General features: G+C 44.7%; 1 long non-coding RNA gene across 1 annotated transcript; it reads right to left on the reverse strand.

The window, feature by feature from the left end:
* Window positions 1-15,274: 15,274 nt before the first annotated feature.
* On the reverse strand, window positions 15,275-35,969 carry LOC109144408. The gene is made up of 2 exons (XR_002045176.3): window positions 35,684-35,969; window positions 15,275-15,564 (listed from the first exon to the last, which is right to left on the reverse strand). It is a non-coding gene; the product is annotated as an uncharacterized LOC109144408 (long non-coding RNA).
* Between the last annotated feature and the right edge of the window lie 15,105 nt (window positions 35,970-51,074).

Below are 51,074 nucleotides of genomic sequence, written 5' to 3' on the forward strand. Positions count from 1 at the left end.
ATTATGCAGCATATTAAATGTCTCTTGATTCTGTTTATGCAGTGGTTGGAGTTGATATGAGCCCTAAGTTCTGAAGTGCCATTGACTGCCTCCACATACAATAGTCTGTTACTTGGATGTCCTACATTTGTAAAAGAAATCAGTGCATTTAAGCTGTGTTTGGGTTCCAGTCAGTGCAGTATTTGTAGCGTTTGCAGTTTTGATCTGTCATATCAGTTGTAAAAGAAAACAAGGATGAAGTCTCCTTCATGATTTGCTTTTAAAATATAATTGATTTCTACAGCCAAGTGCATTAATCATGGTTGGTTACTTAACAGAAGTTTCAGATTTGTGAAGTACTTTTTGAAGTGAACGTCACCCCTCTGTTTCCCTAAGTATGGTTATTTACAGCTGGGCTGGATGGGGCTGCCCAAGCAGTGGAGTTTTATCCTCAAGCTCGAGAGAAGTGGGTCAGCTGGGCTCTTGATTTCTGCAGCATTTGTCTGACATGCAGTCCCTGGAGAGTCCAAGTCAGATCAGAACCCCCAGTTCTTACAGAAATGAATATATCAGTTAAGGGTTGCTTACACAGAGTACTTTGCAATATCTCTGCACATGAGGTGTCCTTTGGTATTTTACCCTGACACAAATGATGCCACTGTAAAATCTTCGTTTAGGCAGAGAAAAAGTAGTTTCTTATTTTTTTTGTATTTCAGCACTCAAGGAGGACCTCCTGCTCCTGAACCCAGACTCATCTTCTTCCCCTTGCTCACTCCACTGGAGATGTCACTACTTCTGTGGTCTTCACTCCTTCCCCAGAGGGAAAACCCTCTCCTGGTTTAAGATTTAGCTGCAGAGAGGAAGTATAAAGTGAAGGAACTAAGGAAAGGAATGGCAGCTTCATTTTAGTTGGATAAAAGGCTGAGACATACCTATCTCTCACATCAAGAAGAGATTAAACAGAAAAGGCAACACGAAATAGGGATGGAATAATTTTTGCACAGAGTGCTCTCGCAGCATAAAGGAATTTAAAGGAAATTATATCTGTAGGATGCCGGGGAACAGTGGCAGAGCTGTGCAGCTGTGGCAGAAAAAAAGCAGTGGTGGGTTCAGAGGAAGTTTTGGGGGTACATGGTCCATGTGGAAAGAACCTTTTGCTTGATTTGAAAAATCTGGTTGGGCTCATGTTCAGATTTCACAAACTCCTTCATGAGAAGGTAAACCTTGTATTCAGGGGAAAAACTCGTAGAGGTTCAGTGAGAAGACACTTAGAGCGTTTCTCCTCAGATTTTTTCCTCCCCACAGTTTCTAGTGGTCGAAGCAGGGCTGTGGCCCTGGGGCAGGTGAGAGAGGTGACTTTGCAGGTGACCTGCAGACACCCTCAGTGCAGCCCAGCCGTGCCGCTGAGGGCTCTCCTCCCGCTTGCCTTGCACTGCAGCCAAAGGAAATGCTCCCTCCTGTGTGGGACGGTGGTGTGCAGCCAAAGGGAAGAGAAGCATTGGAATAACCAGAATAATGGCCAAATATGTGCAGGCTGATCGGTGTGGTGGAGATCTGCAGCACTGGGGAAGGGAAAGATAGGTCTGCAACATTATCAGCCTCAGCTCTCTCTCTCTAATCATGCAACTATTTATTACTTAGAAATGCAATTTAATCTCTTGCATCAATATTAATTTTATTCAAAGAAACAGAACTCACTCAACAAGCTTATAAACATGGGCAGGAATGACGATCATTGCCAAAAACATGCCTGTATTGACAATTTTCCAAGACCCGGGTCCCCTAGTGCCAAAACCGTGCATCGCTCTGTGCCTGTGGCCCTATGCTTTATGTATGAGAAGGTAATAGATTGCGCTTCTAATAGGAAAAAAGGGAACAATATTAAATTATTCTCCCACTTAATTAAAAGCATAATTATTAAAGGAACAACTAGATTGAGAATCTAGATTGTGGGAGAAGAAAAGTTCCCCACGTTTTGCGTGTGCTCTCCTCCGCTCAGACAGGGGATCCTCGCTGAGCAGCGCTGGTGCTACCCTGGAACCTGTGCCAGGTTACAGCAGTAATTGCAAGCCCCCCAGGATCCCAGCTCAGAAATTTTTGTATGTTCTCAGGAGACAAAGATGAGTGATCATCAAAGGCAGAGGAACACAGCATGACTGTCATAAGCCTGAAGTTACAACTTAGACATGCAATAGAAAATATCATTGGTACCTCTCCAGTGCATAGCCTGTAGTAATTAAAAACTTGATCCCTGCTGTTTTATCATCTCATTAGCAATGGGGGCACAAGACTTTTATCCTTGTTTGTCAGGAATCAAACATACCAGAGGAACTCTGATTATAAATTGATGAAAGTAAAGTTAAACTTTTAAAAGAGCAGTTTCAGTTCACAATGTTTTTAAAGCTGATTAAAGAGATCTCATTTCAGTAAAAAATAATACCCAAGTCCAGCACAGACAGTAGAGGTCATTGCTGGGAATAGGACGTGGAAGGGCATTTGTACTTCTAAAATGTACTGGGTGGGAAGTAAATACAATCCTTCTCTGATAGTTTTAATACAAGTCTCAAACTTTTGATGAATTTTAACTCTTCAAGCATTTCACGAAGCTCAGGCCTGTGCCAGTTTTCCTTGCACATGGTTCCTGGACAGAGGGTGCTGTTCCCATGCCAGTGAGTGCAGTGCTGGTGTTTCTGTCCATGATAAGCTCTGTTAGCAGCAGCAGTGTTGGCTTCCCTCTCACACCTTGCCAACAACCTGCTCAGCGTTTGTTTCAACCCCACAGGGTTCTGGTGTAATTGAAAGCCTCTTGAAATCAATGCAGAAGATCCTAGTCGGGTTTGAATCAGTTGCTTTAAGGAGAATTCTTCAAGTAGCTCCACCATGGCTCCATGTTTCCAGAAATATTGTCCCTTTATTGCATTTTAATAAATCCCTGACCTGAGCAGTGCCCAGCATTGAACTGGGCAGAGGCAAATTTGGTGGGAGAGGACTGATGGTAACATTCTTTTCTTTTGTTTGATACCATCTGAAATCACATTTTTCCCCCCTTTTTTTCTCCCATGAATCTCTGTTTCTCCTTCCCTTTCTTCTTCTTCTTAAGATCTGTGACTCTCCTGTTGGAGGTCTAACAGGGGAACCCATCTGAGCCACTGTGCTGATTTTATTAACAAGTTTTTTATCCCAATGAAAAAGCTGGACCTGTGTCTTTTCATAGTGAGTAGGAAGCCACCCTTGATGTTTTGGGTCATTATAAGGAAGGATACCATTCATTATTTCAAAGTAATGGTGAATCAAAAGTAAAGAATCGGAATAATTTTTTCTTTCAGCCTGGTCCTTTAAGCCAAGAAGACTAATCAAGAACTCAAGGACTTTTTTCAAGTGTAAAAGGCAAGCAATGAGAAATAAAGCAAAAATGATGATAGAGTAACTCATTACTTCACTGTGATTACTTTATGAGCAATAAAGTTATCAGATTCAGCAGAATTCATTATGTCTGAGCAAATGATCCATCAAAGACAGAAGAGAATTACATGTTGAACCAGCTTCTTTCACAGAAAATTGCATCTTTAAAATGTTGTTTTTACAGCAGATAAGCGATGGTTGCTTAAACAATCTCTCAGGAGCGTAAAAACTTAGACTTATTCCAAAAGAAAAGTAAAGACAGACAATTTTCTGAAAAGTTACAATGAAGGATTTATCTTTCAAGATGGAAAAAATAGACTTTAAATTTTGACCATTTAATTAAATTGAAATGAATCAAACAGAAAAGTGACAGAAGGGAAATCTATTTCAGAACTGAGCATAACTGACTTACTGAACTCACTGTCACCATGCAAACTGTGCAGGCAAGAACTTAAGGGGACTCCACAAAGAAACAGGTACTGCACGAAAAGTTTTGTGAAATCATGAGAGTTTGGGGTTTTTTTGGTTTTTTGGTTTGTTTTGTTTTGTTTTGTTTGTTTGGTGGGGTTGTTTTTGTTTTTGTCTTGTTTTTTGGATTGCAGTTTTTGAAGGGATGTGAAGCTTTCTACTTCAGGGCATGACTCAGGCTCCAAGTGTTGTGGCTTGGGCAGAAATCTCGCCCTGCAGGCAGGTTACCCTGGGTTAGGAACTGAAGCATTCCTGTCTCTTCCCATCAGCATCTGCTCCCAGCCCTCCTCAGACAGATCCGGGGCTGCTCCAGCACCAGCCTGATCAAGTGAGGAATTCTGAATATGCCTCTAAATGGAAACAGAGCTCGGCACAAGGACAGATCTTTGAGCAGCGGGCTATTCGTTCTCTGGAGGGATGTTTAGTGAGAGCTGTGTAGCCCCCAAACGGACAAACAAAGAAGAGGAAACATATTACCCAAAACCCCCCGTATTTACACTGATTCCTGCAAACACAGTTACGGTATGTAGAACAAAACGGATGGTTTAGCTGCTGAAGAAAGAAGAGGCAAACACTGCGTGCTCTGAGATGCGCAGTGTTCCGAGTTCCTCCCCAGGCTGCCCACACAGGCACCGGAGAGCCTGTCCTGGCAGTGCCCGGTTCCTGCGGGCACAGGGGCACTCCAGAGCCCAGCCAGGATGTGTGACCCTGACACAGAACTCCAGCCAGGAGCAGCATCTGCCCCTGCCCCTGCCCCGAGGGCATCGGCAGCAATTCGCGTTCCTGCAGACCATGGAGGGGTCTGAGACCTGCCGGGCTCTGAGAACCGACACTTCCCAGGGTTTTTGGGCTTCCAAGCAGTTTTGTTTGCACCAAAACTGCAGAAGGACGTGCGGTTCAAGCCGTGCAAAATGTGCGTTCGCTGCTGATCCGCACCCGCATTGTGATGAGCGCTGCATTTGGCTTTTCCCTTGGGGCATCAACAACAAAGCCTCCTTGGCCGGGGATTTCAAAGCTGCCTACAGCATTTGCAGGCCTGCTGAGCTCTCCCTAAAACCCGTGTATGGTTTTCCAAGAGGATTGCTCCCTAAGTTGTTTTTTTCCTTTCACTACCCGACAAGTGGTCCAGATTAAGGCTTGAGTGCTTCCTGCAACTATGGAATGCCTGCAAAAATAAAACACGTCTTAAACAGGGTGAGGACTGGGTCAAGCCTATCTGCTGTAACAACCGTTTGAGCTGAGCAGAGTTTAGAACAAAGTCTGGAGTACAGATCCCTTTCTATAAACAAACCATAAACATTGTCATAGAGAAACTGAAGAGGTCTCTTAAAATCATATATGTACCAGCAACATTTAAATCAGGCCTACTGTGTAGCAGGTAAAACAAACTGCAATTATTACCCTTTCTTTTCTTTTTTGGCACTGCTATTATTTAAAGTACATCTCTTTCTTCTGAGATGAGGAGAAACACTTCATTCCCAGGCACAGAGGGAGAGTTTCAGAGATAAATATGTTTCTGACTCACCCAAATCAAAGCTGACCCTGTGGTTGAAGTTGGTGATAAGAAAATGAAAAAAAGAAAAAAGAAAGTAAAAGAAAACTGTTCCCCTTCTCTGTAAGCAGAAAAGAAACTTCAGCAAAGATAGTGTAAAAAAGGAAAGCAAGATTGCTCACCCCTGACAGCCCTTTTAGGATCTTATCATTAATATAACATTTAACAGGCAGCCGTCTCAAGCTGAACCAGCCTTTCCCCTCCTGAAAAGTCTTTTCTCTTCGCCAAGCTTAAACCCCTTCTTTTCAAGATAAATATGCCACAAAGTGAAGCATAAATTCAGTGAGAGTCACAAAGATGCAGCCAGACTACAGAGGATGCTGAAATCCTCCTGGCCCAGGGCTGGTCCTGGGTGCACTGGAGGCAGCTGAGAGCTCCAGCTGCCCCTCTGCAAGGGGAAGTTTGCTGACAAAAATCAGAGCAAATTCCCTGCCGATGGGGTTGGACCAATCCCACATCCAGGAAGGACACCCAGGGGATGTTCCTGCTCCTGCAGTCCTGCTCAGGTTCTGGCAGAGACACTGCTGGAGAATTTGTTCCCTGTCCTGTCCAGCTGGGAACTCCACCAGAAAATCTGAGAGATGGAGAAAATTAATTCTTCAGGGAAGGAATTCCTTTTGTTATGTAGGAGCTGTTCCACCTGAGACAGTTCACACAGCTGCTCAATTTTGGATTGTTTGCATTAGTTGCCATTATTTATTACACACACAGAGGAACATGTTAAAAGAAAATTATTCAGGTCAAACGCAGGCACTTAAAAACAAGAAAATGCCAGGAGCTGGGATGGTGGTGGAGCAGCATCCTGCTGTTCATATGTTATGGCAGAGTTATTAATTACATAATTGCATATTTTTCCCAGAGAAGCCAGGCCTCCCTCAGCACACAGGGACAGAGCAGAGCTGTTCAGGGCTTCCCTGTGTCCCTCCCACTTTATGGACACCCCTGACTGCCTTTGAGACAGGATTATTCATTCCCTAATGGACCTTCCTGCAGTGCTTATCACTGAAGTACTTACTCTAAACACATAACTCATGCTTGCAGGCTCTGTGAAGACAAATAACAGCATTATTGCCACTTTGTTTGCCAGGATTTTTTTAATCCTTCATCTTAGTCCCAGAGATGACTGAAGCAGTCAGCTGAGATCACACATTCCAGGACAAGCAGATACATTTTGGCTGAACCATGAGCAGCTGAAAGGTGTTCTCATAATAGGGAGCATTGGGCAACCTGCCTTGCCAGCAGCGCAGCTGGCTCCATTTGCTGTTTTGTCAGGAAACGTGCACTTCCTCTTGAAAGAAACCCAGAAAGGATAATGGTCATGCCTTTTCCTCCTGCCCCCAAAATTTATGGACTAGCTCAGACAAATAAAATACATCGTTTATCAGAAGCCAGGGGGACACTATCCATCACAGCAACAGTAATAGACTTTTCCTGAAAAGGGTTTTAAAGGAGGAATTTAAGATATCTGTCGTATTTGGCATATGCAAGAATGCGTATACACCTTATGCAAACACTGGTGGATTACATGTACATTTTGTGATGGATGTTGAATCTGGCCCAGAGGGAATAGTTGGGGGAGATAATGGATAGAAGCATGACAGGGAGATGTTGGGCGAAATACACTTTGGGGAATGCAGCCAAATTTATTTGCAGTTGTTATGCATTAATAGCCTGATGCAAGAAGAGAAAAAAACTTCCCAGGGACAAATGGGATATATCAGTTTTATTTGGTGATATGGATTAGGAAGGGCAGATCCAGTAGCGCTGCCTTGGGGGACTAAATGACAACAGATCAAATGAAATAGATACTTCCAATTACCCTTTGTTTGTATGGTTTGCATTTTAGAAATATCTACTCCTTTTGTGTGCACTGAATATTTCCCTAAACTGCACTAAAATTCTCAGCTGGTACTTTCTCACACCCAGGACAGGGAGAGCAGGTGGCAGGACCTGGAGCCCGTGCTGGAAGTTGGAGGCAGTGTTTCCTCACTCTCCACTGCAGGGAAAGGCTGGAGCTGACCGTGGGAGGGGGCCTGAGCTCTTCTTTCATCGAGAAGGAGAGGAAAGCCCTGGCAATGTTCTCTGCCCGTGCCACACACCCCAGCCCGGGGCTTTGCAGGGGCTGCACATCACCGGTGACCACGGACACAGAACATCTCTGGTGACCACGGACACAGAACATCACCGGTGACCACGGACACAGAACATCACTGGTGATCATGGACACAGAACATCTCTGGTGACCAGGGACACAGAACATCTCTGGTGACCACGGACACAGAACATCTCTGGTGACCACGGACACAGAACACCACCGGTGACCACGGACACAGAACATCTCTGGTGATCATGGACACAGAACATCACCAGTGACCACGGACACTGCCCTGCCCTGCCCTGCCCTGCTCCCCTCATTGACCCTCTGCCAGGCAGCAGCCCAGCAGCTTGCACTGCACTGTGCAGAAACCCCTGCTCACAGGGACCTAACCACAGAATTCTGTCAGTGCACACAAACGTTGGGGCTGGGGAGGAGTGAAAGCCGAGTAGCAATTGTGCGGGGAAGCAGGTGAGTGACTTTGTGGCCTATGGGGGATCCATTACTTCTCCTGGGATGCATAAAGCCCACATTTCACCGAAGCTATTGCCGGTCCAAGCACCCTGGCACACAGGGAAAAGCAGTGATTTGTGTCTGAGCTGAAAGTACAGAGCAAACAGGAGCAGTGTTACAGAGTTCTGCCCTCGTGCCGTCACTGACACAATTTTTGAGCAGCTTTTACATGTCTGAAAATTGACATATTACTGGTAGCAGCACAAAAAGGCCCCCTCTTTCAATAGCTGTTCCTCAGCAATCAGTGTCCAGCCCTTAATGTTTTCTTTTGCTGAAAAAAACCCCAGAAAAACTAAAATAAACCACAGTCTGGTTCTGTGCCAACAATATTAACCAGCTTCTTTTAGAGCCTTTGAAGTTAGCAGGGGGCATCCAATCTTGTGGTGCAAGTAAAGAATGATACTTTAAGCGATTCCTTTTCATCCCTTTAACTTAATGAAAGATTAATAGCCTTGTTATTTTTGTTTCTGCTTTATTTTTATATTGGGGGAGGGGGAGAATTTTTGGCACTTGTTGAAACTGAAATGTTGCCTATAATGGTTTTATGGATCACTGAAGCACTGAGTTGTTTGGGTGTTGGGTTTTTTCCCTGTCTGTGAATCCTGTTTAACAATGCAAGGCACAAACAAAGTTCCGTACTGTGAGTTCAAAAAAGTAGCCATGCATTTACTTTTGGGAAGCAGGAGGAAGAAGGTGGAAGGAAGCTTTGGAGTGCACAGACCTAAAAGAAAAAGTGGCAAGGGGGGGGCTTAGCAAATCTTTTCAGGCAAAGAGCTGCGGATTAGTTATAAAAATGTAATCCACTTCCTAGCTGAAGAAAGCAGCTTTATGTCGCTGCTGGCTGTGAAGATACAATGTGGGTTTAGAACCACCATTTATTTATATATTTTCAACCAGAGCCAACAGGGCAGCATTCCTGCCTTGCTGCTGCCATCCAGGGCGTAGGAGATAGGTGGCTTTTATTTTCTCTTTCTGTTTTCATTGCACATCTCTTTGGGGGGCTGGAGGGGGCCAGAAGGGCTCACAAACGTCTGCTAAAAACCTGCCTGCAGCCATCTGTTCCCTCTGCTCCTGTGCTCCTATTTTTGGGCTGCGCTGTGTAGTTACGAGGTACCAGGTGTGCAGCTCCAGGTGAGACACGTGGTGAGCTCAGGGGAGCACGCTGGCATATGTGGGACCTGCAAGGGCTTCATTTGGCCAGCTGAGGGTCTGGCCAGGCATGTCTCTGAGCCTGCACAGCATCAAGTGTGGAAGTGCAGGTGCTGATTTTGGTATTACAGCTCAGACATTTGATTTTCTGCATGGGGAGGATGAATGTAGTGTGGCCCATGACAACTGAGCATCATAATAATAATAATAATAGTGCTCTAAATAAAGCCATTATAGTCACCACTTACAGTGTGGTTTATAACTTTGGATCCCTCTACACACAATAAACCTAGGGCAGAGTGTGAATTTTCACTACAGCTTAAGCAAACCAGAAGAAGAAAAAGAATATGTATTTTTATTTTCATTTTATGAAAACAAAGTCGTTGGTGTTTCACCACCAGGGCTGAGGCAGATTTACCCTGAGTACACCTTTACTATTATATATATTGCATACATGTATATACACAATATAAATTATACTCAGGTAATTATAGTATAATAAGTGCTTATGAATATTAAATGACTGTATTCAATAAATTACTCTCTCAGAATCATACAGAGCTTGGTGATAGAGCCAGAACCCTATTCCAGATTTCTCATCTCCTAAACCAGGGTTTTATCCATTGAAAGTTTCATTCAGAATTTCACATTAGCATTACAGTTAATGAGATCCCTGCAGCATCCTGTAGCCAACATTTACAACACTCCTAAATTTTGGTATAATATTTGGCGATCTGCTTTTCTTCAGACTTTGTGTTTAACCTCACAGTGGATTTTGGCTCTGATGTTGGCTTTAATTGTGGCAGGAGCCCCACCTGGGCAGCCCCAGGTGCCAGCCCCCCTCCCTGACCCAGAGCCCTCTGACAGGCAGAGCCTGACATGCTTCAAAAGTTGTCTTCATCAGAATTCAGAGGAAAGATGGTCCCAACATACAGAATAAAACACATCACTGCTCTTGATAACTTGTCTGTTTCAAATGAGAAATCACAGTAGTGTAATACTGTAAAAATTAGACAGAATTTTTCTGCTATTATACCAAACAGCCTGCTTAATAAATGGGTAATGAAAAAGAATAATTTATTACAGCTTGTGAATTTTGACAGTTCTAAAAAGATGTTCTTAGAGTTTCCCCAAAGGGAGAAGAAGAATGTTTCTTCCCTAACACACTGGCGTTAGATGTAATTTCTCTGTCTGTAGAATTTTGCTTCTGCCTGGTAGAAGGGATTAGATTTTTTTTCTTACATCATAACCTATTTTAAGCAATTATAATCTATGGGTAATAAATCATTTTCATTCACCTCTCATGGGGAGAGAAAAGATGTGAGAAAGCGTTCTGGAGTTTTAATTTATATCAATGTTTGCATTACTATTAAATGAATTAAATGGGTTCTACAAGTGTTCTCTCATAGATCTGCAATAAATTATGGAGCATCTCAACCTAAGTCATTTAATTGTCTCTTTTACCAGCTTTTTGTTTTGTTTTAGTAATTTTCTCAGCTGGGTGGCACAAACAGAGTTACAAAGCACACTGAAAAGCTCTGAAGGCTCTTGGGTATTGCAATATAGGACACCACTTCCCTCCTGCAAGCACGGCAATCCCTGGGAGCTGCAGGGATCTGCAGACCCCCAGCAGCACAGGAACCCTGCAAGCACTGACCCTGCTGAGAGCCCTTCCCATTCCTGAAAGGAAACACCAGCCCTGGCAAAAGCAACTGGGATTTTTCACCCAGGGTTTATTCCTACCTTATCTCCTGGCAGCATGGCATAATTATTATGGTGGGAGATTTTTTAAATGACAAGAGAGAAGAACTAAATGAATCAGACTAAACATATGAAGGCGGAGCTGGGGCAAACACACATTAATGGGAATAAATATTTGGACTTGTATTCCACACTTTCTTGTTGGGCTTTTGGAGGAGCCTAGAAAGGCATCCCCAACCACAACTGCAAGCACTGTAACAATGCTTGCTCGGTGCCAGCCAGAATTTAGGGTTGCGTTCAGTTTTCAATCATTAATTGTATAGAACCTAAATGTAAAAATGCTCTCACAGTAGTAAGGAACACCTACCCAACATTTCCCAAGCTCAGAATGATTTTCAGACATGGAGTTGGCACACGGAGGTGCAGCTGATTTACCAGATTTACCTGACAAAAGCCTGGGCACAGCTTTAATCCAGGCACAGCTCGTGAGCACAGCCTGGGGGGGCAAGGAGGAGCCACCTCTGCTGGCCTCCTGCCCCTTCAGGCCACAACTCCTCCCCAGTTTTTGGTCTCCTTCCAGCTGCTTCTTTTTTACTGTCACACTGAGGGGGACTGAAGGAGACCCAGGAATTTGTGAGTAAGGAATAGGAGCATAATATTTCAGAAAAAACAGTGATGTGAAGGACACAAGGACAGGACTCTGTAGCATATGACTGACCCACAGTCAGGCAAATTCGTGGAGCCATCATCAGTGCTCTCCATAATGCAATTCCATCCAGGCTGTGGTATTTGTTCAGCAGGGATTTTACCCCCAGAGCATCTGCAGACTTTGATTTGGATCCAGGGAATTGCTTAACAGCTGGAAAATTTGAAAAGCTGAATGGGAATGGTGTGTTATGTAATTTTCTGCTCTTGCTGAGTGGGGGAGTCGGGCAGGACGAGTCAGTGCTGGGGGTCACCCCGGGCTGGGGCAGGGGAACTCACCTCGAGATCTCTGTGCTGGCTGAGCCTGGGGCTCTGGGGACGCTGCAGAGCAGAGACGAGTTCAGGGCTGGCACCAAGTCACAGCAAAAACTGAGATTTTTAGTTCATTTATAATCCATTTAATTTAGGCATGAACAGCATTGAAGAGAAGCTGTTTGTTGCAGTCAATGCAGGTAACAACATGCAACAAAGCTGCATTAACTGCCCCTGCTGTTAGCTGTTGTTTGAACTAAGTTCTCATTGCCAAGTATCTCATTGTGGCCATTAGGTGAAATGAAAGGTTTTGGTCTCTTACAAGGGTGGACCTAAGGGAAAAAAGGATGTTTTGCTCATTAAAAAGTTGGTTTTATTTTTTGAGAAGCTCATAGTACTTCAGATTTATGATAAGTGTTTGAAGGAGCGATTATGTTTTCAAGGAAGGACACCCTTTTCTATTAAGAGTACAAATTTGACAATTCAGTGGAAATTTTGCTAACTGTCCAAAAGGCCTGTATGTGCATATAGAGTTCATTTGGAAATTGGGATCTGCACAGAGCTCAGGGATACCTACATTCTATTGTCAAAGAAAGTGAGAAGGAGTTTTGGGGCTAAGCTTTCCTGGTTAGCAGGACCACTGTGGTGGCAGGAACTAGGAATCAACATGGAGAAAGTCATTTATATAACCTCGGTGCTGCTCCAGGAACCTGCCTGAGTTCCATGGGACAGAACAGGGGAGAAAAGATGATTAGAACCCATACAGGTGTTTTGGGAACTGTTGACGAGGGCTGTGCATGGCCACTTGTGACTTGTAGGTCTTGCCTGTGGCATGAGCACCCAGGAGGAGGAAAAACTGCAGGTCTTCATTGGCTTGTCTCTGGCATTGATAGGAAAACCCCTTTGCCTTCTATGCTCTGTCCTGCTGCATAGATTTCTGACATGTGTCTTCAATTAGCACTAATTATGTATTCAAAGGAAGAGTAAGGATGTTCCTGTTTTTCTAGAGGGGGTGAAAATCATGTTTCTCTGAGCTTAGCTTTAATATCTCTGCATCCTCATTCTCTATTTCAAAAGCAAAGCTGATGCCATGAGGCACTGCAGGAATTTGGAAAATATGCTTTGCTTTTGAAACAGAAGCTTCAAATCCACTTTAAATCCCATATAAAAGTTAGTCCAAGAAAGTCAATGAATGAATCATGATCAAAGTCTCTTTATTGAATTTTCTAACAACTTCCAACAAAATATATTTTAAAAGGAACTGGCTGCATCAAGTGCTTTCCAGTAAGCTGAAATGATAACTCTCAGCTCAGGGTAGCTGGGAGAAGTGAGAGATGAAACATCAGTACCTACATAGCATATGGGCTGTTTTCTGTGAGTTGCCTAGCAGTTCTGAATTCCAAAATATTCTGTGGGAATTTTATCACTTCAACTTTCACCTGTTGAGTTTTGCAGGTCTGGGTACAGTGACAGAGTATCAGTTCCATGCTATTTTTTCAGACCTTGTTAACAGGAAAGAAAAATATTATTCCTGAAATTTTCCATGCAGAGAATTATCAGTTTAAATTGGTATCCAGTTCATGGAAGGCTTGTGGAGTCAAATGCATTTAGTTTAATAATTGTAGTCTCGTGAGGTTTGTTTATTCAGAAGACTTGCACATGGCTGATTATACTGAAATTTCATTTCTGCCTTTGTATTGACAGGGGAAGGGTCACATTTTTGCATTTTGCAGACAACTCTGATCCTGGGAGTAACGAGGCAAAACACTTTTGTTTGCTAAAGGGGTTGTGCTTATCAGTAAAACTCAGGAAACAACCCCAAAACTGCTGTCAGGACAGGGCACACCTGCACTGCTAAAGCCATCAGAGCTAAAGCACCTCGGAAGGCAGAGGCAAAGGTGACAGCAGAGCTGTGGAACGTGGGGACATCCCTGTAAAATGCCAGGGGCTTTGTGTACCTGTGCAGAAACCCACCCTGGTGACACGGACTGGCTGAAGCTGTTCCTGGGAGGGCCCCTCCTCAGTGCTGGGTTGGGAAATTCGAGGGCCAGCTGTGGTTCCCCAGCCTCTGGAATTTGGCCGTGGTTGCTCCGTGGAGGGGGAGCTGCCCCCCAGCTCTCACTGACACCAGTCTGGGAGCTGGCTGACAAAAGGGCTCTGGAGGATGTTTGTGTTGGACTCTGAGCACAAACACCGACTCCTCTCCTCACACAGAGCTGTCCTACCCTGCATGATGTGTCTGTAGCATTCAACAGGGTGCTCCATAATGCTCACCAGGAACAGCAAGGGTGCCAGAATCCAGCCTTTAATCTCTGCTAACTGAGTCATTGCTGAGGTGAATAATTTACTATGAGGACAGAAAGTTGAGCACTGATAGAAGGAATTTGCTGAATTATGATTTCTCGTTCCTTTCTGCAAGTCTCTGCCAATAGAATTTCTAAATGCTGAGTTAGACAAAGTTAGGTTGAGTTTATTGTTTCAAGCCTGTTGTGCCCACAGCATTTTCTTCATTCAAATCCCAGTCCAGGAATTGTGCTGCACAACAAACCTCACAATAAACACAAAAAGATTCATCATTCACCACTATATGTGAATGTTTCCCTCTGTTTGAACCATATCTGTGGCTTCCCAGAGAATTGAAAACACTCCTCAGCCCTTAACGGGCACTTGACATTTCTTGGTGTTTACCAGTAGTGCCTCAGTTTCTCTGAACATTGCCTCTCTCTGCCTAAAGACATCCCAAAACCAGGTAATTCTATTTGTGAATTTCAGTATTGTGTTAAAATGGAAGATAATGTGAAAATCTGAAACACTTATGGAAAATTCATGAGCGATTGGTATCAGTGCAGGAGAACATGGCAGGGAACAGAGATGAGAGAGACAGAGAGGGAAAGAGAAAGATTGGGGGGCAGGAATGGTGTTCCAGTATAAATCCCAACCAGTATGGATATTCTTAACCACACTTCAAGTAAGTTTTAATTTGAGATTGTTTCAGCACTCGAGTTTACATTCCATTTAATTTTCTGTTGTCCTTTGATTTATACCCTGTCCTGTGTACAACCATATGTTCCTTGGGTTTTGGAACTGTAAAAAAATGTGATATAAAAAATAATGTTTACTTTTAAACCCTTTTCCATGCAGCCTCTTTTCTTCTGTGTATTTTGTGTCAGCTTCAATAGTTGGGCGCCCTGCGTTTTTAGCTATCACCTCACAGCCCTGACCTACAGCTTTCCCCACATTGTGTGTAACCACAGAGAGGGCTGTGATGTTAAATACAAAAGAGGAATAGGAGTGTTGTAAGGTCATATGCTTCTTGCATAAGGGATTTCAAAGGCAGCAATTGTTTAAAGGACTTGAAGATGACAGAAAATAATCTGTGTAATCCAACAATCAAAACCTGTATTCATTAGCAGAGGGAACTTTGTTGGGTGCCTTAGAAAATGGAAAGGTGAGTCGTCAAACTGAGAGCAGGTCTTTAATTTTCCACATTTCAAGGTGCAAAGAATAGGCTCTGTGTGTTTGGACCATTGTAGTTTTGACTTTCATATTTCTAAACCTCAGGATTTAGATCTGAATCTTGAAAGTGGTTCAGACTTTCGCCGGTTCTCCTGTCCTCAGCTGAAACACAATGTGGAGTTTTTTCGAAATAATTGTGCAGCTCTGACCATTCCTTCAATAAGGCATTTTCTACATGAGCAGGATTCTTTGAAGTGCGGAGCCATGAAGATGGCGAGGCCAGAGGTGAAAGCTGTGCAATAGAAGTGAACATTCCAGTCAGAGAACGGGTTGGAGGGGTGAAGGAATTAGTCTATTGATATTCAGTGCTTTGACCTGCTAACAATAGCCGTGGCACAGGGGTGGCAGCGGCGGCACATCCCCACATTGTGTGGCAGTGCACAGACACAGACCTGATCTGCTCTGCTTCCCTCCGAGGAACAGCCGGCACGGCTTTTGCCATGTGGTCACCCAGAGCTGCTGCTGGGGGCAATGGGGGGAAAAAGTGCCCCTAATTCCTCCAGCATCACTCTGGGTGCAGTAATAAGCCAGCTGCACATCTGCAGTGTGACGGGCAGTTTTCAAAACGCGATGCTGGGAAAGAGAAAATAAATTAATAGGCTATTCTGTGCTGGATTTTAAAGGGCATATAGACTAAGGAACACAACTCCCTGCTGCTTTTTATCCCTTAAAGATAAAAAAAAAAAAAATCCTCTTTTTCACTTTGAAAGTATTTTTTTAAAAAATAATCAAAGCAACACCAACAATTTTCTGACACCAGAGAATACTTTTCCCTTGGTATACAGCACATTTATAACACAGCTCAGCTAGCCCTGCGGGTAAAATTTTGTGCTGGGGATCTGCAATTTTCCCAACACAAACCCAACAAGATTTAGTCCATACAATGGCAAGGCACTCGCCAGCTGACATTCAGCTACCGAGGCACGCTGGGCTGTGCTCTGCCTCCAGCCTCCAGCTCCTCAAACCCTTCCCAACCTCTGCTTTTGTCTCCTGCCATTTGTCACTACCTTGGCAAGCACAGCAGAGCAGCCAGACACCAGCAAAATGCACAGAGTGAAACAGTAAAATGTTATGTAACGTGAGGCAGAGATCAGTGAAGAGTTTAGATTCTGTTTGTTCTTAGGGCTGCAAGATGTAGACAGGTAGGGAACCTCATTCATTTTCTTTGACCAGTGTAGGACTGGTTTTAGGCTCTGGTCTGGCTTCTTTTTTATGGATTCAGACTTGAAACTTCCCTCTCACCCGATATAAAATAAAACTTGAGCTTAGTATCCACCTTAGCTGATAAACCCTTCTGCAGAGCTGCCAGCCCACGGAACCCCAGGCCCCAGATCAGTGGGGTGTGTGCACCACTCATCCCTCAGAGGCTGGAGATCTCCCTTGCTCCTGCCAGGGGTGCCAAGTGTGGTGGGCAAATTCCTGCCCTTTGATTAAAGGGCAGCAGGCAGCAGCCACAGTGCTACAAGAAATGGTCTGCTGAATGCAAACAATACTCATTCCCAAGGACTTCCAAAAGAAGATGAAAAAGGGCTTGGAAAAAAAGATGCCAACCACTTGGAAGAAAGTTTTAGCTCTGTGCAAGCTCCCACGGCCCGCTGGGGAGGTGAAGGCCTGATGTTTCTGAAGAATAACAAGTATGCTGTATCTCCAGGAGCTGGTCAGAGGCAAAGCAGTGACTCAGAGACCCGGTCAGCGCTGTATCTATGGACTCAATCTGCACTTTATTAATTTGCTTCTCAACAAATGTCTCAAAACTCCAGGCCAAAGAACTGTGCAATGTCTTTTGTTTAACGTATTCAAGAAGCAGCCTCCTAATGGAGACCCAAAGGACAGCGAGATCACCTTTAATTTTATATGTGCTTATTCAAAGGCCACTTCAGTCAGAAGGTATTTGAGAAAGAGCAGCCTTTGGTGTGGCTGTAGTTGCAGGTGAGGTGCCACCCAGGCAGGAGCCAGCCTCAGCTCTAACCCAAATCCTGCTGCCAATCTCCTGTAAAACCTCCTGCCAAGCAAACAGGAACCAATTACAGGTTTCATTCCAAATGGAGATTTGAATCCTGCCAGCGTTGACTTGAACCGTGCATTAAAATAAAGCAAGCCTTACAAGCCCCTCATTAATAATTCCTAAACATAACACTGAGTGAAGCAATGTGCTGAACTAGCAAAGTGTGAGCTGCTGGCATGGCTGGTGTGGAGCACTCAGCCCGACCTGGACGAGCAGTTTGCTTCAGCAGGTCACCAACCCCACCCTGCCCATGCCCACTCTGACACCGCTGCCATCCCTCTCTCCTTGCAGGGCCACTGGCAGAGGGAAGGCAGCCACAGGAGCAGGGACTCTCAGCTTGGGAGCTGTGGGAATGCTCACACAAACCACAGACCTTGCCCAATGGGGCATTTTGTGACTTTACCCTGAGGTGAACTGCAGAGAGGTGATTTAGGAGCAGAAACACTCCCGAATTGTTTGAGTAGGGCTCTGATGTGCCAGAGGCTATCTCCAGTCAGTTAGGTAACCCTGCTTTACGAGAGACTAGAGCTGATTCAATTCTCATCATCATTTTGAATGTCAACCCTAATTACAGATCTTGAGTAGTTTTAATTATATATATGTATATATAATTATTTTTTTAATAAACCCAAAGTTGATATGGCGGTCAGTATATTAGCTCTGGGCTTGCAAAAGCTGTATTCAAATTCCTACTCTGCCCAGACCTCGTGTGTGACCCTGGGTAAATCATTTCACACCTCTCTGCCTCAGTTTCCCATTTGTGTAATGGAGATAAAATTCACTGGGGATACAGTGAACACCATAATCTATGTCTATGACACTCTGTGTGTGACAAGTCCATGAAGATGTGTTGTCAGGAACCCACAGAGGGAGGTTTCATGCAAAACATAAGAAAATGAGGGACTTGGTCTCAGAGAGCGTCCATTTGAAATAAGAAATGGATACAGACACATGGGACAGTCCAGCTAAATAATGAAACAATATTAATTATTATGGCAGGTTATAATCTTCAAAAACCAGCAGCCAAATAGTTAAAAATGAAAGTTTTCAGCAGTGCAATGTAAGGCTGTACCATGAATATTTAAGAGGTGCCTCTTTGAGGAGTGAAGGCCAGTGTGGGAGGTAACAGAAAGGTGTTTGAAATTAAACCAATAGGTTGATTAGGTAAGGCTTAGATTTTTTTTACATATGCAGAATAAACAAGCAGCACAACAGTGGGAGCCAGTGAACACAGCACATCAGGTAAATGTGGCTTTTAATGCAGGCAAGTGTTCAGCTCTGCTCTCTCCCTTTCATTAAAGTCACTGACAGAGCTCTGTTACGAAGCTGCTGCGGTGGCACTGCCCAGCACAGCCTGCTCGGCCAGTGGTCAGCGAATGGTGTGAATCCAGTGGGAGAGGAGCAGCCACAGCTTTCTCTCAGCTGCCCCTGTTTTACTTCCCCCTCCCCAGCCTGTACTGAATTTCTAGTGGTTTTCTTTAATTTCACATGTTGAAAAGACTGAGTGATCCTTTTCCTCAGATGGTCTTTCTAGAACCCCCAACAGAGTGTGAATAATTATTCCCACTCTGTTGGGGCTTTGATAAGACTCTTATGGCTGCCTTTTGCTCAGCCTCTCAGCCTTTGTTCCTGCCAAAGTTATTTTCTTTCTTAGGGAGTGAAAAAAAAAGGTAAAAACTGTAACAAGATCAAGAGAAACTGCAATTTTAATAATAGTAATAACAATTAAAATATTGACTTGAAACCTATAAATGTTTGGTCAAATCCCTCTGGTAAGTGCATAATCACCATGTGTCTACTTCCAATTTCAAAGAGAGCACAATTTACAAAAAGAATTGGCCGGAAAGGAGTTTGAGAGGTGTCTGAATGTGAGCTCTGCCTCCTGTCTGGGAGCAGTGACCTGGCCACCCAGCTCAGAGTGAACATAATCTGTGATAGCTCATGGATGTCATAGGTTGGAAAGTTTTTGCAGCCTCGTAGTGAGTATTGAGAGAGCAGCTTATTGAGAGCTGTCTGTGGGTGAAGAAATGATGGGGAGCCCTGGTGCCATCGGGATCAAGGCCATCCCTCCTCCTGTGGATGATGGGGAGCCCTGGTGCCATCGGGATCAAAGCCATCCCTGCTCCTGTGGATGATGGGGAGCCCTGGTGCCATCAAATCAAAGCCATCCCTGCTCCTGTGGGTGATGGGGAGCCCCGGTGCCATCAAATCAAAGCCATCCCTGCTCCTGTGGGTGATGGGGAGCCCCGGTGCCATCAAATCAAAGCCATCCCTGCTCCTGCCCGCTGCGGGCCATCCCCGGTGCTGCTGCGGGGCACACCCGGTGCTGTGTTGGCCCAGCACAAGCTTTGTCTGGACCTGGGTGTGCTGTGATGCTCACGGGACTGGGGACGAGGTTCATCCCAAACCCAGACACCCTTCGAACGCTGGTTAGCTATCTCCACACGCAGGAGCACACATCACAAAGGGAGGGACCCTTTTACCCTCCCTGCCCTGCCGGCAGCCAGGCTGTGCGAGCTCTGTCGCCGAGCTGCCCCCGGGGGCCAGTGCGGCTCGTCCCGGTGTGACCCGAGCACACAGCGCCAGCAGCACGAGAGGAGGGCAGCTGCCACAAAACAGGTTATGGTTATCCCAGACTTTGGCACTTGGTGCCTGGGACACTGCTAACATGAACCGTACCTGCAGCCCGCAGGTTCCCACCGCCGTTCATCGCAGGCACTGCAGTGCTGGGGAGCGGCAGGAGATCAAAGCAGTGGTGCACACAGATATATTGGCGTTTGGAGATTGGGAGATAAATAATTCATACATTGAAAATAGAGTTGGGTTGGGGATATTATAGATTAATTCCATCTCACACTCTTTTTCCTCACTCCCACCGTCCCCCCCCCTTTTTTTTTTTTGCTAGTGGGAGACCTACTGCCCTTGTCCCTTTCTTCTGATTTCTGAATCTGCCACAGGCACTGTTAGAATTACAGCAGTGATAAGAAAATATCAGGCGTGGGATTTGAATTAATGCTTTTAGACAAATCTCCATTCCATCTCTAATTCTAATGCTAATTACATTTGCAGATCAAAGCCTGTTCGTTAAAGTTTTGCTTTTGAATACATGTAAAGATTTTACTTTTTTGTTTGATTTTTTTCCCCATTTTTGGAGAAATGCTTCTTCCAGTAGAGACCAGATGTTCCTAAAATATCCCTTTGGAACTGCACAGCTTTGGTGCCCTGTTTTCCTTTCTTTGGGTCTTTTGTCTGCACTGGGTGCAGCATTGTTCTGTTACTGTATGGGCAATCCATTTTTCTGACTTATTTGGTTTCTGTTTAGAAAAAAGCCAGTGCTAATAAGTAAGTGCAAATAATTGCAAACATGTTTAACTGCATGCTCAGCATTGCCAACTGCAGGTATTCAAAATTTGGATCAGCTTCAATAAGATTATGAGATTACAGTGAAGAGATTTGAAATATATAGACAATTGGGTTATTTTTATTTTTCCCTCTGACTCACAGATTTAGATGATTTACACTTGCTATCTGCTTCTACAACTAGGAGGACTAGAAGTTATTTCTTCTCTTGTTTTTTTTCCTATGTGAAGCAGAACCTTTCTAACATGGACTCCTTAAATTTGGATTTTCAGAGACAGATATCATGCAAGTCTTGCTGAAACCACAAAAACTGGGACCAGTCTCACTGCATCCAATCTGGGCTTGGTGTGTCCATACATGTTTGTTGATCAGAGACTATTTTACAAGTGTCAGATAATGAAAGTCAGGGAAAGTCAGAAATTTTTAACACCAAAACATAACTCCGAGATTTTTAACACCAGAGCCTCAGGGGTTGTAGCAAAAGAGTACGAGCTCATTTTGGGAGGAAATAGAAAGAAGGAAAAAGAGAATGGTGGGATGGAAGTGTGGAAAGAAGGGATTAGGTGGTGAAAGGGGCTGGGGTGCATGCAGGAGGAAGCAGAAAGGGTTCAGAGGGTGAAAAAGCCAATTTGTGGAGCATAAATCTAAGAAAGCCAATTTCTGAAATAAAGAGGTGTTAACTTAAGGCAGCTAAGGAGAGGATTAGTCAAGGAAGTGCCAGGGTGCAGTTTGGAAGAAGTGGGATTCTCAAAGCTGATCAGGACTGAAAACAGCTTCCCTGTATTCCCCAAACGTAGCCGGCATCAGGCTGCGTGCTGGGAGCGGGGCCCTGCCGCAGCGGGCACAGGCTCCCTCCCGTCCCCGGGAGTGCTCCCAGAGCCCAGGCTCTGCCTCCCGGCTGCCGGCAGCAGCGGCTGCTGCCTCGGGGGAATCGCTCCCGGAATCTCCTCAGATGTCGGGCTCAGTGGGACTCTTCCTATCTCGGCAGCAGCAGGGAAACAGTCAACAAGAATCATTGCCTCGGCCAGGACAGAGCTGTTCAGTGCCTTCCCTCGCCTCACATCTGACAGCCAAAGGTACCAAAGGTCCCTGCTCAGCGTGTGCCAGCCTCTCTGTACCTTTCCCAAGCACCTCTGAGGATTTCAGGCTCCATCCTGCTGCAGCAGCTAAAATCCTCCTGCATGCACCGCAGTAACAGCATTTTAAATGCTTATTGCCCCTCCAAGAAGCTTTGGGTTCCCATCACCTAAAATGCCTTCCTTGGATTTTTTTCTCCAAAAAGAGAAGCTAAAGCACCTTGGTTCTGTGCCATGGGACAGCCTGTGACTGCAGAAATCTGCAGCTCATCTGCTCAGGCGGGGATGATGTTATTACACATCCGTGCAAGGGAGAAGGACAGTGACAAATATTGCTCTTTGTTCATTTGATAGGGCTTTTTTTTTAAAAAGAAAAAAATTCTTTCTCTTATTTTTTATTCTTTTGTAACTGAAAAATCTGGAGGCAAAAAATCAGAAGAGAATCAAATTCTGCTCACAGGCTTCCACACATATTTGCAACCAAGTCAGTAATTTCCAATATCAGTCAGTGCATGCAGAGATAAATTGGTATCCCTGAAAAACCTTTTGCAAAGGCTGTGCATTTGGCAGGAAGCTTGAGATTACCTAGGTGTCTAAGTGCTATCAGAAAAAGCTGCTTCCAATACACAACTAGTTCTGCTGGAACTCAATCCCCAGGAATTATAGTATTTATTTTTGAATAGCATTTGCTGCTCTCTCATCTATTCCCTAGAAGTTTATACATATAGACATAGAGATCAAACTTGTAGCTATAGGGATTCCCCACTGTCACAAGATTATTAGAAAATATCTAACAAGAAGAAATCCTCTTTCCTTTTGTCTTCTAAAATGCTGCAGGATGGAAGAAGACACATCAGGTAGATGCAGGCTGCCATCCTAAAGCTTAGGCTGGGAAGCATCTGCATACAGCTGGGACATACAGCTGCATGTGGAAAAAAGAATGAAAAATAAAAACATTGAATGTAACAGGCCAAGCTTTCAGCTGGGTAAATCAGCATTTCTGCCTTGCGCTCACTGGAACTGTGCCTATTTATATCATCCAAGAATCTCGACAGTTATCTGGGCTTGCCAGCTCACTGTAGGGATAAACAGAGCTTTAGCCAATTAAATGTTCATTAGGGGCAAGACAGAAGGGAGACCAGAAGCCAAAACTCAGAACCAGTCAGCACTTCTGCTCTTGTTCTTTAATCAAAGGAAACATTCCTGTCTTGTGGAACATCTCGTTCTGCATGGGCGAGCGCAAGCCTTCGGAAAATCCTGGTTTAGATCTGCTGGGAGTTACTTTATCTCCGAGCTTGGGGTTTCTTTCCTCTCACTGGTGTGTCAGCCTGCTTAGCATAGCACACTTATCACTGAACTTACAGGAGCCAGAGATGTGATATGGATACCTTAATGTGGAAAACTGCTTCGGAATGGGCTCCCACTGCCCCACCATGATACAAAATCACACAAATACAAGACCCAACCTGCACCTACCTCTGACATTAATCTGGCAGTGAACACCTGGAAATCAGAAAAGGACAGGAGCAGTTAGTCCAAAGTGTAGTGTCCCTAGGAGACTGTCATTTACCCTGGTATAAAGAAATAGCGGAAAGGCTCTGATACCACGGATGTCTCATTTAAATCACAGTCAGATTCAGCACCATCTGGCCCTCCACAGTCACCCTTGATTCATGCCCTGCATTAATGGGGGATTCCAGCCACAAGGAATATAAACCAATCTATGCATGAAGTGTCAGCCATCCCTGACATTCCCCCTTTGGTTGGATTTATCGCTTGAGGTGACTCCCCACAGTCCCATTTGCTCACTTGGACGTGCACAGGGCACAGGCTGTTCTTTCAATGAGGGTAACACGGGATCTCATCATCCTGAAGCAAAACTCTTCTGAAAGGTACGGCCAGAATGTGCCAGCTGGGTTGGACAAAGGTTTTAGAAAAGGTGACTGAAAGTAGTAAGAGCTGATAATCCAAAATAGGAAAGGTAAGGACTAGACAAATGTCTTTAAAACAACTCCCTTTTAAGGTCAGTGCTGTTTTTATCCATATATTGGCTGTTTTAGTGGTTGGTTAGCTTCTCCCATTGCTGTGGCTCTAAAGTTTGGGGTCTTTTTACACAGACCCTTGTCTCCTGTGAAGATGGACATGGCAGGCTGCTCATAACTCTGTGACTCTTAATTGTAGTCATCATCACCCTTAGGGGCCATGGCTCTCATATGTACAATGTCTGTCCTAAAAAACTTCTCACTTTCCTGGTTCAAAGTTCTACTTCATGATTTTCAGCTATTTTAGAGGAAGAGAGGAAGATGGTTTTTGTGACCATCATGTTTCTAAAGGCAGGAAGAAACTGAGCCAATGGAAAAGGTATTACAGCCCTCCCAGAGACGGGTGAACTGAGGAGAAGCTCTCTGGCTGAGGAGTGAAGAAGGAAAGCTAAGAGAACATGTCAAGCCTTTAAGTCGTTAATTTCTGTGGTTTCTCAACTCATAATGAAGTCTCATTATCAGCACATTTGGTTCCAGTTCTGCAGTGTCCCAGGAGTGATGACACAGGATTGTGGAGTATTGCTATGGCAATGGTGATCCCCAGCCCCGAGCAGCAGGGCCGGGGAGATGCGGGGCAGGGACCAGCCCTGCTGCCCCAGAGGGGAGATGGGGACAGGGACCAGTCCTGCTGCCCCAGCCCTGCTGCCCCAGCCCTGCTCCCCAGGTGTGGCTCAGGTGTGTGCTCCCCTATTGCAACAGCCCCCCACGGCAGAGCAGCAGCATTGTGGGGAACCAAGAGGGGCTGTTCAGAGCCCTCACTGCACCACTCAGAGCTGTTGTTACAATGTGAGGCCTGGTTTAAGTCACATATCTTATTTTCCAGTATGTAGGATGAATTATTTTTAAAACACATTGTTGAGATGGGAGAATATTAACCCTTTTAACAGATGGAGAACTGCACAGAGATATTAAGCCTAGAAGTATTAATTAATTTAAGCTTTGAGACATGGAAGGCCTGATTTTTTTCAGAGTAGTTGTTATTATAAAGTGTAAATTGCTCTGCACTTCTGCAGATCAGATTTTAGTGTCGCTGACTAGATGTGGACCAGGCACAACATAAATTAATTTCCTTTTCTGAAAGTTATGGTTTCAATGTTTGCCTTTGCGTTACATCCTGCAGCTGAGTTCTGTTTCCCAGGACAGCTTCCTTAACCAAGAAACCATCTTCCCTCTTTCTGCAAGCTTGTGATTAAACACAGTTCAAATTCTTCATGAATTCTTCTTGAATTCTTGGTCCTACTCACTCCAAGTGCCAGTCTCCTTATCCTGATAATTCTACTGTTATCAAGATCTTTATGTCCAGGATCCAGGGTCTTAATATCCCACTCTGTCCCTGACACTTCTGCTTTGTCCTGACACTCTGTACCTTCTTTCTCCTCCAGTTTTCAGTATTGTCTTCATCCAGTCCATCTCAGGGATGGAGCAGGTGAAAGGACAGTTCAGTCAAATGCAGACTCGGTGAGAGGTGCAGGTATTCATGTGCTTACAAATCTTCAGAGGCTTGGATAACAAACTCGAGCAGGTTTCTGCTGCACGTGTGCGAACTGTGATAGCCCCGGTGCTTTTGTCTTCAATAACTCGATGTGAGCTTTCAAAGGAAAAGCAAAAAGCCTGTGCACAATGCAAAGAACACCCTCTTGCCAGATTTCAAGGTCTCACTCCAAAGTGCAAAGTCTCTGGAGCGTTTCAAAGTAAACATGATCAGATTTCTTAGCACGGATCACATCAGGGCTAATGCTGATCACCTTTAATAATGGGTTGCAGTGCCACCCTGCCCATGGTGCCAGCCCTTCGATCCACAGGGTGAGCTGCATTCCTGGGAGCAGATCTGCAGCTTTCATCTGCATCTGTGCCTGCCACATCTGTGCATCTAAAGACTTTTTTTCCTTTCAAATTCGAGTTTGCTTTCCCTTAACTTTGTAATCTGGCTGTAACTTCCCAAAGTGATATTTGCCCCCTTTATCAATGAGGTCTGATTAGCTCATGGCAGCTGTGACAGAGAAAATCCTTGTCTTTTGAAGTGTCCATCCACTCTGCTTAGCTCGTTTTCCGCTGGCAGTAATTTCCTGCCCCATTCAAGCACCACGGAAGTTGTAAGTGACAAATGGCACGACTAATCTGGTTCTTAGCTGAGGCACAGGCTCTGCTCAGCTTCCCAGGGGAGCTGTACAAAGAGCTTTCTCACTGGGAAAGCACTGACCTGGGCGTCGTCAAATCTCTTGCAGAGACAGGCCAGGTGAGTCTCTGATCACATATTAAATAAAAGTAATTATTTTAATCCACAGCAGTTTAAAGGAGAGAGGAAAAAAGACTCCCTAATGAAGACTAAATAGCAGAATTCATGTGTGGACCTAAGTTCACTGAGATGGAAAATGATTACATAAAATATGCATGGCAATTGAAGTAGCTCACAAACTTTACTGTTAACTTTTTGAATCTCAGCAGTAAGGAAACAGTTTAAATGTTTGGGTATTCAGAAAAGGTGCCAGTTTATGAAGACTAGAAAAACAGGCTGAGGTCTGTTCTTAGGGCAAAATTCCTGACTGTAAAACGTCCATGTATCTCCTAAAATAAAGCCAGGTTGGCATATGCAGATTTGGCTGGGACTCACATGACAACCAGCTCCTCTCTCTGTGGGGTTTGGAAGCAAAATCTGTAGCAGAATAAATATCAGTATATTTGCTGTAGATTTCCTGTATCTGGATTTTCATGACCCCTTTCAACCTGCTACTTGTCCAAAATACTGTAAAATCCGGAATGAAGTGTAAGTACATTAGTTTATAATGTCATTAAAAAGCACTGATTTCTGCAATATAAAAAATATGTACTGACCTCTACTGTCTCCTAACCAAAATCCCATTTTCCTCATTGACCATTCTAATTTGTAAAGTTCAGTGCTGCAAATATGAGAATCTCTCAACAGCCAAGGGCCTGGTTCTGTCTTTTCTGACAGCCAGCAGTGACATTTTGAACATTTTGAACGTGGACCTGGCAGATCAGGTTTCATCTCAATCCCTGCATTACTACAGGAGAAGTAAGAACATTATTTTCCAGGAGAAAAAGGCTGTTGGTGAAAGCGTACATAATGAAAGGCAGCTGAGCTTGCAGTGACCCCAGGAAAGGATGTTTGCAGCAGGCTGACAAGCCTGCAGAGCTCCCATTAGCAGTGCAGGTTCTGCACATGCAGAGGAGGGAAATGGACTCCAATTAATGTGTTTATAGAGGAAAATGCTGCTTCCAGTGTGCTGTTCCCAGCTGAGCTGAGAGTGACTTCCCAAGAAAAGACCCTGCTGTTCCCCAGCTCCTAAATAAGGTGAGAGCAGATTGGGCGATGGAGTTCAGACGCCAGAGGGAATTTGCCGTGGTGAATTTGAAGTGCTTACATTGCAGTCTGCAGTGCAGCCTTCACCTGGTTTCTGGGTGCTTTTTTCTTTACTGTAAATTTAACAAACCTTGCCCTCTGTTGATAAGGAGTTTTAGAGTTCAGCTTAGTCCACCAATTTCCCCAGTGCCGCCCCAAGCTTTTATGACGTCACATTTATTTTGGTGACTACAATGTATTTGTTTGTAAGCCCTCCCGCTGGCAGCAGTGCCTGTTAATTCATCGAGCCTGACAGAATGCAAAATTACAGCACAACAACAAGGATGCTGTCCCTGTACTGATGTATAATTAAAGCATGGTCATCCAGGGAAACTTGAGTTCCCTTTTGCAGGGAAACCTTTTGTAATTCAGAGCAGTTAAACCCACTAGTTATTCAAGCAGGTTAATTTTCTCTCCAGTATCTTCTCTTAGATAGGTATCTTGGGAAGGATCTCTGATGTGGGCACATCATAGTGTGATCTGCATCTACTCCACCTCAGGCTCTGATTTCACAAGCTTAACAAAACTGGATTGACTCCACGATGGATTAACAGACTTCTAGCAAAACCAACTGGTGCTACAGGATTTGTGGTGACATAACAGGTTCAGCTTGGTCCTGATCACATGCAGTCATCAGAGGGTTCATTGGTGCTTTCAGTAGGACAGGGTGCTGCACACTCTCTCCTGAGCGGAGCTTTTTGGGTTCTCTTCACCAAAATGGGTGAATTTACACTGTGCCTGCTTTGAGCTTCCTTTGGCTCCCCTCAGGTGAGCTGTTCTTTCTCATTTCCTCCCCTGGCTGCTGTGGCTGCTGAGTTTAAGCAGCCATTGTACCTCATCTGAAGTATAGAGTAACAAGTACATGGAATGGTCTAGAACAAAGAGAAGTTTAAGAACAAATTGAAATTTGTCTCCTTCCCTATTTCTAAAAGCAAATCTCATCATTCACAACAACAGCAACAACAAGAGTGGGATAGACCCCTTCTTTCAGGATGGCAGTGTGAGCTGGGGGTAAAGGTGTTTGCAACCACCCCAGCTGCTAGCAAGGTCTGTGCTTATTTATGAAGCTCACTTTGTGTGCACATGAGGCACAGAGGATGGATACTGCTTAAATTCCAACATCCACAATGTACCTTAAGGCTTGTCCCAGCATGCTGCAAAGGAGGTAAGAGTCTGCAGGAGTTCTTTGCTGACAAGGATTGGGAATTGAACGACTGATCAGAAATGGCTGCTTTTTTATTTTTTTTCAGCAACAAAAACTCAGCTTAAACCTGGTGGCAACAGAATCCCATTGTATAAGGAATCTGCTGCTCCCAGCCTCTGCTCATCACCATTCTGGCTCCTATTCTTGGAGGCCTGTGTTTGCTGACCACACTTATTGGTCTGCACAAGCCCATGCAAAGCCGTGGAGGCAAACAGAAGTGGCTGCATGAAGCAGAGGTGCAATGCCACAAATCCTCCTTTGTGATATGCCTGGAGACTGGGAAACAAATCATACAAGGGAAAAACAGTCCTTCCATTCCATTTTTCTTTTTTATGTCTTAGTATTGCCTCGAATTGCGCGGCCATCTGCCAAAGAGTTTACCTGGTAGGAGCGCAGTGACTTCGATTCACAGTGGTGGAGCAGCAGGTTATAACAGCGAGGTTTCAAGGAGCAAAGAAAGAGGGGAGAATAGTTCATGGCGTATCACACATTTTAGAAAAACAGAAACTTCCAAGAGTGTCAGAGCTGTTCCCCTTTTGTTGCTGTGACTCTTCGAATTTTTCTCTTGCACCAAAATAGACTATTTGTTTATTACAGCAGGAACTAATATTCTCCCTGTAGCCAGTTAAAAGAAATACATCCTCTTTGTGGCTTTGAAAATCCCTACAGGATTATGAATGAATACTTCAAGAGTGTATTATAAATTCAGACATGTCTATTGGGCTTTCAAGTATCACAGCGGGAGCTTCTTACTGAGGCAACCTGAGGGTAAAGGCTTTCCCACCTTTCCAAAGTGACTCCTCCCACAAAATTTTCTTGGGCTGAAGTGAAAAAAAAAAACCACCACCCTACCTAGTTCAGCTTCTTAGAGCCACTCCATTCTAAGCAGAACTGAATACAGATATAATTTAGTACAATCACATGCCCAGACGTTGCTCCGGAGCCTGCTCAGTTTTCCTGTCACTTGCAGTACCTTGCACACTCTCTAATGCAGGTTGTTGTTTGAAACCAATGTGCTTTTTATTTTAAAGTCTAAGCAGGCTGGGTGAGGAGCTGGTTTTGCAGCACGTGCTGTCCTAGATGTGCTCCGAGCACCTGTCATTATCTCTTCCAAATTCCGCTGCAGCTCCCGTTTGCCAACTGGCAGCGTGGCAGGCTGTGACAGCGCTCACAAAGTGGGATTAGACATAGCCCATTTCTCCCGTCCCCTGCTGCGAGTGCTGAACCAGCAACTTTGCCATGTTTTGATCAGATGCACTCAGCACTGACATATAAATCAGGGACAGTGCTAAAGGGAGCGGGGAGGAATCAGCAACAAAGAGGCAAAATCAAGGGCAACTTGGAAGGAAAGAATGGGACTAAAGAGAGTTTTAAAAGCACATGGCTTTGAATCTATATGTACTTACTTCTAAGGAGGATGAGGGGTGTTGCTGCTTTCAAAAGAACTCACATTTTTTCAGGCTTTTGAATGCACATCGCCCCCAGAAAAAGCCTCCAGTGGGCTGAGCCTCGGAATGAACTACGAGATGAAAATGAGTTTTAGCTGGAAACTGAAGGGCAGTTGTTAAGAAGTCCTGTCAGATAGGCTTTGAAATTTAAGAACCACCTGCAGCAACTGGTGTAGGTGGTACTTGTAACGCTGCACATGATGCTGACTTAATGGCTCAGCAGATGTGCATGGGTGTAACTTCTTCAGACAGAGAACCAGAAAGGCTCAGAGACATAAAAACATCGTCTGTAAGGCTGTCAGCTCAAAGGACAGGACATTATCAAGAAAAGGTCAAAGAGGATGGTGATCTTCCAAGGATTTTACTTGATCTGTGAAATAGCAGAGAAGAAAAGCTGGTGTCAGGGTGCTCCAATATTGTAGCAATGGAGAAAGAGCTGGGATTGGCAACTGTTCTTAAAATACACAGGACACAGAGCAAGGAGATGAGGAAACCTGTTGTGTCTGATCCTGTCTAGTGCCCAGGTGTATATTCCTAACACTTCACTAGCAGCTTTGTGGGAGTTGCAGCCATTAAAGAAATTGTCTTTCAAGGCAAACTTTTGGAGTAAGAGGAATGAAGAAAACTTCCAGAGCAAGCCATACTTGTTCCTGCATTATGCTGCTGTGCCGTTTGCCATGCTGCAGTTACAGCTAAACCTAAGGATCTGTAGAAATTTTGACTGTGTAAACTCTCCCTTAAAACACAAAAACCCTTGGGTGCAGAAGGAAAACGTGCATATGACAATACACACACACACTCCCAAGTTCTTGCACATATACTCAATTTTAAACACATATAGAATTCTCTCAAGTCTCTTGAAGTACTATTGAAATATGAAATAAATAAGGTATGCAGGCGCCTTTGCAGGACAGTGGTCTAAGACACAGCCACTCCTCAAGCACTTCACAGTACAGTCTGGGGCTGAACTTTGGGAAGGTGTAAGAGAGGAACCTGCAAATCAATGACATGGCTCTGTGTGATTTAAAATCAGCACAGCAAATGACAGGAAAACCCTACAATTTCATCCACGCTTGACTAGTAGGTGAAAGCCTCCTCTTAGTTATTCCATTTTGTACTGAGCTTCTCAGTCTGAATCCAAGATTTCTACATTTCCATTGATAAAACTGAAGACCAGCTTTGTCTGATGCTCTCTGTCTGGCTTATTAAACCTGCTAATTTGTATTTATAACTATAAATATAGAGATCATAACCCAGGTCAAGCATTTTCTGAAATTCCCTGGTGTAGACTCACACAGTACAATACAACCCTTAGTTTTAGTTGGCAGAAAGAAGAATGAAAGCAATAAGATCTTAAGCACTTGAAAAAACAAGATTGTTATCTTGGTTTTTCAATGCTATTAGTGAGAAAAGTAGCCAGCAATATGTAGGTCATCATCAGTAGCTGCTTTGGTAGCCTGTGAACAATTTAAAGGAAGGAAGAGGTTTCTCTTTGTGTTTGAATAAGTTACTCTATATCCATGAAGGAGCTGTGCCTCACCCCCAAAGGGAGCAGCATTATCAGCAAGTGAATGAACAGGGCACTCTGTGTTATGCCAGTAGCACTGTCTTTGAAAACAAGGGAGACAAGGAAAGTAGATTCACTGTGGCTTTTATTTTCCTGTCTGCCATTGTAACGGAGCTCCTCCATTAACTCATTTTTGTCAGGCTGAATTGAAAGTGACGCCTAATAACTTACAGCAGCATCTGCTCCCACTGCTGCAGCAGCCACGGGGCTCTGCAGTGCCCGAACACAGATCTGCTGGGCGGGAAGAGGCAGGAACTGACACTGCTGAAGCACTCAGCACAGCCGGAGAAAAGCAAGGATGTGCTCGTGGGCCAGCCAGCTCCTCTTTCGGTCACCTGGAATCTCCAGTTCCTACCCATGCAGTGCTGACAGATCTGCTGAACATAAATATTCTGCTTCAACTGAGTTACCAGAACTTCATTCCTTGCTGATAGCACCCCACTCGCTTCATTGAGCCGCACCGAGATTTCCCAGCAGACAGGAGCTGTGTCTGAGCTAGAAAAGTAATGGATGTTTCTATTTTACAGCCATGCACAACGACTGCCCCCGATGATGGCCTCGTGTGCAGTGCAGGAGTGCAGCAGCTCAGGCAGGGACAGGGCTGTGCCAAGCAGTGACCCAGCGCCGGGCACCCGCGGCACACTGGGCAGGGCAGGCTGGCAGCGCAGCTCCGGCAGCGAGGGCTTCGGCCGGCTCCTAACGCCCCTCGCAATCCCTTGCACAGCCCAGAGCACTGCCACGCGGTGATGGATGTGACACCTGAGGACATGTGACACCACGTCACCCGTGACGTGTGATGACACGTGATGACACTTGATGACATGTGCCATGTGATGTCACGTGATGACACGTGCCATGTGACACGTGGCATGTGATGTCACGTGATGACACGTGCCATGTGACACGTGGCGTGTGATGACACGTGATGACATGTGCCATGTGACATGTGATGACACGTGATGACATGTGCCATGTGACACGTGGCGTGTGATGTCACGTGATGACACGTGCCATGTGACACATGGCGTGTGATGACATGTGATGACATGTGCCATGTGACATGTGATGACACGTGATGACATGTGCCATGTGACACGTGGCGTGTGATGACACGTGACACCACGTCACACGTCTCCTTGCACTGCTGCAGCCTAGAGCACGCTCACTCCATCAGCCAAGGCCTCGCTCTGCCTGAGCTGGGCAAACAAAACTGGCAGCACTCGAGCACTTGTCCTTGGGCTTCTCCATGACACCTTTCAGTGCTCAGGTCCAAGCAGCAGATCCATAACCGATTTCAGAGAGAGCCTGGGTTGGGTCATTATCTGCCATTGTTAATGAGATCTATCACACCCCTCAGCCCAAGTGGTCAGCGTTAGCATCCCCTCTGGTGATATTCCAACAGCAGAGACTGCTGGTGCCAAACCGTGTTTTGTCCTCCTGTCAGTGAGCAGGACAGCAGGCTATGGTACACTCACTTTATTCCCTCTGTCAGGTAGGACAAATCCTGCCTTTAATCATCCCCTGATCTCAATGAGCCCTTCTGTCTGGAGCGCTGACGTGTCACAGGATTGCCCCAGTGATGGGCTCACAAACCTTTTGGCTGATTTTTTTCATGTTGTCCTGGTGCCACTTTCTGTGTTCATCTTCACCTGTGCCCTTTTCTGAATGGAGTACAAGGAAGAAAACCCTCAAAAGTGGGACATATTTTCCCTCTGATAATCTTTACTGTTTCACTTTCCTTCCTTTTCCATCCCTCCCCTTATTTCACTAGATTCTTTTGCAGTGGCCTAGATTTAATATCCTTTTACAGCTGATTCTTGTGGCTGCAAAGCCCTGCTAATATCACATTGTACTAGTCAGAAAAATGATTTAGGGCAGGGAGAGTGTTTTTGGGCTGTGTTAGCACACAGATGTCTTGAGACAGAACTGAAACTCAGAGGTGCTGCTACAGTGTGAGTGGTAGCAGGAAACGTGAACATTTATATCCATATCTCTGCCACTGTATAGAGAACAGGGAAGGTAAATGTATCTAGAATGTGATGGGAAACGATTTGTTTACTTCCTTTACTTCTGATTCATAATCACCCTACTCCCCTTTGTTATTTCAGACGTCACCTACTTCCTTACTTTCCTTCTAGAAACCCTTTCCTCAGCCTTTCTATACCCTTAATATTCTTGCTGCTGAATTATTGCTGTATTGTTCACAGCTGCTCACCGTAGCAGAAGGTAACAACGGTAACGAACCGCTGAAACAATTCTTAAAACCATTAGCTAAAAACTCTGGTGTTCCAAAGCAGCCTAAAGAGGACAATTCCCAGCCGTGGCAGCCCAAGGCCCTGCATGAGTCTGTATTTCTGTTCCACTGGCCACAAGTCCAGCAAAAGAGGTTCCTGGTTTCCCTTGCAGCAGCCGCCAATTTCCGTGAGTTCGTCACGGATCACCATCTGTGCCGTTCTGCTGATTCAGTGTTTGCATGGCTGTGCTCTCCACCAGACCTTGCAGCAATCTTGAAAGCAAAACCAATGAAAAACAAACCTTGCTTCTACTTTTTTTTCCTCAGTCGCTATTTTTAAACGAGAAAATGTCACAGTTCTGCTTTGGGACACAAACAAAATAAAGCAGTGATTCAGAAGAAAATAATAAAGGGGCCAAGAATAAGGGAATGAGGATTTCTGCAATCTGTTCTAACAGGACACAGAACCACAGGGTAACAATATGTGGGGGCAAAAAGAAAAAACAACCCTTGTTTGAAGAACTTGCAAGTAACTCAGGAGCTGCAGTTCCCTTCCCCTCAGTGCAGTGACTGTATCATCAAAGGGCTTTTTGCATCCATAGCATTCAACAAAAGAGCTTGAGAGTCTCAGGAATTTAGATAGCATCCTCTTCTAGGGGTTTGAATGGGGCCTGCTGGATGTGATACTGAGCTTTGTTCCCCGGTAAGCTAAAGATCCTTTTCTCTGTTAAAGTGAGTGTGTGTGAGCCTGAGAGGCTGTGTCAGAATGGATGATCTCAGCTCCTTGAGTGGCTTCCATTGTATGAGCTACTCATCCCTCACAGGCTGATTGCATTTATTCTGTCCTGACACAGGGAGCCCCTCTGCAGCACAAACAATACCAGAATAAATAAACACAAATATTAATCATTCCTGGCCTGGTAACTGGTGAGTGTTGCAGGGGACCTGTGTGAAAATGCTGACAAGCCGTGCAGTGGGGGTGGAAAGAGGCATTTGTCTGCATTGGTGTCACTTCTCTGTGCTAAATGATTTTGGACAAAGGAACGTTTAATCCTCAGAGCTCATATATCTGAACAGCATCTGATTTGTGGCTGAAGTGGGGTGGACAGGATGGGTGCTCAGCACTTTCAGAGTATTTTCAAGGAGAGAATCATTCTGTCCCTGTTTCAGAGTATGACCAGAAAACCTCAGATTAATCCCCCTGGGGACTCAGACTGTCTGTACCAGAGTGGGTCAGTCATTAATTACTTTCCAAACTCTCTGCAGCGTTACAAGGAGAAAACCTTTTAAACCTCTGCTCTCAGAATGGTCCATTCCCTTATTCTCTCCCCCCGCTGCATGTGTGACATACAAGTTTGTGCATGACAGCAAGGGCTTTTTGGCAGGGATATCACACCCATGAGGTCCATCATGTGTACCTTGCTGACTATTATTAGAACGATTTAGGAAACAGATAAATCAAAGCAATTTAAAGTGATATTTGCCAATAAGTATCAGAAGCCTCTTAAACCACCCATCCAGACAACCACTTTGAGCCTCTGCCGTTTACTGTCTGACTCCATCCGAATTTCATTTCTCCAGAAACACTCCAGAAACGCCAGGGCCGTGCTGCAGGCACAGCCCCGAGGTGCAGCTCCTGTCCCGGGCAGCAGGAGGAGGCAGGGCTCAGACACATCTGGGTCTCACTGCACTGGGTTTTCCTGCCTGCGCTCATCTCTCCAGGTGTGCAGCTGAGCTGAGACCGCCCTGCCTCACGGCACACACTGCAGGTTACGGATACAGCTCCTGCCACAAACAAACTTATTTTGCCTGCAAACAGCTGGAACTACCCTGTGTCCAGCAGAACTGCAGGAGCAGAGGGCAATCTAAAAGCAAGGCTGAAGAGTTCGCAGGTTCTGCTACGGTAACGCCAGGATTTGCTGACTTTTTCTGATTTTAACTCCAAGGTTGAACCAGTGAAGTATCCTTGCACTAATAACCTCGTTTTAACTATAGGGGAAAAAATGAAATGAAGTCACATGTGCTAAGCCAGGCAGTAAAAGAAGCATTTCTTACCTACAGGACTTGACAAAGAGCTTGTTTCAACAGAGCTTGACTCAGAACCTTCCAGCTCACATCTGTGGCTCCACAGAAGCAGGAAAAGCTTCCTATGAATTGTCTCCTTGAATTGTTTTCTGCTCGTAGTAAATGAGTGGCTCTCCATTATCTCTGGAGCTCTTTATCCAGGGTGCTTAGCCTGCCACCTCCGAGGCTGCATTGACAAAAGTTTATACCTTGATAAATAAAATGCACCTGACTGTTAGTACAGATCTAGGTAAGTAAGCAAAATGTCTTTCTTCTGCTTAAGAGGTTTGGCTGTGTAATCAAAAGTTATTCAGTACCTGTTAAGCCTCAGCGCTGGCTAACAAAAGGCAGATTCCACACCCTCGTGGAAGAAAGATCAAAGGCTTTTTTGGCATTAATGAATGTTAAGCAAAAACCCCAAATATTTAATCAAGAGGGAACAAAACCTTAAGACTCATGCAGCTGTGAGCATTTTTACAGATTTTCACAGTTCATATTTGAATCATATCTAAGGTTTTGTTGCCATATACATGAACAGGATTAGTCAGGTGGCAAAGGGTGGGATTTTCAAAGTGTTTTTTTAAAACTGTCACCGACTCGAATGGGGCCCAGGTTGGGACAATAGGGGAAGACCTGTTAGAGGCTGTCACTTCTGCAAAAGCATTTAATGTGATGGAGTGTGATTATGACTCACAAATATAACGAATGCTTTAGAGGGTGCCGAAAAGAAAAGGATGCACCTGACTGGTTTTGTAAGGCTGGGTACAAGTGATACAATAATTCTTTCACAACCAAAGGGCAGTCAGCTGATATCTTGAACCTGAAGATTTGATTGCCTGGCTTAAAAAACACAATGCACTTGTCACGCAATCGCCCTGAACAATTACAATAATGTTTTATTTTCCCTGCAGTTGTGCTCGTGAGCCTTGGTGCTGAATCAGAGCCCACTTTGCAATGACCCAGCGCACACAGAAACCCCGGGGGTTGTTTCCCCAGAGACTTTGTGGAAGGTGATGGGCAGGAAAACCACACAAAACCTGGCCACTGATACTGGCCATGACCACAAGAAGCAATCACAGTACACCAGGTGCTTAACTAATGCTGGTTTTGTACAGACACCACGGCACAGGAGACGTTTTCAAGGGTATTACAGGGATTACACTGCAATTACTTAGGAGATGTTTCAGAGATGCTCCACCTGCTCACGGAGGTAACACAAACAAAGGGGCTTAACTGAAAAATAATAATTAAGTGATAAAGGTGACATCAAAAGGAGCAGTCGTGGGTATGACACCCAGCTGGTGCAGGAAAGGCGTTGGGTAACAGAATCCACAAAGAGCCTTGGGAGTGTTTGAAGTGGTGGAGAAGGGGCACCTTGCACAGGGAGGACACAAGCACACGGTGCCACAACACAGTCCAGCCCAGACATCGGGAGATAATCCCTGCAGCAACGTGTTGATGGGAAAACTGAGATAAGATGGAATTCACGGGTGTGGGCAGAAAGAGGTTTTACCTACCAAGACACAACATGAGGAATCCACGTTTCACCCATGATACAGGGCAGGAAAGAAGGATTTTAGCTGTGCTTTGTAAGCAGAAGGTTAAGACATCACATACAACTTGGATGTGATGATCCAGGGAGGAAAAACAAGGCAAAAATAGAGTTCAGGTTGTTCACCCACAGGTTGGTAAGGATGAAAAACAAAAAAGAAGTACCAAATTTTCTAGGCAATCATCAGAAACCAATGTAGAGATTTCAAACTGGATAGGGAGGGACTGTCCTCTGTAAAAGCTAAAAAGAAAAACCAACCAAAAAAATCACATTCTGGTTAAAAAAGAAAAAATGGAACTGGAATCAGGGGCTGATTTCTATTTTAGCCACCCAGCCTTAGCAATACCAGAGTTGCCATCTTCCTGTCCATCACAGGACAATTATTTATGCTTATGCAAAATCATTAATTGCGGAAGAACCTTTCAAGTGCTGATGAGATCAAGTAATACAAGGCTATGAACGAAAGTCTAATCTTGCATATGAGGCTTTAATTACAGTGATGATGCACGAAGTGGAGACAATCATCCTGCTCACCTCTCACAGTCCCAGCTGGACTGTGTGGAGGACTGGCAATTAAAAAAAACATTATTTATTTAACTGTGCAACTGGTGCATTTACTGTGGAAGTCAGTGAGCCAGGGGAAAAAATAAAGCAGAAGACTCTGTGCAATTTGTAAGTGTCTTGTTTCAAAGTAAACCACATGAAAAATTCATATAAATATTTTGGAGTGAAATGTTCAGGTGGTGAAAATTGGGGAATCTCCTACAAAATCAATGAATCTTTGCATAAGTTGAATATGCTTTAGTTACCTCTCTACCCTTCTCTTTTTTTTTTCCTCAATATAGTTAAAACACAGTATTATTTTTGTGGACTGCATAATGCCCCATTAATTGAGAAATCACCTGGCAGATGAAATATTCATGTGGACAAAACCAACAAAAAATCTTGTTTAACAAATACTTGTGTGAAGTGCTCGGCTTCTTAGAACATAGATGATGTTGAGAATTTTTATTATTCATTATTAAGAATGATGAAAAGAAGAGATATTGCTCTCTTAATCCATCAAAGCCCAAAAGGAATCTGTGTTGTATAGAAAGAGAATAGAAAAACATAAGTTATATTCCCTAGAATGAGGTCAATGTTCGCTCTTGGAGATGCAGAAAATGCACATAAGTATGTGTGAGCAATGATTTGTGCAACTGCAGGAGCAGCAGAAGTCTCAGGGAAGACAGGACGTGTGCCAAGGTCTCAGCAGCACTCCAGGTGTCTGTGGGGCTGCACACACCGAGTGCAGCGTTTTCAGAGGAAAGAAATACAAAATTGGTCCGGCATCTACAGCAGCTCACATCTGAGTTCCTAATTGCCCCAATTACCAACTCAATTACCTGCCTGCATATGTAATTAGGGGATCTTCGCACTTGAGCCTGCATTTTTTGTGGCGCTGACAGCTTTCCCGTGGTGCCCTGGACTTTCACTGCAGTCTGCGCAGGGAATCCAAGGACAGAGGGCCGGGAGGTTTCCCTGTGCTGGCTGAGTCACCCTTGGTTCTGCGGTGTCACAGAGGAGGCACTTGAAGGGAATTAGAGATTTCCACCTGGAACTGGTCATTGCAGGAACAGAGATTGCCACGTTTGCAGATACTGGAGAGGAGTCCTGAAGATTTCTACTGCAGGACAAAGCTTAGTGCTGACTCAGAATCTCCACCCTGCCCCATTAAATTCTGTATCATCTGAGTTTAAAGCCAACAGATTATATCTGCAAAACACCTCTGTTTAACCCAAAGAGAAACAGATCAATCGTTTGGTTTCACAGCAGGGAAATTATCGGTATTTGGTTCCAACAGTTGTCTCACAGGAGCTTTTCACCAGAAAAGGGTCTCAGAGTCACCAAGTCCAAGAAGGGTTCACAAAATTGCCACTCCCGACGTTTCCCAGACACTTCCCACCACCACACAGGGAAGGTCAGGCCTGAGGGACACATCACTGTTAGAAAGGGGGCAGAAAAGATGAAGTGTATTACACGGAATTTGTGCCTGTCCTGATCGCTGTGTGTTACATGGCTCCACCAAGACTGTGTTGAACATACAGGAGGGAAAAAAAATCTAAAAAACTCTCCCAGTTTGACCAGAGAAAATTCCTCCTTTCCTGACCCCAAATCAGGCAATCAGCCTAACTCTGGATGTGGGAGCGAGACTCATCAGCAAGGCATGTGCACGACTTTGACACCGCTTCCAAACCCACCCTGGAGCTGTGGCCAACCTCCGGTGCTTCAGAAGAAGATTGAAATCGGGGTTTAGAAAGATGCAAAAAGAAATTTTGGGTTTTCCATGGGGCTTGGTCGTGATGAACTAGAGACAAAAAACAAGGTAGAAAATAGAGTTCACACTGCACACCCTGAAGATGACAATATTTGCAGTCCACTCTGTTTAATTAACAAAAAAATTAATACTCATGGGTTTAAAATAGTCAGTATAGTCCAAATGAAAAATAATAACAACTAAACGATGTGTTTTCAGTGAGTTTTGATTACACCTGAGGCAAAAAATTGTCAAATTTTACATCAAAATGGAGAACATCCTTTCTGTCTCTTACAGTTAGTGAGAATCCATACACCCTGATGCTTGTAAAAAACAAACATTAAATGATGCAGAGTTCAAGCAGCTTTTCAAGCCCACTGGGGGCAGTTGTAAATCCTAAAACACCAGATGAAAAAGCTACCTCAAGGTCCCCTCCTAAGCCATGATCTCTTCCATACACTTACTGAACTTGTTTCATTTTACCTCCTCTTCAGCTTCAGGATGGAAAACCCTTCCTGCTTCTAACAGCACCTCCACTCAGCACAGGAGCCAGACCAGCTGGGCCCCTGTGTCTGCACTGAAAACAGGCCCACTTCTTTTGGGTTTGCTCACCTTGTCTGATGCCCTTTATCCTCCCTGCATGGTCGGTTGTTAACAGATCACAATATTGATTATAGCTGATACTGCCTTAATTCAGTCATTATGTCCAGGGCAATTATGATTCGGAGGAAAGGCAACAGAAGGTGGAGGCAGTTTCAGCCAGCATGGAAAGGCAGCACAGAAGCCATGAGTGGGTGCTGGAAACCAAAGCTTGGGTGGAGCAAAGAGAAAGGGGCAGGGTGTGAGCTGAGATGATGGAGAAGCTGCAGGCAAGGGTGACACATTCTGTGCAGTTATTACAATGCTTTAATTACCCCTCATGCCTAACATTCCTCCAGCACGGCTGCCACGGGCGGAGGCTGATGGGTGGAAAGAGGCATCGCTCCCCTCCCACCCTTGTGCAATTCCAGCCACAGCAATAACTGGTAACTCCTGGAGATAAGGCCCTTTTCCTGATTCATCCCCGCTCAGCCCCAGCTGAGCTTTCTCTGGGTGTTCTGCACCTCCTGTGTCCATGCTGTTCCTCCGTGGGAGCCAGAGCATGACAGACACACTGGGTTTGCAGGTGTTAACATCACCGAGCCCAGCCTTTATTGTCCATACTGTGCTCACCAGGGGGCCGTGGCCTGATTCACAGGCGGAGCAGTTTAAAGGAAAAATAGAAACACGGACCATTTTTTCCTTCTTACTAAAAATTCCCAACTGACAGGAAAAGATGCTTTTCCAGTCACTGCATCAGCCTTGCTTCTGGCTGGCACAGGCACCCCCAAAGCATGGTGACCAATCACACACTGTGCCGGGATCAGGAACAAAAACAACTTAGCTTATTTAAAAAACCCTCATATAACCCACAGCATTTCAATAAAATAAACTATGGTCACCTCATTTCCAACGTGATTTAAAGATTCCTATTCAGGGAGCAAGAGCTAGAACAGAATTTGTAAAGTTGCCTTATAATTTATTGTTTTCTTTGTGAGAATGATTTACTGTGCTGATGGTATCAGCTGCCTCACATCTCTTTTGTAGTTGTCTGATTTTTAGGAGCTGGGCAGAGCACAGACTTAAACTGTTGAGGGATATTTCTTAGATAATCTATGGAAAATGCTAGATTTTGAGATTTTGAGATGACTCAAACTCCTCCAGCAAAACGGTGTGACCATAATGCAGAATCTCTAGATTTTATATATATATATATATCTATATATCTCACTAGCAGAAGAAACAATGAACAAAGAGAAGTTGTACTGAAACATCTAAAGCTGAGGTGCAATAACTGCTCCGTGAAATGCTAAACTGGGGATGCATGTTGCAATCCTATTGTCACAGACAACGTCTGTTATTTTTATTGCCCATGATAGGAAGTTTTGATTGCTCCCAAACCTCATCAGAGACACTGTTTTATGAAGGATTATAAATTGAGAAGATAAAGTCCAGTCACCCAATGACATGTTGTATTTTACAAAATATGAGAATTCCATAAGTCACCAGGCACTCACATATCTTCAGCATCCCACGCTCCAATCTCTTCCAAGCACCTTCCATTCAACCTCCCCTCTAAAAGCCACATCCCTCCTTTTGCTCTGCCTACATTTTAGACGGGTAATTCAAGGTTTTGCTCTCATCAGATTTATGAAGATGAAAGAGCCAGCACAGAGGTGAGATATAGTCTTGCCCTGATACAAAAAAAGCTGGTTCCTCTACCCACACGAATCCAGGAAGATGTGGGAGTCCCGGCAAGATATCAGCTCACTCCATGAGAGCCAACAAGAGCAGTGGCTTCATGAGTGTTCTGGGACTGGAGCACACCGGCCAGATACCATCAGTGAGCTCCAGCTCCTTCCTGAGAGACAGGGACCTCTCCTGCTGTGCTCCCAGAGCACCTGTGGGAACCTCTGCTCCATGCACATCTGAGCTGGTGGTGCTGGTGGATCTGGCAGCTGTGGTGGATCTGAAAGCTGGCTGTGGTGGATCTGGCAGCTGTGGTGGATCTGACAGTGTGATGGATCTGACAGTGTGGTGGATCTGACAGTGTGATGGATCTGGCAGCTGTGGTGGATCTGACAGTGTGGTGGATCTGGCAGCTGTGGTGGATCTGACAGTGTGATGGATCTGGCAGCTGTGGTGGATCTGGCAGCTGTGGTGGATCTGACAGTGTGGTGGATCTGGCAGCTGTGGTGGATCTGGCAGCTGTGGTGGATCTGACAGTGTGGTGGATCTGGCAGCTGTGGTGGATCTGACAGTGTGATGGATCTGGCAGCTGTGGTGGATCTGACAGTGTGGTGGATCTGGCAGCTGTGGCTTCCAGCTCGGCTGGCTGGGGGGATCTGCCCCTGCACCCCGTGAGCCCCTGCCCCGCAGCCGTCCCGCTGTGCCTCCCTGGGACACAATCCTGCCTCCCCAGCTGGGAATGGGTCTCTCCACCCTGGTGCCTTTCAGTTCACGCTCTGTAACAGGCTGGTACAGCTCTGGTGCCAATATTAGGATTAACAAACCCTATAGATTGAGGGGATCAGATCTTACACTACCTGGAGCCATAGAAAGACCTAAGATGGCAGACTCAAACCCATGAAACTGTGAGCGTTTATTTGTTACTGATCCGTGTTTCTGGGCCCTGCTCAAGGCCCCGGCCTGTTCTGTTCTGCACTAGAGTGCCACAGTATATTTTAAGGGATTACTCTACTGTCACTTTCACTGTACTCAATTTATTCTTCGTTAGAGGTCTGAGATACACCACTAACACATTAATCATGTGTCACTCATCCCACGGGAACACAGAAAACAAATAGAAACCAACCCTTCCTTTCCTAACACGAACAAGTCTAATTAACATGGGAATTTGTTCTGCTGGTTGTTTTTGTTGTCTTCAGAAATTACTTCTGCAAATAAGCAAAACAAAAGAGAGAGACCTTCCTTGTGAAAAAAAAAAAAAAAAGAAAAGAAAAGAAAAAACCTGACTACACAGTTTCTTGAAGTGGTGCTTGTACATTTAAAGTACAACGTTCTGGAACATTTTTTGTACTTTAAATGATTAAGCCTGCCTTGAAATATGATTTACTGGCTTTAAATATCAATGTCCTCAATATTCACATGGTGAGAGTTTTATGTATTGCCAGATTGTGACGACAGAAAAGGACACTTTGTCATTTACGTTTACGACACTACTCACAGACTACAACTATTTGAGTCCTGCGTGGTTTTGAATAGATAAAATGGAAAAACAAGCCATGAAGCCCTCTTTGCAGTGACCCAGGGTTACTGTGGAACTGTGGTGTGAACTGTACACTTCTACATCAGTCACAAGCAGATTCTGTACTTGTTAAAATCGGCTGCAAAGCTGGCACTAGTGCTTCAAAAGGACTACTTTGGGAAAAATACATAACAGTGGAGCCCCTGCAGCTCCGGGTTTGGTTTTGGTTTGGTTTTTTAAACGCCCGTAGCTTGTGGAAGGAAGAGATCTCATTTACTGAAATGTTGCCTTTTGGTGTGTGTATGAAACAAGAGGCTGAGCTCCAGAGCAGGTCGGTGACAGAAACAATCGTACATTTCAAAGGAACCTCCTGCAAGGCCAAGGAGCTTTTTGTTATGTAAACGACCCCAACTTGTTTGTTTTTGTTGATGTTTTTAAATGCCAAGTTGTCGATATGTCTGTTGTGTTAAACACATCAAACAGGGAACCAGAACATCAGTCTCCTGCATTCTGAGTTCTGCTGGAGACACGGATAGTTTGCTTAGGGCTGCATTTCAAACAGCAGCTCTTTGATGCTTTAAATGCCCGGCCGAGGAGTCCCCATTAAGGCGGGGAGGTGGGAACAGCGGTCAGAGGGCGATCCCTCGCAGGACAGGACCATTAACAGGGGCTGCCAAACTGAGACAGCTTCTGCCTCAAAGATGGCTTCAAACTGGTACCAAAACAGAGACAAACCCAAAAAAGGTCACTGCCACTGCTGGTATTCAAACCCCGCGCTGCTCCTGGGAGTGATGAACGGGAACATGCAGCTCTCTGCAGTCCGGGAATTCCTGCCCGGCCCCAGCAAGGCTGCGGAGCGCCGGCCCTGGGCTGGTGTGGCCAGGACGGGCACCCTGCGCTGGCCAGCGGTCAGCCCCGAGCCGGCGGCAGAGCGGCGAGCAGAGGCACAACTGCGCGGCCTCAGGGCAAGGTCACGGCGGCCCTTGCAGCCCTTTTGAGCCTTATGGTTCCCAAGGTTAAAAGAAAACCATTACTCTGTTTTCTGGGCTCCAGAGACACGTGGGATTTTCAGCAGGTGGAGATCCGAGTGCAGAATTTGTAAGATGGAAACAGCAGCCAGAACAGAGCTCTCAGAATAAGTTCTTCCTTATTATTACTTTCATGACTGTTTTTCTAGGAAACATATACTATTTATAGATAGATTGAATCTCTTTTTTTTTACTTTTAAGGCGTATCTGATCCAGTGAGCGCTCACTCTGATCCAGAGAGCACTCACTGTGATCCAGAGAGCATTCACTGTGATCCAGTGAACACTCACTGTGATCCAGAGAGCACTCACTCTGATCCAGAGAGCACTCACTGTGATCCAGAGAGCACTCACTGTGATCCAGAGAGCATTCACTGTGATCCAGTGAACACTCACTGTGATCCAGAGAGCACTCACTCTGATCCAGAGAGCACTCACTGTGATCCAGAGAGCACTCACTGTGATCCAGAGAGCATTCACTGTGATCCAGTGAACACTCACTGTGATCCAGAGAGCACTCACTCTGATCCAGAGAGCACTCACTGTGATCCAGAGAGCACTCACTCTGATCCAGAGAGCACTCACTGTGATCCAGAGAGCACTCACTGTGATCCAGAGAGCACTCACTGTGATCCAGAGAGAGCTCACTCTGATCCAGAGAGCACTCACTCTGATCCAGAGAGCACTCACTGTGATCCAGAGAGCACTCACTGTGATCCAGTGAGCACTCATTCTGATCCAGAGAGCACTCACTGTGATCCAGTGAACACTCACTCTGATCCAGTGAGCACTCACTGTGATCCAGAGAGAGCTCACTCTGATCCAGTGAACACTCACTCTGATCCAGAGAGCACTCACTCTGATCCAGTGAACACTCACTCTGATCCAGAGAGCACTCACTCTGATCCAGTGAGCGCTCACTCTGATCCAGAGAGCACTCACTGTGATCCAGAGAGCACTCACTGTGATCCAGAGAGCGCTCACTCTGATCCAGAGAGCACTCACTCTGATCCAGTGAACACTCACTCTGATCCAGAGAGCACTCACTGTGATCCAGAGAGCACTCACTCTGATCCAGTGAACACTCACTGTGATCCAGTGAACACTCACTCTGATCCAGTGAACACTCACTCTGATCCAGTGAACACTCACACTCACTCTGGCTGTGACTCCGCCTTGTGTGGGGTGTCATGCCTGGAGCCCCGGGGAGGGGAAGACAACCTCACCGTTGTTCCATTTCATCCTCTTTCCAACCTGTGCCTGCACAGGACAGCCTGGCTGGACGGCAAGGGCTGAAATAAACACCTGGACGCAGCCAGACTGTTCTCCACTTCATCCTCTATGTGTGGCAGTGCCCCAGTGTCAGCAGGGTTCCCTGGAGTACCTAATAAAAGCAGAATCTGCTCCATGAAGTACCTTGTTCAGAGGTCACTAACCATCAGCAGTCAGTCTATGTGAAGCCAAATCTGGAAGTTAAAAATAGGAGTAGAGGACGTGCCTTCTTCTGCCTTAAATTTGGTTTTATCATATCCTGCAAATGAAGGGCTTTGAGGAATTTTCAAAACTGATCAAAGAGCTGTGTAATACACCCCTTCACAGTCCAGACTCTGTGGGCTCTAAGGGTGGTATTTTCAAAGAAATATGCAGAAGAACCTGTTGCCCCAGATAAGTTAATTAACAAAACCAGTAATGGCTGGAATTCTGAATTTGATTATTCTTCAAACCTTCTCTTGCCACTGCACTGTACTTCATTTCAAAAACCATACATTGGAACTTCAGTTTATCAGAAGCTGTACCACTGTAACACTCTCCTAATTGTGTGAGAGCCTGTGCTTACAGCTCGATAATCAGGTGCACTCTAAATATTGATACAGTTATGCAGGATAACCAGGGAAGCATGGAGTCAAAACCTGGAATGCCTTTCTGTGTCTGTGGGGAGAGCAGAGGGTCAGAGCAGTGCAGTGGAAACCAAACTCCTGGGCACCAGATTAGATTAATGTGCAAAAAATAAGCAGCTGAGTTTGTGCATCTCTAGCCTTAGGACTCAAACAATGCCAAATCCCCTGAGGAATTTTCTCCTTCCTCTTCTCCTATGGCTCTGTTCTCAGCATCTTCAGCCTATTTACTACCTATGCTCAATTTTCTCTCTCCTGTCTTTTCTGGAAGAGCTCACAGATTGCAAAGTTTCACTCCATATAGACACACTCAGTCAGTGTTTACTTTCTTGTGAAATTTGCTATCAAAGACAACCCTACAGCATTCAAGATTCAGAAGTCTCTTTCCCACAGTTCTCCTTGTTAGATATGCAAAGGAGGTCCTTGAAGAGCTATTACAGAGTGTGAAAAGAAACATAAAATTTGGTGCACTCTTGATGTTCCTATCTCAGCACCGAGACTGAAACAAAGCAAAAAGGACTCCCCTACAATACTGCAGCCTCTGTTGTCAATACCGTGATTCGAATGTTATCAAATTACTGTGGTGATCACAGGCCAGTGGCAAAATTTGTTTATAGGACCACAAAGAGTCAAAATCGGTCTCCTTTGTAATGCAGTTGTCAGTGCAGCATTGCTATAGCTGGGAGCAACTCAGGATATGAGGAAGCCAGGCTGAGGGCAGGAGAAGGTTTCTGTCAGACCAGCTGGGTATAGCTGGGAAAAACTGGCCAGCTTTGAGGCATACAAAGCTCTCCTCAGGCTAAAAGCTTTGGAGTGAAAGGTGGGGGCTTTTTTCCCCCTGTTTTATCAATTGATCAAATGTTCTTTGTCCCTTTCCTGTTTTTTATTTCACACAGACATTAGTCTCAGATAGAAGAACTATAAAATAACAAATACACAAGACAGAACCAAACAATGCCTGTCTTCCACAAAAGCACATTTTTAGGTTTAAGGCACCTGCTCAGAACTGGCAGTCTCTTCTTGACAGTCTCCTGTGTTCATCAGCGCCTTTGGTAGCCCAGAACTTTGAACCTCTGTTTCTTACCACAGTCTTTACCCAAAAAGAGAGATAAAACACAAGTTTTGAAATATCTTTTCGTTTCTGTGGAACAAAAAAAGCTCAAAGCAGTGGCAGGTAGCGGCCAGTAGCACAGAGAGCTGTGTGTGGGCAGATTAGAGACTGAAGGGATGGGATCACTCGAGAGGAGGGGAAGAGAAGCCAGGCACATGCAGATGATGAAAGACTGATCAGGAGTGGAGGAGAGGGGAAGGGGAGCAGAGGTGCTGATCAGTGAGGAAAGGAGCAAACGAGGTGCACAATGTGGGCTCCACTCCAGATGTTGCTGCTCCTCGTTAGCTCCCGGGGATGCTGCAGGTCTGAGCCCCTCCGGAGAGGCAGAGGCAGGAGCAAAGATGGGAACTGACTGAAGAATTTCTGAGGAGCTGCCTCGCCAGCAGGAAATGCCGATTGATTAATACTGAGCATTTTGCAATAAATATGTGTTCTCAAAAAGCCTAAATATATTAAAAATAAACCAAACCAAAAATAAATCTTCATTCCAACATTATCGACATCCAGTATTTTTGAATTTCATTTTGAAATGACAGGTGGTTTTGCAACATACTGGGCTTTGTCCATTCTAACACAGCAGCATTTTTGAAAATATAATTGAAATCGTTTCATTCGCTGATATTTTTTTCCTGCGTCATGAATTTATGTCACATCAGGATTTTCAAAAAATGCTCTGATGTGGAAAAAAAAATCAAAATAATGACTTTTCCTGCAGCTCATGCCTTCCCTGAGATAGGAAGTTTGATTCAAAGCATACACTGAATTTAGTTGGACACCCATTGACTTCAGTGGAGCAGATCTGTGAGGAGATCTTGAAGAAAGGAAGGAAAAAACTAATGACAACAAAATGAAGGAATTCCTCTTTAAACAATGCCTTACAAACATGCACAAGGATCGCTCGGTCCTGCCTTTGATGTACAACTCCCCAAAGCTTTAACTTTGCTACTACAGGAAGAGCAGAGCTGGGCCCCCAAAGCAGCTGGGCAGGACCCACATCTGTGCTCAGAGCGCTGGAGCTGCCCCATCACAGCCTGCTGCCTGCCCTGGGAGCTCACATCTGCCCTGGCAGGGCCGTGCCAAAGTCCTGCTTTACAGCATGAAATAACCACGGGCACTCGTTTCCGGGGTTTGTTGTACAGCCCTTGGTGAAGTCAAAGCCTCGTTTGTGCCCTTTGCCTGAAATATCCGTTCCACTTCACAAGCAAGGCCTCAAGCTGTTTGGAACAGCATTTTCTGAGCTAAAATCGGATCTACCAGCCCAGGACCTGTTTGTTTCACAGAGCTGATCCCGTGTCTTTTCTGGATTAACGTGTGAGGATACCGCAGGCTCGAGCTGAACAGACCCAAAGGCAACATGTACTATTGTCTGGACCAAAAATAATTGAAACCTGTTAATATTAGCACTCAGGCAGATTGTAACTTGTGGCTTCCTGAAAATAAAGCTTTCGTAATGGGGATGTTGATACACCCTTAACTGTTACAGCACAAACCACTGAAATACAGTTCAGTCAGCTCCATCAAGGAGTGTTTTGTAAATGAATAATGACTTTGCTTAAAGCTAATCAACATCAAGTGTGTTAAAAAAGATGAAATAGTGCTGGAAGGCAGTGGGAGGTAGAGGAGCCTCAAAGTGCAAACAGGTGCTGATCTCCCTTCAGGGGGGATTGAGTGGCACAGACCTTACAGGGCTGTCACTTCTGATCAAAGCAAGCTCCAAGACCACATAATCACCATCACCCACCTTTTAAAGGATGCCCTGATTTATCATCTGTCACTGTTAATAACTTGGCTACTCTGTCTAAAATACTTAAAAACATTACACGAGGATAACATTTCAAATTTTTTTTTAAGAAATGCATAGATGTTTTAAACTCAAATGCACTGGAGTTGGTCCTTTGAGGCCATCTGTTGCTGGAGACCACCTGTCATCAAAAGCCCACCTGAGCACGTAACATCCCATCATTACAGAGCCATCCCCTTGAAGCCAGGGGTGTTAAGGGCTGGGGTGGGCAGGGTGTGAGTCACAGACACGGCTGTTCCTGGGCTCCTCATGCGCTCTGGAGCCCTGGGATGACAGCCAGATGTGAGTAATGGCTGCATAATAACAGACACATGAAATGCTGCTTGGGCAAAATCTGATAAGAGATCTGAACATTCCTGGACTGAGCCCCTCACATCCTTTTGGCCGTGGCGCTTGCACAGCACTGCTCAAAGTGTCCCAACATGTCAGGTCTCAAGCTAAACCCTGCAAGTACTGAGCTTAATTATATTTCTATTTATGAGAAGCATCAGCATTTCACTGAGAAACAAGACTCTTACTGTTGTAATTAGAATTTTGTGGGATTTTGCCCTGAATCCCATTTTCCCCTGCTGATCTCGTACTCTTACCTCATTAATCTCTCTTCAGTAAATCAAAGTGTTCTACCAAATACCTTTGCCAGAAAAAAGAACTTTCTGCCTTTCTTTTACCTGTACACAAGCCTGTGGCAAACATCTGGTTCTTGATTTACAGTGTATGTACACGCCAACTGAATGCATTTCTTTTAGAATTTTTATCTGATAAATGCCACCGAACATTTCTTCCTCAACAAGTTTCCTATGGAGTGACTGGATTGTTAAAATAACCACATACAGATACTTTTCCTAAAAGTCTGAGATAAGCAAATACCTATTGGGCCTTGACAGTAAAGAAAAATCCTATAAAATTCAACAAATAAAAATACAAACACAATTTCACTAAAATTTAAAATTACTGTGAAAAATAAAGAAGCTTAATATTTTTGAGATGTTGTCTTAATGACTTTTAGTATTATTATCACTTAACTAATATGCAGCTTTCTAAGACAAGAACACAAATCTGTGTTAAGTATGAATAATGCTATATTAAATGAATTGCTTTGAAATGAGAATATCACTTTCTCTTAACAGTAATAAGCTTCCAATTCCTTAAGAAGTAGCAACTTCAGTATTAAACTGTTAAGATCGTCAGGAGTTATGGGACAGTCAGAAGTACAATCTCTGAATTAATTAATTCTTAAGATGTCCTTAAAGGCAGTCATTGCACTTTGCTGCATTTACAGTGTACTAGTCCTGAAGTAAAGAAATTAGCATCATTACGTACTTGAAGAATCTAATTTCCTTACCAGTATCCCCCCCCCCAATAATTCCTGAATAACTGCAAACATGAAATAAAATCTGAATACTTGGTTTACAGCTGAGCAGGAATCTCTCTGTAACACGAAGCATCCAGCCAAGAATTATTTGGCATTTTCATAGAAAAAGGTGCAGTTCTGCTCTGGTGGCAACGAAGGGCCTAAGCTGACAACTGAATGAACTCAGAATGGCAGCAGGAACTCAGCCACTGCTGAACATCTCTCTTCACTTTTTTCTCTTCCAGAATCCTGATAGCAGGCTGTAAGAATTCACCATCACCAGTGAAAGCAAATAATATTCTATAGCCTACAGAAACAGTGAGATGTTTATTTCAGTGCCCAGTGCACATTAGAGCGAAGCCTGAGAGCATTCCCTGAACAAACCTGTCCCTGCTGCAGCCAGCACTGACCCTTCTGTCAGGGATTCATTTCGTGTGAGGCACACACGTCCCTGGCAAGGGGACACACACAGTAACAAAACCCACACCTGAAGGGTTCCTGCAGCAATCTGCAATGCTCAGATTTTAAAACTCTCTATTTCTCGGGATCTCACGCCATTGAC

This window comes from Corvus cornix, chromosome 15 (assembly GCF_000738735.6).
Source record: "Corvus cornix cornix isolate S_Up_H32 chromosome 15, ASM73873v5, whole genome shotgun sequence".
Taxonomy (NCBI): domain Eukaryota; kingdom Metazoa; phylum Chordata; class Aves; order Passeriformes; family Corvidae; genus Corvus; species Corvus cornix.